General features: G+C 36.1%; 2 protein-coding genes across 2 annotated transcripts; one reads left to right on the top strand and one right to left on the bottom strand.

Moving 5' to 3' along the window:
* Positions 1-16,567: 16,567 nt before the first annotated feature.
* Positions 16,568-53,942, top strand: LOC122052155 (hsp70-Hsp90 organizing protein-like). Its single transcript, XM_042613550.1, has 7 exons — positions 16,568-17,541; positions 51,998-52,268; positions 52,834-52,910; positions 53,056-53,279; positions 53,392-53,458; positions 53,528-53,587; positions 53,692-53,942. Exons 1-7 carry the CDS (start codon positions 16,666-16,668, stop codon positions 53,803-53,805), a joined length of 1,689 nt encoding a protein of 562 aa, XP_042469484.1. The 5' UTR covers positions 16,568-16,665; the 3' UTR covers positions 53,806-53,942.
* A 14,783-nt stretch (positions 53,943-68,725) lies between these two features.
* LOC122050536 lies at positions 68,726-71,297 on the bottom strand. The gene is made up of 4 exons (XM_042611429.1): positions 71,211-71,297; positions 69,752-70,147; positions 69,332-69,465; positions 68,726-69,020 (listed from the first exon to the last, which is right to left on the bottom strand). Exons 1-4 carry the CDS (start codon positions 71,295-71,297, stop codon positions 68,726-68,728), a joined length of 912 nt encoding a protein of 303 aa, XP_042467363.1.
* Positions 71,298-72,089: the final 792 nt, after the last annotated feature.

Here is a 72,089-nt window from a genome sequence, read left to right as displayed (position 1 = left end):
CCTTTGTGTAAGGTTTTTTCCACCTACGTGTCCGTGTGGATACTTCTAAAGGACCGACGCTTGACGGTCTAGAGATCCGGCAACTCCTTGGATGAGCGGGAACGCGAAAGGCACGCAACAAGGGTAATGATCTTAATTTTAGTGTAGATCTAAAGTTTTTACAAACTCGTACAAGAAAAAGGTTTTTCGAAAAATTTTGTTTACGAATCTTTGCACGAGATCCATGGCTTTGGGTGACTCGTGGTTTCCGCGACGCGGAAAAGCGGTTTTCGCGGCCCGACGAACCCAACAGGACTGTCTTTCAACGTTCATGTATTCTTAGTCTAGAAGTTATTAAGTATTATCACTTACATAGACTAGTTTATTGTTCAAGTTTGGTTAACTCAGGTTTGTGTGCCAAATTGTGCAATAACTTAGTCAAAGTAGATGATCTCACATACACCACCAGGGTCGCTGCTAAGGAAATCATATTATCTCCTACCACCCTTAGACATATTATCTCCTACCTGTAAGGAACTAGATGCGCTAAACACGCAAACGCGCAGCGAAAAACACTAGTTCCTTCAGAAGATCCATGTGAAGGGAAAGAGAAATTCCTACATATACTAAGTTTTATAACATAGCATGAGAGATTATACCTTTGGTGCGTGCTCACGGACTCCCGATAGCTTGGATCACAGCACGATCTCACGTTCGCGCATCTACGGTATCCACACGAACAAGCGTTCGTTTGTCTCACAAACTCACAAGATGGAGAAAGGTTGTGCTAGCAACCTATGGAATGGATTTCGGTCAAGAGAGGAGAGGAGCAATGAGAATGAAGATCTACCCAAAATGAAGAGAAAATTGCTTAAGTATTTTCATCCAATGAAAGCACTTAATTAGCATTAATGACCTTAATGAGTATTTACACTCCATTAAGGATCACACTTGTAACTCCTCATTTCAAATAAGTGTATCTCCTCATTTTAAATTCAATTTTGAAAATTGAATGAAATGAATAATTAAATTTCAAATTTTAATAATTATCTTCATTAATCCTCACTTGAGTCTAACTCAAGTCTCCTTACTTGAGTCTAACTCAAGTCTAATTCACTTGAGTCTAGCTCAAGTCTAATTCAATCGAGTCTTACTCAATTAATCCTCATGCAATTAAAATTCAATGAATCACTATTTTATTAATTCAAATTGACTCCTTGAGTCTAATTTGAATTGGACTTAATCCAACAATTAGATCCAATTGAGTCCAATCAATAAGTCTAATTTGGATTAGCTTGAATCCAATGATTCATCATATGAACCCATCTCCAAATCTACTTGTTCTTTGCGTGTGACCCAATAGGTTCTCGTAATGTTGGCAATGTACCCAAATCAACATTTAGATATATAAGCAATGAGTGACATCTAGCAAGACATCATTGCTACCCAAGTGACGAGAAGGTTTGTGACCCTCAGTTGTTCCCTTTGTATGTTACCCTCCTAGGGATTTATGCTTTAGTGATCCATACTCGCACATCACTTTGAATACAATATACTCATATATTTTTTTTAGAGATGAGAGGTATCGATAGTCACCTAGTTTAGATCAGTCACACTTAGTATTCAACATTACATTCTCTATAAGGTCCTGGTGAAGTGTATCTTGCCACTCACCACTAGAGACGTCGTTATGATGTGACCTGTTCACTCCTTCCTCCTATATGCACTCTGTCAGCGAATAGATATAGATATTAGCCTTCACATGTTCCATACCATTATCTACTCAGCTAGTATCTACACTAGAAGATGAGTCCACATGCCCTATTGCCACATTCTGGTCGTCTACTTACAGTCATTAGGTTTTGATGTCACTACAGGTGATGCCACACCCCTAAATGAGTTCTGCATGATAGGTGCTAGAAATCTGTCATCAGCCACTATATATATATAGATGATTAGGGTGCCATGTCTTAGAGGGGGGCCCACATCAACCAAACTAGCATAAGCCTGCTCATAATCCCCTTATCCCTGAGGAGCAGTCTCAGGATGATCCAGAGGCAGATTTGCTACTTGAGTATCTACCAATACCTCCATCTCCAGTCGATCCTACTCTTCCAGAGAGAGTCACCCACTTAGAGGCGTCTATGACTAGATTATGATAGGAGGTACATGATATTTGGGAGGAGGCAAGGATTAGCCATCGGGAGACGCAAGCTGGATAGCACCAGATACTCTGATCATGGGGTCCAACCCACTGTCTGTCATCCTCCTCTGAGTAGATATTTTGAGTTGTATTTTTTTGTGTGCTACTACCTTATGTTCATAGCTTTTGGATTTGTATTACATTACTTGTATTTTTTCCCTGCTATTTGACTCTTATTTTGTTACTTACTTTCCATTTTGTTCTTATGCAATGTTTATTTTCTGCTTTTGATATATGCCAAAGGGGAGGGAAGGGTTAGGTAGAAAAATAAACTAACTCAAGATTCTTTTGTCACATTTTTTTCATACATTATTGTTTTGTTTAATTTTCTAACTTAACTGTCATTACATCAAAAGGAGAAATATTATTGGTGCAGGTTGCACTAATAATCAGATTTTGATGTATGACAAATAGATTAAAGTTAGATGTGTTGTTTGTCTGACCTTGTTACTAAGTATGCAGGACTAAAATATAGGGATCTGACACCTGGCTAAAGCCTAGTTAGGTCTGGAGGACCTAATAACTGGCATGATGTCCAAATAAGTCAAAGAGTGACCTAATATTTAGCAGAAAGTCCAGTTGGGTCTGCGGGATCTCACAACTAGCTGAAATCCATATGAGGCATCTGGCAGAAAGATCTGGTGGATCGAAGAGTCAAGTAGGTTTACAATGGTAAGTGAGGTACGCACTAGAGGAGAGAGTTCCAGTGAGGGTGAGCCCCAGTTAGAGGCTATAAATGTCAGTTTAGCTTAAAGCCATTTTGGAAGTCTAAGCTGAGACCATAATTAGATTTTGGTCATGGGAAAACATGATCTAATTAATAATCATTCTATTTATGTTATACTGTTCTAACTCTGTGTTGCAGGGTATTTTTACTAACACTTTGATGCAAGAAAATAAGACAGGAAAAAGGACTCTAGACGCCTGGAGCATGTCCAGACGTCTGGGCACCCAGACTAGTGGATAGGTGCCTCAGACAACGGCTTGAGGTGGAGCTCACTGGTTGGCTAGCCCACGTCAGCAGTCCGAGCACTCGAACTAGTCCGAGCACCTAGAGGTGGATAAAGTTTACGGATAAACTTTCGACGATGTGCAACCACGTCAGCACACTCCAGGTGCTTGGAGAGGAGCTCCAGACACCCGGAACAGCCTATATAAGCAGATTTAACCAGCAACTTCGGATCACCAATTCCTACGACTTTTGTACTCACGTGCTGCTCCGAAAAGGTCTCCGAGATACCGAAAAGCTGCTTTGACAAGAGACGCTTGAATCTTCAATTTTTGTATTGTCAGTATACTTTTATTTCCTGCAATTGTACTTAATCTTTGTATTCATCATTCATGATTATAGTGATTGCCCAATGAAAGCACTTAGCGAGTGCAGGCATTGGAGTAGGAGTCACCGAACCAAGTAAAATTACTTGTATTAGTGCTTGTATTTTTTTTCTATTCTTTTCCACTACGTATTCTTGATTTTCAAAAAAGTGAAGAACGCTATTCACCCTCCTCCTCCTAGCGTCTTTATGATCCTACACCTTGAACTTTTACTTGAGAGCAAATAGATCGAGTGGAGTTTTTTGATACATTCGACTGGTGGCAAAATGACGTATGAACATAGTCTTGAATTCTTTGAAGGTTCGAATAGAAGAAGTGGGAAGACGATTGAACCACCTTTGAGCCAAGCCCGATAGAGTCATCAAGAAGACTTGATATTTGATGTTATCTATATACTGATGTAACATAGAGATTTTCAAATTTATATATGTGGTCCTTGGGGTCAGTTATTCTATTGTATTCTCTGATCTACAGTACTCAGAAATACCGAGATAATTCTTCTTGAAGGATGCTTCTCGAGAATGGAGGACCTTGAGGGGTCTTTGTTTCACTAGATGCGGGAGTTTTTCCCCTCAAAGGATCTTGATGCGGAGTCTCCCCTGAAGATTCTAAGAGACGCCCGTACAACTGATGTCTCAATTGGAGAGGGGATTACAGCCTAAGGCACTCCAATTGGTCGAGTCGACTTTTGATGAGACGCTTGTGGTGCTTTAGCTGATTGGGGTGGCATCTTGCATGATAGAGGGTTGGGTGCTGACAGTACTAGTTGTTGGGGTTGTCCTTGCAACACCGCCTGCATCGTGGTGATAAACAGTTTGTTGAAATCATCTGTGGCCATGCTGACAATGTTAGGTCTTCAGATGTCGTCCATCTCAATGTCTCAATTCAGGTCTTAATTCAGAGTTCCTACAAATTGCGGCAAACTTGATCCTGCCTAAGATTGTCGACAAACAAACTACTGGTAAGTTGGCATTGAGGTTGACCAAGTTATCAAACTCCCAGGGTCGTACCACAGAGACTTGTGGAGAGATTCTTCTAAGTATGGTGGGAAGAAACAAGGAAGAAGAGAGTTAGAATAACGGCCGGGGTGCTCCAGCACGACTGCTTCGACGCTTTTGTAAGTTTCCGGTGGTAGAAATGGAGGAGATCAATAGTAGATGAAGAGAATGTAGTCGTTTTTCTTCCCCTCTAGCCTACAAGTTAGGCAATCTTTTATAGAGATGTATTTGTGCTACCACCTTATCCACGTGTTCCAAGATCCATGCTTACGTTATCAACGTCTTCTGAAATAAATGGCTACATTGCCCACCTCTTCCGGGCTAAACGACTGTGTTTCCTCTATTCTTAAGGGAAAAATAGCTGTGTTGTTCGTATCTTCCGTGAGCAACTACTCATCATCTTGCCTGTCAAAAGTCAAGTATATCGGCATGTATATGAGAAACCTGGAGTCGAGAGTGATATGAAGTTGTGGACCATTTGGAGTTGGGAGTCTTGGAGTCGGGGATCATTCGAAGTCGGGAGCAACTTGGAGTTGGGGAGCGTCGTGGAGTCAGGGACCGTTCGGAGTTAGGAACGACTTAGAGTCAGGGAGCATCTAGGAGTCGGGGACTGTTCGGAGTCGGGAACGACTTAGAGTCAGGGAGCATTCGGAGTCGGGGATCGTTCAGAGTCGGGAATGACCTAGAGTCGTGAGCAGCCTTCAATTGACTTAAACCACCATCTCAGCAGGTATATATATATATATCCCAAAACTCACTTTCAATTTTTGTTGATGTTTAATCTATTTTTATTGAATAAGATTAAATTAGAAGTAGACTACTTGATCCTGTCTGAAAGTCTAAGAGATAGAAAGCTGGGGATGTGACGGCCCCACTGACCACCTGTAGACTCCGCTCGGACCTGCAATACAAACTATGTCAGTGTCGAGCCAGGGAGGGGGTCCCCGGCGTTGGCCCTCTGATACTCAAGTCGGTCGCCGACGATGAAGTATAAGGTGGAGCAACAAGAAGACTATAGCGCAAATAGTGAATATTGCATGTATTGCGTACCTCCGCCGATGCTTGGACCCCCTTTATATAGAGCTCCTGTAGCGTGCGTGCATGCTTCCCAAGATGAGCATGCTTTTCAAAGTTTTCTTGAAAAGACTTGTCAGTAAAGTATCCCTGACACAGTACCTTAACGGGTTGAGCATATCTCTGAAGTGACAGTGGAAGCTTCCGCCGTACGATTTTCTGGCTATCCATGCCCTGTGTCGGCGGCACCAACTCCCAAAAGGATGTCGATGGATATCAGAGGGAGTGTACTGCTAGGCCGGGCGGATTAACTACTCGGTGAGGATTTTGCCGCTCTGGTGTTCCGTCCGGTCGGCCAGAACCTCGCTACTCCTATGTGTGTGTTTGTTCGTCTGAAGTTCCACTCTGCCACTGCCAAGACATGTTGTCAGGCTGAGCGAGGTAGCCACTCGGCCGATGTTGAACTCTGGTAATGTCGAGCTCTGCTGTCTGGTCGAGCGAGGTAGCCGCTCGGCCCGACTTCTGCACCTTGTCGCCTCCTCCATTCGGCGTCTAATAATTTATTTGGCGTCGGTCATTTAACCCTGTGTCGAAGGCGGCGGCGGATCGGAGTCTTCTTCCCCGGTCGGGGCATGTTTCACCCGACCGGCCGATGTTATCCGCGCGTTGACCGCCTTAACTTTGACCTCCACCGAGGCAACGGAGTGGGGCCCCTTTGCGCGTTGACCGCCTTAACTTTAATCTCCACCGCGATAGCGGGGTGGGGGCCCCTTATCATCATCGCATCACTACTGATGTTTAATTTATTTTTTAAATTATATTTTTTTTAATACGATGTTAATTCTAATATGTTTTTTTAAATGATGATAGTTGGATAGAATAAAAAAAATTATTAGTATAGAGGATATCGATCCTTTAATAGGTATGAGTATGAGGATGGATATCCGATCCCAAATAGATAGGTGGATGAAGATGAAAGTTGAAAATTGAATGGAGATAAGAATAGGGATATAGTTGGAGGTGTATATAATAAATGAGAATGCTCTAGCTTAGAACCTATAAAATCTATAATTATACCCCTAGGGCGTAGCACAGACGATGAACGTATGACATCTCTGGCGTAATAACCAGGGGTCGATTCTCAATAATTGAAGATCTGAAGTTTATCCCACCATATGCCTAACGCCTGCGTATCTTTATGTACATCTTTTCAAATTAGTAGGGCCGATACGAGAAAGATCGTTAATGTAACGGATCTACATTTATAAAACCTATAATTATATAATATAATCGTTTTTTATTGCTTAGAATCTCCTAATAACTTCTTTATAAGCAACCTTTTCGCACCTAAAAATCAAAGTGCACTTTTTTTCACTAATATCTTATTCAATCAACAAAGGGTCGAAAAGTCTTTTCATATTTAACTAGCATTAGGACATAAACACCAGGTGCATTCCTTTTTAGAAAATATTTAAATTTAAATTAATAATAAATTATTAAAAATTAAAAATTTAAATTTACATGATATCAATATTAAATTATAATTTCCATACTTTCCCCACGAATTATATGCCGTCCGGGAAGATGACAGCCGAGAAGACGGTGATCGACAAGGGCGCGAAGATGCTGCAGTCGCTGAAGCCCATGAAGCACCCCAAGCAGCTTAGCCCTCTTCTCCCATGATCCCATCCGCCAGATCGAGACCAACCACTTCACGACTTCCACGAATGCGTCGTCTATAACTCCGACGACTCCCCCTCTGCCCAACTCATCGATTGGTAAATCAAATCGATTATGAGTAAGTGCGTAATTATTGGAAATGCATGGGAGAGGAGACTCTCACTAATGTGTAAGTGCGTAAAGGGATGTAAATTTAAGTCCCAGATTATATTGAATTAAGTTGACTCGTGTGTAAACATGATCTGCGCACGCCAAATATTGGACCGATCGGAGAAAAATTTATCCAAGTGGAACAACTATGTTAATGACGATTTCGTAACCTCTCGGATAGTAATGGTTGACCATTGATGATCGACGATTATCATTAATCCTTGGGTATTGAATGGTCATTAATCGGTGTTCAATGTAGGTAAGGGATGATACTCCTATATAAAGGGAGACACCTACGTTTCCCTCCTCCTTTGTCGTGCATCTTTTGCTCGACGAAGTATCTGTGATAGCAGTCGGGTACTTCTCAGTTCGTCGTGATCATCAGTGCTGGATGAAAATCATGGTTAATCGTTGTATTCTGGGAACAGACAACCCAAGAAAATCTCGAAGCACAGCCGGAAATGGAGCAAATTTATTTCAAGAAAATTACGTTCATCGCAAACTTCGGTCCACTCACTTGCTTCGCTCGCTTAGACCGTTCTATCACGGGGTTGCTTTGCCTTTAGGCTACCCTTTAGGATGTTATGCCCGATCAATTCGACTTGATCTGTGACTTGATCGCTCTGCACCACTCGGCCTAATCAGCTACTCTGCTCTATTGTCCGCTCGGAAGCTATACTTGATCGGTGACTCTACTCCACTCGTCCACTAAGACTCAACATTCAGCAGTCTCCACTACTTGACCTCTCAGTCGCTCGGACATTGGAGCTCAGTTGATCTACCATTTGGCTACTCTGGCTCACGGTCTGCTTTGCTCACTCAATCAATCTACTCGCTTGATCACTATATATGCAATCTATACTTAGTACTTAATAGAAATTAACCTCCATTGACAGTTTAAAATATCAATTTAGATCATCTCGGCAAATAAATTAAATTTAATTTATTATAATTTAAATTTAATTAATTCCTCCATGAATCTTCGAAACATTGTCCAACAAATTTGATACCCACAGGTCCATCATGAACTGTGCTCATCTTTTTTATCTTTTGAAGTATTTCTATATTAGTCCTCTAGTCTTATCTAGTTATTCTAGTTGATTCACATCATTCGATTGTTGCTTTTAAACTAGTTGGTTGAGTTCTGTACTTACATATTAATCAAAATTCTCAAATTTTGTAATAATTCTGTAAGTGTCTAAAAATTATGAAAAGTTATGAACATATTTGTTATATCATACTTGTGAAAAGTATATTTTTATAAAATTTATGGCTAAAAAAATCAAAAGCACATACTTTATTTTCATTATCATCTTCCAAAAAAATACCCCTATTTCAATGTTATTATAAAAATGATTAAGCAGGTATAACTGTAGCCAAAGCTGCTCCAACATTCTCGCAATTCCTAAGTAATTATAGTTGAAACTATTTGGTCAAAAATGTTTAAATATTGTTAAAACTACTCGTATTTGGTCAAAGCTAGTCAAATTTTATTTGGATAAATTTGATTAAAACAACTATAATTTGAGTATTTTTTTTACTAAAACTACTAGAATGTGAAGCAATTTTGATTAAAACTGCAACAATATGGAACACTTCATCAAAATTATTTCAAGCATCAGTAGTCAAAGTTGATTCAATTGTAATAGTTACAATAGAATTGCTATAACAATGTTCGATAAAGGCATTATTTCAAATGCCATTAGTGAAACTGATTCAATTGCAGTAGCTACAATAGGACTGCTATATAACAATGTTGGATAAAGGTATTTTTAAAATTTGTGATGCTCTTATGATATATTTTTTTAATGGACCATTCTTTTAATGATAACCAATACAAAGAGTTGTCTTTTTTGATTTTCTTCCAAAATTCATCATATTTTCTAAATTTAGCATTAAGTTGAAAAATATTAAAAATTTTAATATTCCTAAAAAATAAGATAGATCCACTATCTTAGCGGCCCCCTAGTGCCAGCTCTATGGATATGGAGGGAGGTACATGTAGGTACACAGGCTATAGATGTATAGTGGGGTAAACCCTAAGTCGTCAGTTCCTAAGAATCGATCCTTGTCCATTACACCAGAGATATTATGTGTTCATCGTCTACGCTATATCTTAGGGATAATTTTAATATTCCTAAACTTTGTATGAAACATTGACTACTTATCTATGTTTTTAGACATTTTCAAAATATTTTATATGGAAATTTTTAATTATGATTTTTTTTATTGTGTACACATGTCTTGTACACAAGTTTTTTTTTCATAATTGATCATTTGTATGATTTCTTTAATTTGAACTTAATACATTATAACCAATATCTTGAGCCAAAAAGTATCATCTTAATATCTCAAATTTTATATTTCTTAATATAAAAATGAAGTTCTCTTAATTTATTTATGAAAAATCTTTTAAAATCAATGAGGTTGTAAATCTATCACAATGACAAAACTCTCTTATGATATGATTATATCTACATGGATCAACATGCGTTAAAATATATTAGGAGTTATCTCGACAATGCCCTTCCCACGCGTATGTAAGAGCTCGAGAAAGAAAATGAAATTAAGAACTAAAAATAGAAAAGTGAGAGCGTTGGAGGGTAGAAGAAGTCCCTATACCTAGTGGACATACCTTATACTTACCTATGAAGGTAGGTGGGAGATCATACTCAAGTTGGTGGCAAAAGACGAATACGTTCGCCCCCAGCGCCCCTGCCAACCCGTCCCAGGGCCAACACGGAGAAGGTAAATTACGGACGACTACTAACCTTTGGAATAGTGACTAGCACATAAGAGAGATCATACTCAAGTAAACCTTATGATGAGGGTATATAACAAAGCAGTCCTGTCTAAGTAGGACATGTTCTTATAATGGATCATGCCTAAGTATGACTTAGGATAATGTAGGAATCATAGTATAATACTACTAGGAGCAGACGAGATGGGGGACCAAGTAAGAAAGGTTAAATGAACAATTATCAACTCACGAAGAGTAGTCAACTCAAAATTTCATGGGAGGCCGCATCAAATCCTCGGGGTAGGATTGAGTTGGTTAGTGTAGGACAGAGTTACTATTATAGGGCAAAAGTTTGAATCTCTACAAACGCAAGGAAAAAAAGTCCTCCCCGCTCTTGTCAACTACAACTTCTCGATTTACTTCATTTTTTGTCGAAATCTTTGACACCGGCTAGAGAAGGGTGAATATGGTCCACCTCAAATTGTTCGTTTGCTTCCTAGACTCGTTAACACAGTGAAAATACAAATACAAAATTTAAACTAATACAAGAAAGCAAACCTACTCCACGATTGTTTGTAAGGTGGACAATCTCCATCCGTCGGTGAATAATTCCTCAGAAAGCTCCAACTAGCTCAAGTTCCTTGTTAGTGGAGAAACCTCACCACAAACACTTTAACACACTTTTGATCACCAAGAGAGCTTTGGAAACTCTAATAGGGGTTAACCATTCCTATTGTCGTAACCAAGGTCAACCACCCCAAATTCCATTATATAGAGCTTAGAGAAATCAACAAGCTGATTTTACCATTATTAGACATCCTTGCACCAGTCGACTGGTGATGGCCAACGACACTCCACATAAATCCGTAATTTTGCTAATGACTTTTTACCAGTCGACTGCTACAATGTACCAGTCGACTGGCTACAGTACCTATCGATTGGCTAGAGTGTACCAGTCGACTAGCTATAGTATTAGTTAGCTGGCTACAATACTAGTCAGTTGGCTATAGTACCAGTCAGCTAGTTTTCACAATCGTCAGGCAAAAAAATCATTCTATGCCTTATCCCAGTCGACAGGTCCAGATGTTAGTCGACTGGTAAAACCCTAAACGTAGGGTTTTACCCCGAGTATAATCTCTCATGTACTCATCCTCTCCCACACAACCTCGACCTTGCCTTCTAACCATCTTCCATCAGCCTTGTGTCTCTCAGATACTTTCTTATTCTTCACGTCTTGCCTTCAAGATGCTTCCTTTGGCCTTGTCTTTGTTGTTGAATCTTCTCATGACCTGGCCTTTTAGCCTTCTCCATCAACCTTGCATCCCTTAGATGTTTACTCATCCTTCACGACTTGCCTTTAAGAGCTTCCTTCGGCCTCGATCTTCATCCTTATCAAGCCACACTTGGACTTATGCTGACAAGACTACACACTTAGACTTATACCGCCAAGACTCATCGTTAGACTTTGCCTTTGTCAAGATCCCACATGAACTTTCCTTGTTGTACCTGTTGGCGTTACTCGAAATTTCATTCTGTTTCCCCTATACAAAAATTTGTACAAGCACAGAACTTTTCCTAGCAACCCATGTGCTTTTCAAAAGTTAAACTTGGATTGCAAATGAAACTTAACATTATTAATCCAAGTTCAACTCATGTGTTCATCAGAAGTTAAACCATATTACAGAAGTTGATTAAATATCTATTTCAAGGATGGACTTCTAGGTCGTTGGCGAGGCACTCGACCTTCTTGGGTATGAGATCATCCACCACTTCCTAGTCAAAGCCTTTTAAAGAAATTAAATATTTAAACTCCTTACAGTAAACCCTAGGTTAAACTATAGAGACCTCAATCAAAGTACAAGATCGCTAACCTCTTGTGTTGGTACTTCAGGATCCATACAAAGGAAAAATAAACTAGTACATAGCGGAAACAATTCACTAGTTATACCTTTCTTTGTAGCTTAAAGACCTCTTGATCTTCTGCTGTATTCCTCTCCTCCTCTTGGACGTTGTGTGGGCGATGATCTACCAAGACGTAAAAACCACCCAAGTCCTTCTTTCTTCCAAGACTTTCGACCACCAAGGGATTAAAGCTAGGAATACCACCTCTTGTTCTTCTTTCTTCCTTGCAACCCGTCGACCACAAGATGGTTGAAGCCTCTTGATGTCGCCGCCCTTAGGTGAGAAAGCAAGGGAGAATAAGAATATGAGAGGGCCGACCATAAGGAGAATAGAAGAGGAATAGAAATTGTGCAGATGATTATTATTTCTAAGGCACCATCTATCCTCTTTTATAATCCTTAGTAATAGTTAAAAGGGAAAGATATTAACAACAATTAAAATCTCTCTTTTAAATTTCCTATTGTGGATGGCTATAAAAAGGAAAATTTTAAAATTAAAAATCCCTCTTTTAAACATTGTAGATGGCTATAAAAAAGAAAGATTTTTAAAATTAAAACCTCTCTTTTAAATTATGGTTACAAAAAAGGAAAGTTTTAACAAAAATAAAATCTCTCTTTTAAATCATTGTAGATGGCTATAAAAGGAGATTTTTTTTAAAATTTAAAACTCTCTTTTAAAACCATGTGGATGACTTCAAAAAAGGAAAGTTTTTAAAATTTAAAATTTCTCTTTTAAAACATTGTAGATAACTAAAAAAGAAAGATTTAAAAAAAATAAAAAACCCACTTTTAAACTCATCTTGGTCGGCCCCTTGCTTGGGCACCAAGCTAAGGATGACTTGGGTGGATGCGAGGCTTTATACATAGAGGCTACAACAGGGACCTAGAAGAGGAATTAGTTTTGGCCTCCTGATGAGCTTGAGCTTCCTGTGTTCGACCCGAACACCCAACTCAAGTTCATCAATAAAAACTCATACCACTAAAGAGCTATTATTGAACTACCGCACCAATCCCATATTACATTATGGGCTCCTTCTTATCATGAGTATGTTAATCTCCCTGTGTTTAAGATATCGAATGTTCATTAATTAAATGAGTTACTGACAACTCACTTAATTAACATCTAGCTCCAAGAGTAGTACCACTCAACTTCATTGTTATGTCAGAACTAAGTCTACTTGCAGGGTTTAAATGACAATCCTTATGAGCTCCTCAAGGGGGCATCATCATCCTAATAAATAGGACATAGTTTCCTTCTATAATCAACAACACACCATATAAATAATATTATTTCCTGACTTATCGGGCCTATTGATTTAACGAATAAATCTCACCCTTTAATAAATTAAAGAAATAAATACTAAGTACATGTGTTTGTTATTATATCGGGATTAAGAGTACGCATATCCATAATAATAGATGTTCTGTTCTTTTATGCAGTCAGTATAAAAGGAACAACCTCAAATGATCCTGCTCTATATATACATAGAGTACTAGTGTAATTTTATAGTGAAGATAAATTAATATCAAATTACACTACAATCATTCCAATGGTTTGTCCCAATCCATCTTGGTTGTGAGCTTCTATTTATAATTTATAAGGATAACATGATCTTCTATGTGACACCACATACCATGTTATCTACAATATAAATTAAATGGGCAACTACATTTAACTAAATGTAGACATTTGACTAATGTGATTCTCATTTCAAAATAAATGTTTATACAAAAAGTTAGACTTTTAGTATACATTCTAACAGTACCTGCATCTTGCATACTCACAAGCACATATCAAATACAGCAATAAACCTAACATAAACCTTTGCCCAAACATTAAAACCTAGGTCACATTGATTGCTCCAATACTTTTTGCTACCATGTGAGGCCACTGGGATAACGGATTCCACCTTTTTGCTACCATGGGAGATCACATCAAACTATCACATCAAGGTCAAGAGATATATGCTCAGAAGGGTGAGATACGATACGTATGTAGTTTGGGCGTCAAGTCACTTAAGGTGCTCTACATGGCTAAGCTGCCAAAGTGATTCGAATAACTAGGCTAGGAAATCAAGAAACTAAGTCTATGTTTGATTAGGGGTAATGTAATAAATTTTGTAATATAATGTAATGTAATGTAATTAATATTACATTGCTACGTTTGATAAAAACTTGTATGTGATCTTTTATTTGGTGTCTATTATTTTTAATAAGGAATGTAATTCATACTATTATAAAATGATAAAAATATCTTATAATTTTTGCCGACAGCGACGATTGGTGGTGGCGAGCGACAGTGGCGGCGATGGCAGTGGTGGCGGTCGACAGTGGTGGTAGTGGCGTCAGCGACTGGTTGGTATAGGAAATAGACTATGATTATATTTGACATTTAAATTTTAGTTAAATATTAAATTTGGAATATAATCTGGATTACGTGTTGTTGGCCTTATAATCTAAATTACAAAACTTTATTTCTTTTATAATCCAAATTATATTACATTACAACTTTAAAACTGTACTAAATAAAGTAATTAACATTGTAATGTAATCTTGATTATATTACAATATTGATTATCCCTCACCAAACATAGCCTAAGTCGCTTGAGATCAAATTGGGGTGTTAAACAGAGGGAGCGCTGGGGATGTCGAGTTGTATTAGGGACAAGTGTTGCCGAGTTAGACAAGATACTTAAGAGATTGAGTACTCGGGTTGTGGAGCACTTTGGAGATGAAGGAAGATGCACGGGTTATCCGAAATTGAGGATGCCAAGTAGAAGCGGTCATGCCACCAAACAATGAGATCACTTCGTGCGAGAGGTGCCAAGGTCAGGCCAAGCTAATAGGAGTGCTAAGAGCATCCACAGTGGGAGCTCTTGCTGTGATGTGGATGCCACGAAGAAGCTCTCTCCCATAGTGGGAGAGAGTCCCTTTGTTGATTTCACGGAAGCGGCTTCGTGTTCACGGAGCCATGTCTTTATTTTTTTATTATTAAATATTTTTTTTTATTTTTGTTTAAAAATATTAATAATAAAATATTTAAAAAAGATGAGAGATATGAAGGAGAGACTATTATAAAAATTTGTGAATTTAAATTTTATAAAAATTTAATTATATATAATGTAAAATATAATGGAAAGATGGAAAATATATAATAAAAAGTGTGAGATCCATGAAGGAGTTGTTGAGAGATTTTTTGATAGTGGAGAGGTGTGTGAGATTTTTTACTTTTGACGTGGTACAGAATACAGATGTAGCAATGAAGGTGCTCATGGAGAGGTTACACGACTGTGGATACCCTAATACAATATGTGTTGCATTGACTAACATGAAGTTGGACCATCTAGATTTTTTTTTTCTTTTTTGTTATCTAGGTATCTAGCTTTTCGAACTGACTAATCTTAGAGATGATTAACTCGGTTCCATAAAAATTTTTCACTGACTATCAATGTTAATCAATAAATACTCACGTAGGCATATCCAAGAGATCTCTTAGAATTGTCATTCCATTGAAAAAAAATTAGTACAATATATCACAGTTATATATTGTTTGAAGAACCTAACTGTTATACTATTACCCTGCTAGACCATCCAGAATGATACGAAATGAAGAGATCATTATCCACCAGGCGTATGAATTAACTTCCTATACGACTTGAGTTTGGTTTGTTTGGAGGTATACCATAATTCACTTAACACCCTGTTTGGAATCTTATGGAATTGAATTCCTATGGTAATTGGAATTCAATTCCATAGTTTGGAATGAATTTTTGAGATGGATTTGATATGGAATTCAATTCCAATTTCATTCAAAACGTGAATAGTAAATCAGACCTCAAATGGTCAGATTTGGATAGGGAATTTACCATGAACAACTAAAATTACTTAATTGCCCTTTTAACTTAAAACCCTTTTTTTCATCTGCCGACTCTCTTGTTTTCTCTTGCCTTTCTCCCGTGCGCCATTTCTCCTTGCACTGAAAACTTCTCCTTGCACCGTTTCTTCCGTGCGCCGAAAACTTCTCCTTACTTAATATCCAAGCTTCGAAGTGTAGTGAGATATTCTAGAACGGAAGTTGCCTCGTAAATATTTTAATGACAATTTAGTGAGCGAAGTAAGACTTCGTAGATAACTTGTCAAATCTTTGTATTTGTTAAGAATTCCAAGTTTTGAGTTTTTTCAGTGCTGTCTTAATTGTGCGATCCCTTCTTCCTATTCTTTAATACTTAACTTGATTATTAAATGGCTAGTTATGAGGATAAAATGGTAAATATATAAGAATGGAATTCAATTCAAATAGATTCCAAATTAAAGAATTCAATTCAATTCAATTGTTCACTAATCCATTTCAAACATAAAAATTGAATTCAATTCTTACCAGAATTCAATTCCTAATGAAATTCAATTCAATTTCTTCTAAGTTATTTTCAAACAGGGTATAAAAAAAATAACAGGGTGCATTTTTCTAATCGGGCCAAGGCCATCGAGACAGCTCCGACAACAACGGTCGGCCTTTTCTCGTGCGGAATCAGGAACATCTAAAGAATCGTTTTTACCAAGTTGTAGCTTCATAAGCCCTCCGTCCCTCCCATTTGCTTCGCTCGCTGTGCGAATCAAAAGTCGTAAACTCGTATCGGGAACTGCCCGACTCTTCTCCCCCTCACCATGGCAGACGACGCCAAAGCAAAGGGCAACAAGGCCTTCGCCGATGGCCGCTTCGACGACGCCATCCGTCACTTTTCCGAGGCCATCGACCTCGCTCCTGGAAACCACGTCCTCCACTCCAATCGCTCGGCTGCATACGCCTCTCTCCAGAACTACCACGCCGCGCTCAAAGACGCCCAAAAGACGGTCGAGCTCAAGTCCGACTGGCCAAAGGGCTACAGCCGCCTCGGCGCTGCATACCTCGGGCTCGGCGACGCCGAACAGGCAGTCGCAGCCTACGAGAAGGGCCTTGCGATTGATCCTTCCAGTGAGGCCCCGAAGTCCGGTCTTGCCGATGCCCGCACCTCGGCGGCTAGGTCCAGGGGCCCGTCGCCGCAAGGGGCCTCCCTCTTTGCCAAGATTTTTCAGGGTACTGAGATTTGGACGAAGCTGCCAGCGGATCCGACAACCAGAGGTTACCTTCACCAACCTGATTTTCTCAGGATGATCACGGATATCCAGAAAAACCCTAACAATCTCAACATGTATCTCTCTGATTCGAGGATGATGCAAGCGGTAGGTGTTCTTCTTAATGTGAAGATGAAGGGACCTACGGATGAGATGGTGACTGAGTCTCCTGAGCCTCCACAAGCGAGGTCTCAGCCAGAACCAGCAGAACCTGAGCCACAGCCGGAGCCCATGGAGTTTCCGGAGGAGGCAAAGGAAGCTAAGCAGACAAAGGCGGAGGCCCAGAAGGAGAAAGAAGCAGGGAATGCTGCTTGCAAGAAAAATGACTTTGAGACTGCGATTCAGCATTATACTCTAGCTATGGAGCTTGATGATGGGGGCATTTCCTACCTCACTAATAGAGCTGCAGTCTACTTGGAGATGGGAAAGGTGATACCTCTAACACCTTAGTTGCTCAATTGGTAGATTTGAGTTAGACTACTAGTCGTCATCCTAAATTTAATTCACATTACACAATAGGACCAAAACTTTTTCTTACCCCACAAACCATGGTTATGGAAAGCATTTGGTAGATGGAAAGCTAACCTAACGTTTTACTTAAGATGAGATTGATCCACTTTCTTTCTGTGTGGTGCCTCCTCTACTCTCCTGCTTCACTACCCAAGGAAGAGCAAAAGATAGTTGATTGATTGAAGAGGCAGAAAAAGGATGCAGATTGGCCTCTGTCGCCTGCTAACTCAAACTAGTCTGGGGGAGTGTGATTACATCAGCTACCATGAGGGTTAGGTGGTCAGATAGGAGGACATATATTTAGCAGACTTAAATTGGTTTTGTTATGGTAGCATAGTTTATGCAAGATTGATAACATGGCCTAGCTAGTAAAGCCTAGATCACAAGTAAAGATTTTTATGTGTAAACTTTGAAGAGAGTGCACGGATTTAGGTTGAAGATTGGAATAGTAGAACAATAAATCTACTATTTAATGAGATTTTATATTATTACTTATTGATTGGTATAATGAAAATTTCGATGAGTTCAAATAAATGCATTATCACATGTTCATGTTTTTAAAACAAGTTCAACATCATTAAACCAAACACTTAAGTTCATATTTCAAATACCAACTCATAAACAAAGTAACGCACGTTTTACTTGAAGTTCTAAAGTTTAATATTCCAAATGTCAACATTTTGTGACATCAAACTTCTAAAAGTTTTCCAAAAATAGTTAATAATTCAAAAGTATGACTCCATGGTTTGAGATCTTGTACAAGGCAACATGGTTGAAATTTCACGATCAATCTAATAAATTATCACAACTTGATACTACTCAGCAAGAAATTTCTCATGTATCATGTCAATTAGTATTGCGTCATATCAACATTTGACATATCTAGATAAATTAAGATAATATTGTTATTTTGTATAGTTTGTGTTCATGCAAGATAATGTTAAAACCCTATCATTGTAGATAGAACACAAAGTCTAAACTTAAATATATAGTTGACTTATTTTCTTTTTCTTTTTCATCTCTTCTCTCCTTCTACCTCTAATTTACTATCTCTATACATTGGAATGTCAACATGATATTAAAATAAGTATATTTTCAGTCAAAAATTGAAACTTTAGCATGACTCAAGATTTTAAACTTTGTATGTTCTCGTGGTAAAACTTGGAAGTTATAAATTTGTGGTGGTGAAAAGTATCATATGAGAACAAGTTAAGTAGAAGTGCTAAAGAAGTTGACTATGTAATTAGGGATGTCGAACAATTTGAGTATTAAAAAGGAAATGTGTAATGCATGGAAAAAAATGAAACTCAAGTTGACTCACATGGTTTGTATAAAGATGTCGGGTTCTGCTATGGGATGTCACAAACCATGCTGAAAATGGCTTTTGTTCCTAGCATGATCTTTGCCCCCTAAAACTTTATATAGGGTTCAAAATCTTATGCCATGTCGGTGCTTCCTTCTTTGATTGGAATAATGTTGTTTCGTATAGTGTTAATGTTTCGATACTCATGATAAATTGGAGGCAATGTTCTAAATGGTGATTGTGACGATCGCCTAGGGGCACCTAGGTGAGAGGCGGACCTCAACCGCATTGCATTTGTGAAAGACGGTGGTTTAGGCTGCGGTCAAAGTCAACGTAGACCTCCTTCCACCTTGAACAGTTGCTGCCGCCATCGCTGCGGCTGCCTGTCGCCACTGCTGCAGAGGGTAAAGTCCATAGTTCATTATTCATTCCTCTCTTAAACTTTGCTTTTGGAGGTTGCTGCTCATAGATTGGTTGGAAGGCTGGAGGATTTGCCGTATTATTTGCTGGCGGATACCCTGGCGGTCCCATTGCAGTGTCTGTAGGGGGTCGGTATGGAGATATCACCGTACTTGTGGAATAAATTTGTTCTGATGCTGGTATTACTTCATCAACTAACTGCCTTAAACTTGGATATTCCATTTCACAATTTGCTGCGATAAGCTCACTTTCCCCATCACCTTTGCTGGCGAACGAGTTTATCCATTTAGTGTCTGATTCAGGATAATCATTCCAAATTGGTTTGTTAGAAGTTGAAAGGGAGGTCAAGTATGCAATATAGTCCAAATAAGAATCATCAGTATCCTCATAATTAGGAGTAGGGTCCAGGGACTGCGGTACAGAGACCCATGGGCTTGTAGTCGCTGCCTGGTCTTGCTCGGAATTATTTTGGATTGAGTCATCTTGTACTAGGACTGCAACTGTCTCTCGAGGCATTAGGAGAGAGAAAATGTCATTGGCTGTAAAATGACGAGGTTGCTGTGAGGTAGAGGCTTTATCTTGAGCTGGTTCAGGAATAGTGTTTGGTTTATCAGTAGAACCAAACCCTTTATCACCTCGTTCAGAGTAACTGAGGTGAGGTACTTCATAAACTTCTGGAAGAGCTATTTTCTCCGGTATTAATTGTGCAATTTTTTGATGTGGAGAAATATAAATTGGAATATTAGTTCTATTAAATAGAAGAACTTTAACTTCACCTCGATAATCAGAGTCAATAACTCCGACCCCGACTTCAACTCCACTTTTCCATGCTAAACCTGAGCGTGAGGCTAATCGTCCATAATAACCATAGGGAATTTCAATTCGTAGCCTTGTATGAACTAAATCCCGCCCATATGGTTCAATTCAAGGTTTAAAATTTCGACCCGTGCCGAGGTTTCGGTTCCAGACCGGAATGATACGGTTTCGGTATCGTATCGTGCCGTACCGATACAGTTTCGGTATTTTTTTTATTTATATGTATATATATATATAGTAATTATTAGATAAATATATTTATTGTGTATAATTTAAAAATAAGTTATATATTGATTTTATATAAGTTCTCCATTATTAAACAACTTCATATTTTTATAAAAAATAATTAAATATAGTTTTGTAAAAAAAAACAATTGATGTATAAATAACTCTAATTAAAATTGATACATCATAATATAATATGTTAAATGAAAGCAATGATTATTATAATATTTTACTTAGATAACCTTTATAGTTCTCCAATGTCCAGATTAAATAATCATAATTATATAAATTAATACAAAATACTATTTTATATATAATAATCATATAAATTAACTATTTGTTTATTTAATTAATTAATAGTTTAAATAATATATATTTAAAATAGTAAAAAAAATAGAATATCAATTAAATATTAAAACAGTAAAAAAATATAAATAATTAAAAAATTTATAAGAATAAAATTTGATTTATTAGAATTTTTATAAATTTTTTTAATTTTTTTTAGAATTTTTAAAATAGTAAAAACAATTTTAGAATATTATTTAATAAAATTTATTATTTTTTTAAAAAATTAAATATATATATTTTTTATATTTTATTAGGATAATTTAATTAGGGCTTATAAAAGCCTCTTTTAAATATCACAATTAAGTGGGAATGAGAATTGTTTGATTTATTTAAATTGCAAAATTAATTTTGCACAATATCCACGCCAAAACCGCGACTCACGCGACGCGAAGCCGCGACCCATCCACGCCCCGCGGACGCCTCCGACGGCGCCGGAGGTGTCCCGTGACGCTTCTGGCAGCGCCAGAAACGTCGTGTCACGATGCCTCCTTCGCCCCCTACGCTTTTGGCGCCCCGCGATGCTTCCGGCGGCACGGGAAGATTCAGGCGACGCTGTCCATGCTGCCGCGCGACAACGAGCGACTCACGACGTGACGAAATCTTCCCTAATTCGGTGCCGGTTTCGATGCGCGGGCGGAACGGTAAGTTTCGCCCGTTCCGCCCAGCACGGAACGAAATTTTTAACAATGGTTCAATTATAGCAGCATGACTTGCAGAAATATCAAGTCTTGCTGATCCCTCCGTTTGTCTTTGTGGTAAAGTTGCATGCTGAGAAATTTTATTAACAAGAATATGAGGTTCAGGTGTCGAAGAGTACCTTTCATCTTGATCAATAATCCTCTTTCCTTTTTCAATATAGTCGTCAATATCACCATATTCCTTATAATATTCATCAGTTGTTCCTTCAAAGTTTGTAAAGACTCCTGGCTTTACTTCTATAAGAACTGCCAGAATTTCTTGAACTTCTTCGTCTTTGTTGTTATATACTGGTTGTTCTGATGGTTGTGCAGCAGCATAATTGCTAAAGCTGAGTGAGATTCGTCCATCCATCATTGTTTGACAGTTGACTTCTGATGGCTGTACTGGGATTGATATTTGGGTAGGATTAATTACCCAATTAAGACCTTGTAGGCTTCTTGTTGAGAAACTTCGTCCAGGTAAGGCATTAACCCCATGAGAGGTTAAATAATCTACCACTCTCTGTATTTCATATGCAAAGCCTACATTAGGAGTGTTAGAAAGCCTACCTACAAGTCCTCTTGTGATTAAGAGGTTGGCTTCACTATTTTATCAGACTTCATATCCTCTTGTAAGAATGGAGATCTGAATGTTTCAGTAGAAGTCCCCGATGGTCATCATGATTTCTGGGATGACATAAATCATTTGGCTTCCAGATGTTAAATTTACTTCCATGGTTGCCAATATTGCTTGGTCACCTTGCCATCGGTTGTCCCTAAATACAATAAGAGCCATTGTTCTTTCTCGTTGTCGATGTAATATTTAGACACGTACCTGGAGAAGATGAATGTATTGCATTCAGCTTCTTCTTAATTGATTAAAGCTTTCTTCTTGAATAAAGCTTCTATCAACTTGATGGTTGTCAGTAACTAGCATAACTTCTTTAGATCTGTGCACATAGACTCTGTGATGTGCATCATCTCGTCTTGAATGATAAAGTACCTCAGCAGGTACTATGGAAGCACGTTCTTGCATTGATAGTTGTAATTGAGCTTCGGGTTCAATTTGTTGTTCCAATGTATATCCCGTAGCTGCTCCTCCAGTTAGTTGTCGCCCAATTCTTCGTGCTGCTTGTTGAGCGTTGTGGAGTCTTCGTTGTGTTCTTTGGTAGCTTCTTATTTGATCTTCAAATAATGGAGTGGTGGCTACTTGCTGTTCTGTTCTGGTGATGGCCATACTCCCTTTAGCTTTTCTTGTTCCTCCTTCAGAATTTTGTAAGGGTCTTTGAATACCCGGAGTTTTCCTATTTTCCCCTTTGGTTTAGGGGGACCAAGAGATAGATTTTGTAATTTGGAAATAGGTCTTCTGGAAAAGGAGGCGAATGTTGTTTTCGAAGATCAGACTGGATTTCTTTTAAGGTCTCAGCTATTTGGACTAGCAATTGGATTTGGGTGTTATTTTGTTTGATGATTGCAGCGATTCCAGGTGTAATACCTTGGTAATCGCTTGGTTTAGCAAAACCAATAGAAGGGGTTCTATAGGATCAGTTGAAGAAATTGCTTCTCTGTAAGAGGTAGTATTTCTTGTAGTAATAAAAGTGCTCATAAAACTTATCAGGACTTACAGGGACTCTTGGAGTTCAGGCGAGGGCAGTTCCTTCCTGGAGAATCTCATATAGATGTGCCCTTGGACTTTCTTAGGCCTCCTGCCTTTCTTGCCAAGTTAGGATCTATCCTTTTGCTTCTTCGAGTTGCATAATACCAACAAGCCCAAACAAGAAGAGTACGACAAGCTCTGATACCAGGAAAGAGGGCGCAGAACAAAACGGAGAGATCCTAACTTGGCACGAAAGGCAGGAGACCTAAGAAAGTCCAAGGGCACATCTATATGAGATTCTCCGGGAAGGAACTGCCCTCACCTGAACTCCAAGAGTCCCTGTAAGTCCTGATAAGTTTTATGAGCACTTTTATTACTACAAGAAATACTACCTCTTACAGAGAAGCAATTTCTTCAACTGATCCTATAGAAACCCCTTCTATTGGTTTTGCTAAACCAAGCGATTACTAAGGTATTACACCTGGAATCGCTGTAATCATCAAACAAAATAGCACCCAAATCCAATTGCTAGTCGAAATAGCTGAGACCTTAAAAGAAATCCAGTCTGATCTTCGAAAACAACATTCGCCTCCTTTTCCACAAGACCTTATTTCTAAATTACAAAATCTATCTCTTGGTCCCCCTAAAGCAAAGGGGAAAGTAGGAAAACTCCGGGTATTCAAAGACCCTTACAAAATTCTGAAGGAGGAACAAGAAAAGCTAAAGGGAGTATGGCCACCACCAGTGTCACGCCCCGGGGGAGTCACTTCGAAGAAATTTCGGCAGCATCTCCCCTGTACGGCGGACAATCTGAAACTTTCTACATCACCATATACCTCAGCCACATGCGGCTGGAATAATAACAATAATAAACAAACAATAACACAGATATCCACACAGTTTATATCAATTTCAGCCTCTGCTGACACAACCACGCAGTTAAATAGTAATGATAAGAAGACTCAAAATCCACCCTACTCAACTACACCCATAAAGCTCAAAATCGATGTCCTACTCCACTACACTCATAAAACACAAATCACAATGAATTTACCTCTTCTGCCCTCTAGGCAGGCATGCAGTAAAAGCGAATCCAAATAAAAGTCATCCACAAGTAAAACAATCCATACAAGATCCAAAGTATCCAAAATGGAATAAGTCCAAACATAATCTAGAAAAGAACACCAAAAGACAAATAACCATCCTCGCGGACTGCATGGGGACTAGCGACTGGAACTCTCTGGACAACATCAACCTGAAAATAACAACGAAGGAGGGTGTGAGTCCAACACTCAGCGGGTATCAACTGATATGCATAATAAAGAATATAACAACTAGCACTAATCATACGTACAGTTTCCTGATACAAGAAAGATAAATGCAACTGAGGAATACAGGAGAAAAGCGATAACCAGACCAAGGTATAAGTACAACAGGTCATCGGATCGAGAGTGTCATAAATCATGTATGCATGTCAATCATATGCATCTAAATAAATGCAGCAAGCATAAGCAATAAACGATCATACATGATCAAATGTCATGGTCACCGACGCCAATACCATCTCACACACAATGGTGAGACCGAGTGGGTGGTTGACAACTCGACATCACTACCCGACGAGCGCCGAGTGGACGGGATCTTGTCGAGTACGCTTATCCTCCTATCCCAAATCATAAGTGGGGAGCCGATGCTCTTCTCCTGACACGATGCGACGGGAGGTATCTCACGGCCTACCACGTGTCACACTACCCACGAGCGGACCAACCGAGCCAAACAAGTCCAACCGGCTACCACGCTACTACACTAAACCGGTGGAGCCAAACAGAGCAGAATCGTCACGGCTACCGAGTCACCAGCGGAGCGAATAATCGAACTATCACACACTGTCGATCTACCACTAACCCACGAGTGGTGGTGTGTACGGATACATGTAATCATGGCGCGTGTTCGATAACAATGGAGCAGATTATCGACGCAATCACGCGAATGGTGCGTGATACATGGCATCGAAAAGATAGCAATAATCCATATACATGTAAAATGTGTACCATCGGGAAGTGAATCAAATCAAAGTACACAGACCAGATAAGGTATCAAAAACCCTAGGTCCTGAACATGATAAATAACATGGTTGTGTCACTACCTCTATAAATAGGCATAATCAGATATATACTAACATGATGTGCATAAAAACAAACAAACAAGCATGCAATAGATCGGGTAGTGATCAACCGAAGCAAATGAGAAACATAATCATTGCTATATGTTAAAAACATTATTATGCATATCAAAAGACATAAGTCAAAGTACCCGCCTCCGATAAGAAATGTCCAATATGGTCCAATCCGACGTTGAGATACTCGTCTCGCGTCAAAGTCTTGTGGTAAATCGTACAATTTAGCTAATTTAATTATAAACAAATAGCTAAACAAATTCCTAATCCACCGACCATCTAGGGTTAGCCTCATTAACCCTAATTACACCATTAGATTAATTCTAAACCTAAGTTAACAATTATTGCTAACACAAATATCAATCATCTATAACGAAGATCAAACTCCTAAACCTTACCTCAATTCACCTCACTGGTTTATGCCCAAAGCTGTGAATCACCCACACACAAAGATGACCGGAGTTGTATTCACCGACCGAGCCTTAATTCTCAACAATTTAATAATAAGAACAGAAATTAGGCCTTCTCTAATCGGATTAAGATGTGAATATCACCAATTAAAGATACCCAATTACATAACACAAAATTCCTTACCTCCCATATCACAATTAGGGCACCAAAGTGAGCAGAGGGGAGGCACTCAGCACTATGGTTGCGGCGAGAAGGAATCTAGGGCACAGTGGCCGGCTGCCGGCGTTAGGAAATAGCAAGGACAACAACCAAAAATGGTCGCCGGAGAGATCAAACCGTAGCCGTCGGCTTCAAGAGTAGGGCTCTGCTCGGCTGTGCTCGCGCGTCGCCGGCGCTTGGACAGGGAGGAAGAAGGGAGAGTGTCGGCGGTGGTGCTGTGCAGAGCTCGGCGTAGAGAAGGCCGGCGTCGCGAGAGATGAGGGAAGAAGGAGGGTTCGGCTCGGGAAGGAGAGGTGGAGGCTCGCGACTCGCTAGGGCACAAAAGAAGGGAAAGAGAAGAAGGAAAAAGGGGCTCGGCGAGGGAGAAGTAGAGAAGAGGAGAAACCGCTCGGCAGTTAGGGCAGATGGTTGTCGGGCGAGCGGGGAGGAAGAAACGGCGAGGAAGAGAGAAAATAAAGAAAAAAAAAGAAAAAGAAAAAGGAAATATAAAAATAAAGATTTCCTCGCTTAAATGGGTAGCCTAAATAGGCTTTTCCGGACCCCGTTTTTATCCCCGTTAACTCGTCCGTACGAGCTCCGAAAAATTCCCGAAATTTTTTTAAAAATTCCGGAAAATTCCCTTAGTATTATTCTCTATTTTCCGGTATTTTACAACCAGAATAGAACAACAAGTAGCCACCACTCCATTATTTGAAGATCAAATAAGAAGCTACCGAAGAACTCAACGAAGACTCCACAACGCTCAACAAGTAGCACGAAGAATTGGGCGGTAACTCACTGGAGGAGCAGCTACGGGATATATGCTGGAACAACAAATTGAACCCGAAGCTCAATTACAACTATCAATGCAAGAACGTGCTTCCATAGTACTAGTTGAGGTACTTTATCATTCAAGACGAGATGATGCACATCACAGAGTCTATGTGCACAGATATGAAGAAGCTATGCTAGTTACTGACAACCATCAAGTTGATAGAAGCTTTATTCAAGAAGAAAGCTTTAATCAATTAAGAAGAAGCCGAATGCAATACATTCATTTGGGCGTTCTCCAGGTACATGTCCAAATATTACATCGACAATGAGAAGGAACAATGGCTCTTATTGGCAAGGTGACCAAGCAATATTGGCAACCATGGAAGTATATTTAACATCTGGAAGCCAAATGATTTATGTCATCCCAGAAATCATGATGACCATCGGGGACTTCTACCGAAACATTCAGATCTCCATTCTTACAAGAGGATATGAAGCCTGGCAAAACAGTGAAGCCAACCTCTTAATCATAAGAGGACTTGTAGGTAGGCTTTCTATCACTCCTAATGTAGGCTTTGCTTATGAAATACAGGGAGTGGTAGATTATTTAACCTCCCATGGGGTTAATGCTTTACTTGGACGAAGTTTCTCAACAAGAAGCCTACTTCTCAACAAGAAGCCTACAAGGTCTTAATTGGGTAATTAATCCTACCCAAATATCAATCCCAGTACAGCCATAAGAAGCCAACAGTCAAACAATGATGGATGGACGAATCTCACTTAGCTTTAGCAATTATGCTGCTGCACAACCATCAGAACAACCAGTATATAACAACAAAGACGAAGAAGTTCAAGAAATTCTGGCAGTTCTTATAGAAGTAAAGCCTTGAGTCTTTACAAACTTTGAAGGAACAACTGATGAATATTATGAGGAATATGGTGATATTGACGACTATATTGAAAAAGGAAAGCAGATTATTGATCAAGATGAAAGGTACTCTTCGACACCTGAACCTCATATTCTTGTTAATAAAATTTCTCAGCATGCAACTTTACCACAAAGACAAACGGAGGGATCAGCAGGACTTGATATTTCTGCAAGTCATGTTGCTATAATTGAACCATATGGGCGGGATTTAGTTCATACAGGGCTACGAATTGAAATTCCCTATGACTATTATGGGCAATTAGCCTCACACTCAGGTTTGGCATGGAAAAATGGAATTGAAGTCGGGGCCGGAGTTATTGACTCTGATTATCGAGGTGAAGTTAAAGTTCTTCTATTTAATAGAACTAATATTCTAGTTTATATTTCTCCACAGCAAAAAATTGCACAATTAATACCGGAGAAAATAACTCTTCCAGAAGTTTATGAAGTACCTCACCTCAGTTACTTTGAACGAGGTGATAAAGGGTTTGGTTCTACTGATAAACCAAACACTATTCCTGAATCAGCTCAAGATAAAGCCTCTACCTCACAGCAACCTCGTCATTTTACAGCCAATGACATTTTCTCTCTCCTAATGCCTCGAGAGACAGCTGTAGTCCTAGTACAAGATGACTCAATCCAAAATAATTCCGAGCAAGACCAGGCAGCGACTACAAGCCCATGGGCCTCTGTACCGCGATTCCTGGATCCTACTCCTAATTATGAGGATATTGATGATTCTTATTTGGATTATATTGCATACTTGGATCCCTTTCAACTTCTAACAAACCAATTTGGGATGATTATCCTGAATCAGACACTGAATGGATAAACCCGTTCGCCAGCAAAGGTGGTGGGGAAAGTGAGCTTATCGCAGCAAATTGTGAAATGGAATACCCAAGTTTAAGGCGGCTAGTTGATGAAGTAACACCAGCATCAGAACAAATTTATTCTACAAGTACGGTGATATCTCCATACCGACCCCTACAGACACTGTAATGGGACCGCCAGGGTATCCGCCAGCAAATAATACGGCAAATCCTCCAGCCTTCCAACCAATCTATGAGCAGCCTTCCAACCAATCTATGAGCAACAACCTCCAAAAGCAAAGTTTAAGGGAGGAATGAATAATGAACTATGGACTTTACCCTCTGCACAACAGCAAAGTGGGACATTATTTGTGATACCAGAACAATTAAATCTCTTTGATGACGCCTTTTCTCGGTGGGAATCTATAACCAAGAATTTTGTGGCATCACAAGCATTTACAGATTCCAAAGAGAAAATTGAGTTCATAGAAAATTTATTGGGGGAAATTGAAAAGATAACATGGGTTCAATGGAGGATGACCTATGCCACTGAATACGATGCTCTTATATCTATCAGTGAAGGAAGGGAAGGAACCCAAAACATTGTATCACAAATGAGGCTTGTTTTCTCAGCAGAAGATCCCACTCAAGGCTCTACAGATATACAAAATGCTGCATATAGAGATCTGGAAAAGTTATCCTGTGATAATGTGAAGAATATTATCCAATATATCAATGATTATATGAGGTTAACAGCAAAAATAGGATGACTCTATGCAGGACCAGAATTATCCGAAAAGTTCTGACTTAAAATGCCTGGGGATCTTGGAAACCGGATAAAAATAACATTTGAAGCAAGACACCCAGGATTAACAGTGGGAGTATTTCCAAGAATCATCTTTACCTATAAATTCCTTGAACAAGAATGCAAAGATGCAGCCTTTAAGCGATCTCTAAAGGATTTATCTTTCTATAGTCAAATTCCCATACCAGGATATTATCAAAAATTTGGATCAAGGAAAATTGGGGTAAGACAATCAAAGACTTATGATTCACATGCTTGAATTGAGAAAAGAAAACATTACTTCGTAACAAAAAATGCAAATGTTATCTCTGTGGTCAAGAAGGACATTTTGTCAAAGATTGCCCCAACGAAAGAAGAAATATAAAAAGAGTTGCTATTTTTGAGCAACTAGAACTACCAGAAGACTGCGACATTCTCTCCGTCCAAGAAGGGGAAGCCAAAAGTGACGCTATTTTTAGTATATCAGAAGGAGAGGAAGATATATATGTGGTAAAAAATCCATCCAAACATTACAGTTAAATACAATATACATGCTTGGATTAGAAGATGGAGGTTACAGACAACAAGTAAGATTAACTGAAGCCCAATCTAGCTGTCTTCATAAATGGAAGCATAATAAATGAATTTTTGCTCCCCCATCACATATCTGCACCTGTTGTAAAAGGGCAACCATACAACGAGCAAGAACTGCCCTGACTGCTTCCTGACCGTTTGCAACTTATGCGGGCCATATTATTTCAACAAAGAGGTACCTGTTACTCCTCCATCAACACCATTTTATCCAATGAATTTGATACAGGAGCAGAGAAATTATATTATACGGTGTGAAGAAGAGATCAAAAGGTTAAAAGAGGAAGTCGATTATTATAAATCTCACTATGAAGCTCTACAATTAGAAAGAGATTTGCAAAAAGACTTTGAGAATTTAGAAGATGAAGAAGCAACCCATATGCTTATTGAAGAAACAGTAGCTGCTACGCAGAGCCCGAGGTTAGTGAAAAATATGTTATATAACTTAACTGTAGAAATTGAAATTCCAGGAATCCCAAGATTCAAACTAAAGGCGATTCTTGATACGGGAGCAACCACTTATTGTGTGGACCAAAGATCAATCCCGAAAGAAGCATTGGAGCAAAACAGCTTTGTAGTCAATTTCAACAGTATAAATTCACAACAAATCGCTAATATGAAGCTAAGGAATGGAAGAATGATGATCAGAGATAATATCTTCCGGATTCCCTACACTTACAGTTTTCCAATGGTGTTAGGCGACAACATCCAATTTATTATTGGATGTAATTTTATAAGAGCTATGCATGGAGAACTCAGAATTGAAGGAAATACAGTAACATTCTACAAGAATCTAACTACTATTAATACGTTACCATCTGTCCATGCAACAATAGAAGAGTTGGAATTAGAAGAAGAAGAGTATATCCAGATTAAGGAAATGGTTCACATTTTCGTGGGAAAAATAAGTCAGACTTTTGAGCAAAAGTTCAAACCACTCTTACAAAAACTCAAGGAACAAGGAGTTATTGGAGAAAATCCCTTGCAGCACTGGTAGAAGAATAAAATCGTTTATCAGCTGGACATCAAAAATCTAGAATTCACTATTGAAGATAGGCCTTTAAAGCACCTTACTCCAGCCCAAAAGGAAGCCTTTACGAAGCATATGAAAGCATTATTGGATTTAGGAATTATGACCCAGCAAGAGCAGACACCGGACAACTGCAATTATAGTAAATTCCGGGATGACAGTTGATCCATTTACCAAGAAAGAAAAGAAAGACAAAGAAAGGCTGGTATTCAATTACAAACACCTTAATGATATAACTCACAAGGATCAATATAGTCTGCTTGGCATCAATACTATCCTCAAGAAGGTTAGTAATAGCTGCATTTTTTCAAAATTTGACTTAAAGAGTGAGTTTCATCAGGTTGCAAATGCATCCTGACTCTATTGAATGGATGACTTTTTGGGTTCCTGACGGATTATATGGATGGCTGGTAATGCCATTTGGGTTAAAAAATGCACCCGCGGTATTCCAGAGAAAAATGGACTTATGCTTTAAGGGAACAGAAGACTTCATAGCTGTATACATCGATGATATATTGGTATTTTCACCAGATGAAAAGAGCCATGAACAACACCTTCAGAGAATGCTCTAAATCTGCTAAGCAAATGGGCTAGTTTTGAGCCCAACTAAAATGAAAATTACTATACCAGAGATTGAATTTCTTGGAGCCATTATAGGAAACTGCAGAATCAAACTACAGCCTCATGTTATATCTAAAATCGCAGACTTCAAAGATAGTGATCTCAAGATTACCAAAGGTATGTGATCATGGCTGGGATTATTGAATTATGCAAGAAATTACATCCCGAACTTGGGAAAACTCCTAGGCCTCCTTTATGCAAAAACATCTCCTAACGGAGAAAAAAGACTAAATCAGCAAGACTGAAATTTAATTCATCAAGTCAAAGAGAAGGTAAAGCAGCTCTAGACCTAGAAATACCCCCTCCAGATTGCTATATAATTCTAGAAGTTGATGGGTGTATGGATGGATGGGGAGGCATGTGTAAGTGGAAGAAAAGGAAATTTGACCCAGTTTCCTCTGAAAAAATATGCGCCAGCGGAAAGTTTAATCCTCCGAAATCAACAATTGATGCTGAAATTTATGCGGTGGTGAATACAATGGAAGCTCTCAAAATCTATTTCCTTGATAAATCGGAACTACTCTTTAGAACCAATTGTCAGGCCATTATCAGCTTTTTCGGCAAAACCGCTAATCACAAGCCCTCTAGAATACGGTGGATTTCTTTTATTGATTATATCACTGGAGCCGGCCTATCAGTTCAATTTGAACATATTGACGGAAAAAATAATCAGGTAGCAGATTCTTTATCTCGATTAATATCTGTGTTAATTTTGGCAGAATGGCCGGAACAGGAGCTAGGCCAACTAGCCTTGGTGGTTCCAACACTTAAGGAGGTGGAGAATCAACCAAACCCAGAAGCACAAGCAACGCTGAGCAGGATGCTGCAGATCCTCTCAACCTCGCTGAGTAGTACCAATGGAAGCTTAGTGAAATACATAGCTCCTACCCAATCTCACTGGACAAATACAATCAATTCTCAGAAGAGTTACACCTGCTTGAACAAAGAGCCGCAATCCAAACCGTCAACGCATTACAACAGCTTCGAATCATACACTCATTAAAGAAGCAAGAGTGCAATAAAAGAAGAGGGAAGGACAATTGGTGGAATGAAAACGGCGAACAATTATCACATGCAGCATATCTCCTTCCAGATTGCGTATCCAAGATGAAGAATTTTAAAGTCTAAAGCAGCAAACATGATGGACCTATGAAACGACTACTCAATTTTAATAAAGAAGATTCTGGCAACTTTGTATAAAGTAGAATTAAGTGTGCTGTAAAGTAGCATAGGCGTGCTATCAAGTGTGCTGTAAAGTAGCATAGGTGTGCTGTAAAACAAGATTCCTTCTTATCTTCTTATCACCAAACGTGTCGATGGGACCCAAAGAGCACCCGACGTTTGTTATAAGAAAGAAGGTGATCTCCTCTTGCAAGGCATCAAACATCCACTTGAGCTTTACTTGAGGGTTTTTAAGCTTTAGCTTCCTTGTACTCTCGGTTTTAATCAAGTGTTTTTCTCCTTCATTTTCCACCTTCCGTTCTGCGCCCTCTTTCCTGGTATCAGTGTCACAACCATTGCAAAAACCCAACTCTCATTTTTTGCATTTCAAATTCAGACACTTCGTCGGACCTGGGTGATGCATCCAGGCCCGTCGTCGGACCCAGACAATGCGTTCGGGTCCGTCGTTGGGCTCAGGCAACGCGTTTGGGCTTGCGCGATGGGTTTGGATTGGTTAGGCAACGGGTCCAAACTTGTTGTCTGGCCGCCTGAGCCGGGGTTCAGGATGCTTCCGACATCGTAGCATCAGGTTTTTTTTTTTACTTAGGATTTAGTTGAAACTTTAGATTAATAATTTTAATCAACTCTTAGTTATGATTGGAATAATTTAAATAAGCTTAATTAAAATCTAATAAAATTATTCTTAAATTTAATATATATGTATATTTAAAGAATTATTTTTTTTTTAAAAAATATTTAGATTAACTTTTTTATTTTTAGTTAATATGTTTTATAGTATTTTTTCTTCTAATTTTTTATCCTTTATTTAATTTTTGATCCGCTAGTTAATATATTATTTAATTATGTATAAAATAGTAAAAAAATTTCAACCTCCTAAGTGGCTGAAGCAATTATGATCACTAATTGTCCCGCCATCTCCTATTGCCATTTACAACACTAATTGGAGGGGACCGAAGGAAAAAAATGAAGAAGAAAAAAAATATTATCAACTATATAGTTAAGTTCAATATTTGTTTTTCATTTGGAATGCTACAATTTAGACATTATTTTATATGGAGACAAATACAACAACAACAATCAAGCCTTATCCCACTAGGTGAGGTTGGTGATCCTTTTATTCTGTATATTGAGACAAATTATTAAAAAAATAACAATATTATACAAATTTTAACATTTCAAAGGGTGTTGAGTGTTAACATCAAATGATACTCATTGACATGATTTATTACACAATCACACAAGAGACATTATATCAGTGTCAAGTAGTATTGAGTTTCGTTAATTTATTGGAATGATATGTTTTGACTACTTTACTTTCATATCATAACTTTATTGATTAATTTGATGATATATACATTGTTATATGTTAATAATATGACATTCTTACTTTAATAAAATAATATAATATAATATAATTTGAATATTATGTCTCATTGTATCATATAATATAATTTGAATATTATGTCTCATTGTATCGCAAGACTGAGTTTGTATAAAAGAATATTTATGGTTATGATCCAAATTTACCTTTGATCTCCCATGTAGATAGTCTATGTATCTTATTTTGAAATAAAGATATCATTAATGTAATTCTACTTACTACATGTAAGATGACGAGGATGAGGTGGAAGTGGGTCATACATGGTTTGGTTTTGTTGTATCAATTGGATAACCTTTATCAACATTTATTTAGGGTGCGTTTGGTTCAAGTTATCATACATATTTTAGTTATGTGATTACCAGGTAATCACATAACTAAAGTTATGGTAAATAAAACATAACCTAATGTTGCTTGAATCACTTTTTAGAATGCTCATTTTGGGGAAAAAATTGAGAAAAAAATTTTGGGATTTTTTTTTTGTTAAACCCTGGAATCACATAAAATCTCACACTTCTAAGGTAATCACATTCTAGGTTATATCTCCCATTTGTTAACGTGACGGACATGCTCAAATACCTAGGAATCACTCATTACTTGAATCAAAAAAGATTAAATAACATAATTTTGATAGATAACCAAGGTTATCAATAATAACCTTCAACCAAACATGTCCTAAGGTTGATGTTGAGATCCCACATTGATTTTGTAAGTGTTGCTCTTCATCTTGTCAATCCTTAAAGCATACACACATTTATGTAAATCTTCCTCCAAGTGTTTACCCTCTTGTCTAATAATTTCTTATATGGACTAAAACAATACTCAAATGCTCTGAATTGTCAACCCTACGAGCAATAACAACTAAATCAGAGGCTATTGATGTATGATATTTTCCCACCAATCTAACACGACTAAGTTTTCATAATTTTTTAAACTTGCAAAAAACATAGATGGAAATTAAGCTTGTTTAGCTCAATGTGAAGATTAGTACTTCATACTCCACTTAGTTAACTTGTACAAGCATTAGTATAACTAAAGCTTTTGCTTCGATATATGTGAGAAGATGGTACTAGAGGCTATGACATTGGTCTATCACCATACCTCTCGCAGTAAAATGAAATATTTTATTTAGTCTACTTTAAGTTTTATTTTTTTTTGTCATTTCTTTACTTCTATATCTTCATAATATTATAAGGTTATAAAATCATACATATTTAATCTTAGTCTAAAATAATAACTATACAAATAATTTCTGAGACATTAGAGTAATTTTTTTTAACTTTGATAACCTCATAAAATGTGTCACATTTATAAATTTTAAATAATTATTTATTACGCATAATGCATGAAACATTAGGTGTGAAGTTGGATTGTATATAGTCGAAAATTTATTTATACAATAATTAAAACTTTCTAAAAGGTTACGTACATTTTCAGCATGTAATGAATTTGTTTGTTAATTGACTAGCAATAAACTTTCCACCATGAATATTCTTAATTGGATTTTACTTAGTATGATTGATTTAAGTATAAGGTTCATTGAGTTCTATCTATGTGGTACATTATTTATTATATTTAACATTGATAATGCTTTTTAAAATTGTCTTAGAGAGTGATGATTAGAGAAACTTAACTACGTCTCTAATTTGTCCAAGATTTTTATTAATTACTAAACCCATTTCGAATACAAAGGTACAAGATGTGACAAACACAACAAATGTGAAAAAAAACATACCTATATAAGTAAATCAAGATTTTCAAAGTTACATTAAAATCATTATTTGGTGGATTATTAAAAGATAGTGATTCTTTTCCATTTATACCATAACAATGAATGATACGAAGAGAGGTACAAAAACATCAAAATATGAGAAAATTCAAAAATTTTAAAACTAATTATTCCTTGTTTGGATGATCTAATTGTTATTTTATCCTATGTATGGTGAGACTACCTCTCTAAACTTTAGAGGTTAAGTCATTCTATATTTATGGCATGATGCAAAATATTAATCAAATTTTGTTATGCCTTGAGGAATATTTTTATTGCACTATTGCACTAGCTTTTATCATATTGCATTCCTAGATACTTTCCTAAATCAAGTTCCACAAAATATTTAAAGTAATGAAATTGACTCAAGTTCACAATAAATTTTATGGAACCTTTTCTTGACTCTTTATTTGAAGAAACAATGATTGCAAACTCACTATAAAAAATGGATAATGTCGCTTGAGCAACAACTATCCTAGTATTATGCTATGTGATTTTATGCAGTGAATAAGATGGCAAGTTCCATTGAAAGATTTGCAAGTAAAAATCTTCTTGCAACTCTTGCACTAAGTTTTTTTTTCACCTCTTTAGGGATGCTAATGGAATTATCTTGGACTCAATTGTTGTTTATGACTATGAATTGTCGTTTATGACTATGATTATTGTTGATTGATGACACTCTCATCTATGTCTCCTCAGTGCGAGTAGCCTTAAGCACATTTTTGACTTTGACACTTGCTACCACTTCTTTAATACATCGATAGGGGAAGTTTAAGGGTAAGGCTGGTTTTGTTGGCCCTGTTGTTAATAACAGCCTTCTAGCTCGCTCCTAATGTTAACTTGAGTAACAACTTTGTGCATTAAGGGACAACAACTTCATTAGATTTTAAGGGATGTCTTAAAGCAATCATATTATGGTTTTACAATTTATTTGATAAATATAGGTTCATTAATTGAGTGCATATTATATGTCTGGATAGTCTTAAACTCATTTACTGAATGCCCGCAATACAATTCATAACATGAGATAATTAGTGATTGGATTACAACTTGTGATTATCTTTACATGTACAATTATGAACGTATTGGAATTTCTCTAGTCGTTGAATTGGTGTATTTGGGCATTATCAATTATGTAAAACTAGCATGGGTTATACTTCTTGGTTTGGCCAAGCAATTGTTTTTCACTAGCTGGAGATATTGAGATGTCGAGAGTTAAATGTGGATACTAGTTATGATAACTAGTTCATTAGAATGACATGCTGTAAGACTTCATATGGTTCTCTACATATATAGATATGTCTATGAAGTTTTTACTGCAGCTCAAGTGCAAGTTTCCTTAGACTTGAGGTATATAAGTCACCTTAGTCATGTAGGCTTATACTTTGACATCTTAAGCAAGCATTTCCTTGAAGGTGTGGATCCAAGATGATTGGGTATAAGTTGAAGTGACCGAAGGTGTTTGGATAGCATACAGAGGATTCACCGCTCCTTGTGAGGAGATGTATACTCTATGGTCACTTGTTAGGATTATTACTCAAAGTACAACAACAAACAACAACAACCAAGCCTTTTCCCACTAGGTGGGGTCGGCTGTATGAATCCTTTTACGCCATTGAGCTCTATCTCTTATTATATCATCATCTATATTTAAATAAATTTTATCTTGTTTATTTGTTGCTAACCAAGTCTTTTTTGGTCTTCCTCTTCCTCGTTTGATATGCATGTTTATCATAGTTTCATATCGCCTAACTTGAGCATTTATTGGTCGTCTAAGTACATACGTTTGCCATCTTAAACATGTCTCTTAGAGTTTTTAATCAGTAGGCACAATTTCGACTTTCTTTCTAATGATCTCGTTTCTTATTCTATCTATCCTCATATGTCTGCACATCCATCTTAACATCTTCATCTTTGCAATTCTTATTTTCTGCTCACGTGCTTGAGTCATAACCTAATATTCAGCTTCATATAACATAGCAGGTCTAATTGTTATTTATAAAACTTCCTTTTAAGTTTTAGAGGTATTTTACGATCCCAAAGAACACCTAATACTCTCCTTCATTTACCATTTTGCTTATATTTAATGTAAGACATATCTCAACCCCTTGATTTTAAATACTTAATTCTCTCAGTTACAAGTAACTTGTCATCTCCTATTTTAACAGTTGCTACTACGTTTGATATTATTAAATTTAAATTTCATATATTCTTTCTACTAAGTTTAAAACCTTCATTTTCAGCACCAAGATTCAGGCTTAACCTTCACATGTCTCATCTATCAAAATAATATCATCTCGAAACAACACGCACTACTATCGTATCTTAGATGTGTCCAATGAGTTCGTTCATGATTAGTACAAAAAGATAGGGACTTAGAATTGATCTTTAATGTGACACTGTCTTTATGGAAAACACTTCGGTTAATCCACCTAAAGTCTTTACTCTTGTTGTTACATTCTCATATATACCCTTAATTAGTTCAATATACGTTATGCTAACATCTCTTTTCTAAAATTCTTCATATAATTTTCCTTGGGATTCTATCGTAAGTTTTGCCTAGGTCAACAAATATCATATGTAAGTCTTGCTACGGTATATTATTAATAATATATTATATTTATAATTATTATATATAATTAACTATTTATAATAAAAAATCTATTTAAAAAAAATCTTTTATAAAAATTTTCCCATAACGTTTGCACCGTTTACACCCCAGTATTCCATTATGGCTCTGCAAGGGAACTTCCTCCATTGATCAGACATTCTTTTCGTTTTCAATATCATGTTAAATAATTTTGTAAGCCATTTAATACCTTGTTTCCCAAGAACTTCTATACCTCTATCGGAATATCATCCGGTCCAACGACTTTTCCATCGTGCATCTCATTTAAAGTTTGTTTTACTTCAAGTTCAATTCTACGATAAAAATTAAAATTTCTACGCTCATTCGACCTAATTAAATTATCTAAGTTAAGTTGGTCACCTAAACCTTCATTAAAAAGTTGATGAAAATACCTCTTCCACCGCTCTTTATTTCTCCATCATTTACTAATACCCTATTACATCCATCTTTAATATATTTTATTTGGCTAAGATCTCTTGTTTTCCTTTCTCTCACTTTAGCTATTCTATAAATATCTCTTTCCCTTTCTTTCATATCCAATTTTTGATATAACCGTTCAAAAGTTTCATTTTTGCTTCACTCACTACTTTCTTAGCTTCTTTCTTGCTATTGTATATTTTTTAAGTTTTCCTCGCTCTTACAAATATATAATTCCTTATAAGTTATTCGTTTTTCTTCACTTTCTCTTGTACTTTCTCATTCCACCACCAAGATTCTTAGTGGTGCATGTCCCTTCGACTCACCGAGTACACTCTTAGCTACTATTTTCAACTTTGATACCATCTTATCCCATGTTGTATTAGAGTCATCGTATTTCACCTAATGTTTGTACTTCTACCTTCTCCTTAAATATATTTTGTTTCCCATCCTTTAACTTCCACCACTTAATTCTAGGAATCAGATATATTTTCTTTCTATTGATATTATGTTTGAGGCGTATATCCAACACTACTACCCTATGTTGGGTAGTAAAGCTTTCTCCAGGGATGACTTTGCAATTTTTACAAATCTTTCTATCCTTCTTCCTAACCATAAGAAAGTCAATTTCCGATTTATTATTCCCACTTTTGAAAGTGACCAAGTGTTCTTCTCTTTTCTTAAAAAATGTATTAGCTAATATAAGTCATATGTTATCGCAAAATCTAATATAGTTTTCCTTCCTCATTCCTCGTTCCAAACCCATAACTCCCATGTACTCTCTCATATTCCTCATTTTTCACTCCGACATGCCCATTTAGATCACCTCCTATTAAAATCATTTTACTTGGTGGAATATTTTGTAATATTTCATCTAAGTCCTCCCAAAATCTTGATTTGGTAGCTTCATCTAATCCTACTTGTGGTGCATATACGCTAATTATGTTCATAGTTTCTTTCGCCACTATTATCTTAAGCGCTATAATTCTATCCCCTTTTCTAACTACTCCTACAACTTCATCCTTTAACAAATTATCTACAATGATACCCACTCCACATCTTGCTTTACTCTTTCCAGTATACCATAACTTAAAACCCGAGTTCTCTATCATCTTTACCTTCTCGCCTATCCATTTTGTCTCTTGTACACACAAAATAATAATTTTTCTCCTAATCATCATATCTACTACCTCCATTGATTTACCAGTGAGAGTTCCTATATTCCATGTTCCAAATCTTAGATTATTAGTTTTTCTATCATATTTGTTCTTATCTAACCTATGGTGTGAGAACTTTTGCCTATTTAACACTACACCAAAGTTCTCATGGAGATGTAGCGGTCCTTGTTGAGACATTACAGGACCCTGTAACGCGAACTCTTGTATATTTATCACTACACCCGAGTTCTGGAGATGTAGCGATCCTTGCTGAGACGTTACAGTCAGACCCTGTAACGCGTTCCTTCCGGGGAACAACCTAGCATTAGCACAATAATTTAATGGATTTATTCATTGAATATTTGTCATAGTTTGACGCTGGCTGGCAACCTAATGCAACTCTCCTCCTTTATCCGGGCTTGGGATCGGCCCTGACCGATCATCATGGGCGGAGTTTTATTACTCAGAGTATTTGGCCAAAACATCACATGTTAAGAGTATGAGACTCTTGTACACATATACGAATAATTTGAATCCGCAGAATGAGGAAATATTACTTGTGCTAGGTGTGACGTAGTCAGCCTAATGGGGGCAGATACATAAACCATGTCCTAAACCAAGCAGATGTAAGTCATGTGCATTTATGAACGTATTATAATTTCTCTAGTCGTCGAATTGGTGCATTTGGGGATCATCAATTCTGTAAAACTAGTATGAGTTATACTCCTTGGTTTGACCATGCAATTGTTTCTCACTAGCTGGAGACATTGGGATGTCGAGAATTAAACGTGGATACTAGTTATGATAACTAGTTCATTGGAGTGACCTGCTGTAAGACTTCATATGGTTCTCTACATATATAGATGTGTCTATGAAGTTCTTACTCCAGCTCAAGTGCAAGTTTCCTTGAGGTATACAAGTCACCTTGGTCATGCAGGCTTATACTTTGACATCTTAAGCAAACATTTCCTTGGAGGTGTGGATCCAAGATGATTGTGTATAAGTTGAAGTACCCGAAGGTGTTTGGATAACATACAGAGGATTTACCACTCCTTGTGAGTTGATGTATACTCTATGGTCACTCGTTAAGATTATTACTCAGAGTATTTACCCAAAACATCAGATGTTAAGAGTATGAGACTCTTGTACACATGTACGAGTAATTTGAATCCGCATAACGAGGAAATATTACTTGGGCTAGGTGTGACGTAGTCAGCCTAGTGGGGTAGACACATAAACCATGTCCTAAACTAAGCAGATATAAGACGAGTGAAAGAAACAAGACACGACTCACTGTAACTGTTGAATGGTTCAGAATTAGTTCTGAAATCAATCATGATTTTTCAATTAATTGGAGATCATGATGTACTACTACTAGGTACCATACATGGTCGTTCTATAATTAAGTAGTTAATTATTATAGACGACCAAGTTAAACCAGGAACCTATTGAGTCACATATACTACGAGTCTCTAAAAGACGTAAAACAAATTAAAGAATAGGATTCTCAGATCAAGAGATAAATGTTTGGTTGAACCATACATAAGACAATATAAAAATATTTGTCGGAATGAAAGCGCGGATGGGCTACATCACTTCTGAAAGAGTTGAATCCTATTTGGTTTAATCGTGAACCAATTTGGTTTAGCCGTGAACCAATTTGGTTTAGCCATGAACCAACTTGATTTAGTTGTGAACCAAACCAAGGGGTTAATGAGTTAATTTTTGGTTAAGGCATAATGAGTTAGATTTGGGCTTTTTAATCCAACTTATTAAAGAGGACTATATATTGATATTGGTAAGAGAGAATTAACACATAATTCATTATTAGTTTAATTAGTTTTTGGAAACCTAAACCCAATACCTCTCTCCCTCTCCCTCTCTCTTGTCACCAACCATAATAAGAGGGTCTCCTTTTGTTGCCGTGAGCCATCCAAAGGAAGAAGGTCTTCCTTTTGTTTCTTTTTCTTCTTGATCCTTTTCCTTCGCTCGTGGGTTAGTAGGTCTTCCTTTTGTTATTTTCCTAAGACGAAGCTTGTTCTCTTAGAGTTGTCTTGAAGAGCTCGGTGTGGATATGAATAAAGACGAGGTTCGATAACATTGCAAAAGGTTGATCCCTTCTCATTACAGGTCATCCGTAAGGTATACTAGAATAATTGTTATTCAATTTCATTTTGTTTTATGATTTTGTCTGCACGATTGTATCTTGCATGCATGTGCTATGTGTGATATAATAAATTAGTTTATTTATCGTTAAGTTTTTCGCTATACATGTTTACGAAATATGTTTTTAGCACACACCGCATTGACCATATCCTAACAGTGGTATTAGAGCCCGATCGTACTTCAACATGATTGTAAAATTATTTTATGATTCGTATTAGTGTTGTAATTAATTTTTGAGATTTTTTCTGGAATTATTAAGACTTTTTCATTTTTGGAAGTTTCCTAAATTGTTAGGAAATTCTACTTTTGGAAAGTTTCTAAAATAATTTTAGAAAATTAAATTTAGAAATATTTTGTTAATTTAGAAATTATCATTTATGGAATTTTAAAAATATTCCATTTTTGAAAAATTTTCTAATTTGTTAGGTAATACCAAATTTGGAAAGATTACGAAATTCTTTAAAAATTCAGATTTGAGATATTCTGAATTAAATTATAGAAATAGTCTTTTTTCAAATTTTCGGGTTTATTAAAAATATTCTATTTTTTGAAAAATTTCCTAAATTGTTAGGAAATACGAAATTTAGAAAGATTTAGAAAATCATAAAAAATATATATTTGAATTATTATGTAATAAATTAAGAAATATTAATTATTTATTTCCTAAATTGTTAAAAAATTAATTTGAAAATTTGTTTATAAAATTATTAAAGATTCTTGATTGATAGAAAAATTCTAGATGAGATATGTTAATTAAATTTGAAAATTGATTTCCTAATTTGATTAGATAAATCTTGATTTATTAAAATCAGATTTATAACAGATTTTTATTTCCAAAACAAAATTATAACATGTTTAAATTTATGTCATGCTCATACTATATTGTATGTCATATAGATGCATTAATTATGACATGATTAGATTTTGTCATATGTACGATATGATTAGATTTTGCCATATGTGTGATGTGTCATGTTATCTAGGGGTGTAAACGAATCGAATCGAGTCGAATATGAAGAAAAATCTATAGCTCAAATTCGGCTCGAATTAGTTATATTCAAGTTAGAGCTTGATTCGAAACTCGAAAAGTTTAAAAATCAGAGCTTGGGTTCGAGTTCGTCTCGAAAGATTCGAACATGTTCGTGAACTATTCGAACTATTGCTCAAAAATAAGTATTCGAAAGACTCAAAATTTATTTATTTAATATATAATTATATTATATTAATAAAATATTAAGGCTCGCGAGCAACTTGCGAGCGGCTCGCAAACTATCGAATTAAATAATTTGGGCTTGAGTTTGACTCGAAAAAAGTTTGAGCATGTTTGAGTTCGACTCGAATTCGATAAGTTCGAATATGAGTCAAATATTACTGGCTCGATTCGTTTACACCCCTATTGTCATCATTTATGCCATGCGTATAATGTCATGTAGATAGAATATTTGTAAGATGTATATGAGATCAAATCCTTTACACAATATTAAAACCTACACCTTCTATTAATATAGTAAGAATAAGAGTTTAAGTTCTTGTTTGAGTTGTTGGCCAAAGGCAAGCTTAACTTGAAATTAAATATGTTCAAACTATGGAGATGTAATCTCATGATTAAGGGGTTGGTTTTAAACTTGAAGTGTTGATTTGTTGTGTCAAAGCCATGATCAATGTGGATGAGGAGGAAGTTGGGTGATATGCATTCAATGTATACTTGTTAATGTATTAACAACTCGATGTTTATACGAAAATCAATTAGTTGCTAGCATAATGTGATAGTTGCATATAAGTAATATGCAATCGGTAAACTTGTTACCTACTGTTATAGCTAAGAATGACTTGTTGGCCAAAGTCAAGGTTGTTCTTATCTATGATGGATACCAATCCACTTGGAGAAAAACTACCATCTCTCGAATTTAAAATAAGGGTATTTGAATTTGATAAATAAGTGGGTTTTTATTACATGTAAATTATTTATATAAATAAAATCATGTCTCTAATACATTCTCATTTTTGTATTTTTTGATTAATCATTTAATTATGGCTTCTGTTAATCTATGTTTGATTTTGGACTCAAACAAATTGACTGGCCGAACTTCTTGGATTGGTTCAGAAGTTTGAAAATTGTTCTCAAAGCTGAGAAGCTAGCTTATGTCCTTGATGAGTCTCTTTCCACAAGTCTTAATGCCGATGCAAGTGCGGGCCAATTGTTGGCCCATTAAAAACATAAGGATGATTCTGTACATACAAGTTGCACCATGCTAGCCGCTATGACTCCTGAACTACAAAAATAGCATGAGCATTTGGATGCTTATGATATTGTCTATCATCTTTCGTGAGTTGTTTGATGAGCAAGCTAGATCTGAAAGGTTCGAGGTCTCCAGGCTTCTCTTTTGCTCAAAGATGCAGGAGGGTTCGTCTGCAATACAATTTGTACTAAAAATGAACGATTACATAGAGCGTTTAGCATCACTCGGTTTTGCGATGGATCATAAGTTAAATATTGACTTAATTCTACGTAGTTTGCTGAAAAGTCATTCACAATTTGTTATAAACTATCGAATGAACAATTTGGAATCGACCATCCCCGAGGTGATTAATATGCTTAAGATTGTGGAGCCTTCTGTTAAAGGTGAATAGAAAACTGTGATGTTGGTAGACTCCTCCGAGAAATGTTCTAAGACGAAGCTAAAACATCAGGCTAAGGGGAAGAGCAAAAAAACCAAGACAGTACAACCAACACAAACGTGCACATATCATTGTGACAAGATGGGACACTAGTGAAGAAACTGCAAGATTTATCTTGAGTCCGTGAAGAAGAATAAGACATCCGATGCCCCATCCTCTTCAGGTATTTTCGTTATTAATTGTCATGATATTTTCTCAGACACTTGGATATTGGATACTAGGTGTGACTCACATATATATAATAAATGACATACAAGGGCTAAGGAATAGCAGAAGACTCGTCAAGGGAGAATCAAGTCTGTGAGTTGGTGATGGAGCAAAGGTTATCGCAGTCGCCATCGAAACATACTTGTTAAAGCTTCCTAGTGGACTTGTCTTAGAACTGGATAATTATTATTTTGTTCCTGCATTAATAAAGAACATTGTTTCTATTTCTTACTTAAATAGAAAAGGTTTATATTTTACTTTTAGTAACAATTGTTGTTATATAACTTTGAATGACGTTTTTTATGTCACTGGAACTTTATGCAATGATATCTACGCGTTAAATATATCTAGTGACGTATTCAATATCGAAACGAGCAATAAACGCGCTTGAGTAGATAATCAATTAACCTTTTACTCGTGACATTGTTACATTGGCCATATAATCAAGAAACCCATGTCCGAATTACAAAAGATTGCAATTCTCGAATCATTTGAATTAGATACATTTGATACATGATTCATGTTTAAAAGGCAAGATAACAAAGCTACCTTTTTTTGGAAAGGACGAACGAGTTGATGAGTTACTTGGCCTCATACATACCGATGTATGTGAACCAATGTTAAATCACACACTAGGAGGTTATAACTATTTCATTACTTTCATTGTTGATCACTCTTGTTATGAGTATGTGTATTTAATGAAACACAAGTCTGAAGCTGTTAAAAAGTTTAGAGAATTCAGAAATGAAGTAGGGAAACAACTTGGTAAAAATATTAAGATACTTTGATCTGATCAAGGTGGTGAGTATTTAAGCCAAGAGTTTCAAGATTATCTAAGAGATAATGGTATATTATCTCAATGGACTTCGTCTTTTACGCCACAATATAATTGTATATCAGAAAGACGTAACCGAATCCTGTTGGGCATAGTTAGGTCAATAGCAGTTGTTTATTTGCTAAACAGAGTCTCGACAAAGACAATCTCAACTACTCCATATGAGGTATGGACTAGTAAGAAACCCCTTATATCTTATTTGAATATATGACTAGTAAGAAATCCCTTATATCTTATTTGAATATATGAGGATATTGAAGAGGATTGTATCAGATAAATTGAACGCTAATTCTGATAAGTGTTTATTTATTAGATATCCTAAGGAAACTAAGGAGTACCAATTTTATCATCACTTGGAACAAAAGGTGTTTGTTTTAAGGTATGTTGTATTCCTAGAGAAAGAGTTTCTCTTGCAGGAAGCAAGTGAAAGTATAGCTGAACTTGATGAAGTTTAAGAGACTCTAATATACACTAATAAGATGCCTAGTCAAGAACCGCAACCAATTATGACACAATCTCCTCGTAGATCAGGTAAGACATGCAATATTCCTAAGAGATATGGATCTCTTGTAAGAGAATCAAATGACGTATTACTCATTGAGGATGAGGAACCTACTGATTACGAAGAAGTTTTGAATAGTTCAGAGAAGGACAAGTGACTTACAACCATGAAGTTAGAAATGAATTCTATGTATGAAAACTAACTAAGTTTGGAATTTGGTGGACCCATTTAAAGGCATTATACCTATAAGGTGTAAGTAGATTTTCAAGAAGAAAATTTACATGGATGGTAATATAATTACCTACAAGGCAAGATTGGTGGCGAAAGACTATCGTCAAAGGCAAGACATTGATTATGACGATACTTTCTCACCTGTAGCCATGCTTAAATCCATTCGGATACTCCTGGCCATATCAGCTCATCATGATTATGAGATATGACAAATGGATGTGAAAACAACTTTTCTTAATTGAAACATACTCGAGGACGTCTATCTGATACATGCAAACTTCAACGGTCCATTTATGGACTAAAGCAAGCATCCAGGAGTTGGAATATCCATTTTGATGAGACGATTAAAGAGTTTGATTTATCATAAAATCTATACGAATCTTGTGTGTATCAAAAGGTTAGTGGGAGTGTGGTCGTATTCCTAATATTATATATTGATACATATTACTTATAGGAAATAATGCGTCAGTTCTATAGTCAGTTAAATTTTGGTTGTCCACGACATTCTTCATGAAAAATATGGGAAAAGTTACTTACATCCTAGGAATGAAGATATATAGGGATAGACCAAAAATGTTGTTTGGTTTTTCACAGTTGATATATATAGACAGAGTACTAAAATGGTTTAGTATATCTGAATCCAAGAAAGGTTTGATACCTATGAGGATTTGCATGGATAAGATACCTTATGCGTCTGTAATAGGATCTATCATGTATGTTATGTACAAGGCCCGATGTATCGTATGCTCTGAGTGTTACAAGTAGATACCAGCCAGATCCAGGAATGGATCATTCGGCGACTGTCAAGACAATCCTTAAGTACTTGAAAAGAACTAAGGATAGTTCTTAGTATATAAAGATGGTGATATGATTATACGTGGGTATACAGATGCCAGTTTCCAGACGAACAAGGGTGACTTCAAGTCCCAGTCTGGATTCGTATCCATAATAAATGGAGGCACAGTTAGTTGGAAGAATTCCAAGCAAGACATTGTTGCAGATTCTACCTGTGAGGCAAAATACATTGCAGCTTCGGAAGCAGCAAAGGAAGCAGTTTGGATTAAGAAGTTCATTACCGAACTTCGTATGGTTCCATCCATTGAAGCATTACCTGTTTACTGCTACAACTCGAAGCCATTGTGCAAGCAAAGGAACTTAGGTCTTATCAGCGATCCAAACACGTGCTTCGCCGCTATCATTTGATCAGGGAGATCATTAGTAGGAAAGAAATATAATTTGAGAAAATTCCGACGAAAAGGAACTTAGCAGATCCTTTGACAAAGACTCTACTACAAAACAAGTTTGAGAGTCATGACGATTGACATTAGGCCAAGTGGGAGTGTTAGATTTTGAGGGATGTCCTAAGACAATCGTCTTATGGTTTTACTATTTATTTAATAAATATAGATTCACTAATTGAGTGCATATTATTGTTTGAATAGTATTAAATTTATTTACTGAATATCCGCAATCTAATTCATAGCATGAGAGAATTTGTGATTGGATCATAACTTGTGATTATCTCTACATGTGCAATTATGAACATATTAGAATTTCCTTAGTCGTCGAATTGGTGCATTTGGACAACATCAATTCTGTAAAACTAGGATGAGTTATACTCCTTGGTTCGACCAAACAGTTGTTTCTCACTAGCTGAAAACATTGGGATGTCGAGAGTTAAACGTGGATGCTAGTTATGATAACTAGTTATCCTCTATGAAGTTCTTACTGCAGCTCAAGTGCAAGTTTCCTTAGGCTTGAGATGTACAACTCACCTTGGTCATGGAGACTTATACTTTTCTCCTTGGAGGTATGGACCCGAGATGATTGGATATAAGTTGAAGTGCCCAAAGGTGTTTGGATAGCCCATAGAGGATTCATTACTCTTTACGAGGAGACGTATATCCTATGACAACTCATTAGGATTATTACTCAAAGTTTTTGCCAAAGCATCACATGTTAAGAGTATGTGATTCTTGTACACATGTACGAGTAATTTCAATCCGTATAACGAGGAAATATTACTTGGGCTAGGTGTGACGTAGTTAGCCTAGTGGGGGTAGACACATAGTCCATGTCCTAAACTAAGGAGGTATAAAATGAGTGAAAGGAACGAGACATGACTCAATGTAGCTATTGAAGAGTTCAGAATTAGTTCTAAGATCAATTGTGATTTTCCGTTTAATTGGGGATTATGATGTACTACTAGGTGTCACTCATGATCGTTCCATAATGAAGTAGTTAATTATGGATGACCAAGATAAATCGGGAATCTATTGGGTCACATGCACTACGAGTCTCTAAAAGACATAAAACAAGTTAGAGAATAGAATTCTCAGATCAAGAGATAAATGTTTGGTTGGACCATACATAAGACAAATATGGAAATATTTGTTGTAACGGAAGAACGGATGAGCCACATCTCTTATGAGAGAGTTGGACCTTATTTGGTTTAACCATGAACTAATTTGGTTTAGTCATGAACCAACTTGATTTAGTTGTGAACTAAACAAAGGGGTTAATGAGCTCATTTTTTGTTAAGGCATAATGGGTTGGATTTGGGATTTCTAATTCAACTCATTCAAAATGACTATATATTGATATGATTAAGAAAGAATTAACACACAATTCATTATTGACATGTTTTTGTTTTGGAAACCTAAACCCAATACCTCTCTCCCTCTCTCTCTCTCTTGCCACGACCATGACAAGAGGGTCTCCTCTTGTTGCTGTGAGCCATCCAAAGGAAGGTCTTCTTTTGCTTCTTCTTCTTCTTGATCCTTCTCCTTTGCTCGTGGCTAGTATCTTCTGAAAGCGAAGCTGGTTCTCTTGGAGTTGTCTTGAAGAGCCCAGTGTGGATACGAATAGAGGCGAGATTCAATAACGTCGCAAAAGGTTGATGCCCTTCTCATTACAGGTCATCCTTAAGGTATACCTAGAATAATTGTTATTCAATTTCGTTTTGTTTTATGATCTTGTCTGCGCGATTGTATCTTGCATGCGTGTGGTGTGTATGATATAATAAATTAGTTTATTTATCGTTAAGTCTTTCGCTGTGCATGTTTACGAAACGTGTTTTTAGCACACATTGCTTCGGTCATATCCCAACAGACATATGAAGTGAGTATAGTTTGTTGGATATGTTAAGGTTCAAATATCAAACAAGTTGAGGTCCTCCTAGAGTTAGAGGGTGTAAAGTTGTTCCACACAAGAACCATGACCACTATTTTTTGGCTAAATAATTATTAATAAATTTTAAGTATTAATAATTATTTTAATGATAAAAAATACTTTTCAATAAAATTAATGCATTAATAAAGATTTAAAAATAAATTTTATCACAATGGGAAGAAGGGATATATTGTCTGAGCAATGATATGTTCACAACATTGATGGTGCTCGGGTGATTGTTATAATGTAAATACTAAATTTTAAAATTGGAGAGATCAGGAGGAGGAGGAGGAGGAGGAGAGGGAGAGGGAAGAAGGGGAAGGAAAAGGGAGAAGGACTTGCAGTAGTTTGGCCACGATCTCACTATGGCGCGGCCGCGATTGCAACTCACGGCTAGGCTACAGCAAGCCCGCTTGGCAAGCAAGTTGGTCGTCAGGTTGTTGGTTGGCTAGCATGGTAGGAAGCTAGTTGGCCGAATTGGGCAGGAGAGGAAGCTAGGTGGTTGGATTTGGCATAGAAGGAAGAAGGCATGGGAGGAAATTGTTTGGCTAGAGAGGAAGACAGAAGGAAGAAGGTGATTGTTGACTAACAAGATTTGGCATTGAGAGGAAGGAAAGTCCATTTTACCTAGATGAGAAAATGGATCAAAATTCATATAGGTTTTCCTTTAATTTTACATCAAGCAAATGAAGGAAATAATTTTGACCCTTATGTAATCAATCCTTTCCTTTGTTAGTCTTCTTGGGTAAACACAGGGCCGTCTCAAGATTCCCTGAGGCTCTAGGCAATAATAATAATAATAATAAAAACCTTTTAATATATTTTTAATTTTTTTGCTCAAGTTTTTTTCATTTGAGTTTGGGATTAAGAATGATCAATTTTAAAAAAAATTGATTTATTTTTTAAAAAATAAAATATTATTTTTATATAAAATTTAGTTTTCTCGCTAATATTTAGATAATTTTTTTTTACCATTGTTAAATTATTTAATCCTTTTGAGACATTGTTGAACGTAAATAAAACTTTATTAATTTTAATTTTGATTTTTTTTTTTATGAAACATTTTACTTTACGTTGTCTGGATAAAAAAATCTCTGATTCATGTAATTATTGAGGAAGAAAAAGAAAGAGTGAGAAAGAAATATTATCGACGAGGGAGGAGAAGAGCATTCTCTGAGAGTATCACCGGTGAGAGAGCATAAACTTACAGAATTATCGATGAGAAAAGAAAAAAGATATCGACGAGAGTATTAACGTACAAAATTAATGATCAGAAAAGAAATAGGCACGAAGCATTGATGAGAGAATAATTAAGATTTTTTAGAGATATTGAAAAGGAAAGAGTTTATTAGTTTTATAAGATATATAATTAAATAGAATAAAATCTTGGCTAAATGCAATTATGAGGAAATAAGATTAAATAAAATAAAATCTTAGCTAATTGTAATGATGAGGAAATAAGGATATGTAAGGTATAAATAGGAATAATGAATTAATTGATAAGATGCAATTAATGAGTTAGCATAATATTTATTAATGTGTATGCTATCATTAATTAATATTAATGACTCAATTTAATTTTTTTAATGTCTATTTAATTATTTAATCAAGGGCCCTAGTAATATTGGGGCCCTAGGCTATGCCTTGAGCCGGGCCTGGGTAAACATAGCAAGGCTGCAAATGATCTAGGAGCTTCCTTGCTTTCCAGCTTTTGATTACCAAAACTTGCTAATGGACATTTTATCCTTGTGAACAATTAGGCTTTCTAGTTGGTTGTGCAAGGTGATCACTTTTCATTTTAAGTATGAAGCTCAGTTATTTTCTACATAGTGGAGCTGCTTCAGTTAGTAGCTTCTGTTGCCTCATTATCTCTAATCAAATAGTGTGTGAAGGCAAGGCTGCAAATTGCTCTCTTATTGGCATTTAAAATAACAATCTGTACCTTTTGTGAATGCTGAATGCAACAAATATATGCTGCTTTTAGTTTTCATTGCAAATACATACCCTGGGCCTACAGAGCTATAATTCTTAGTACGTTTCTTATAATTGGTGTTTTTTTTTGCTTGTAAGTATATATATAATCTCAATATGTCTGCCCTCTTTTTGGACATTCTTAATCACCACCAAATCACCTTATTGTCTGTTGGAACTGATTGCCAGTCTTAATATCGTGTTTGCAATACTTGTGCATACTCGGAAATACCGTTTTCCACACAACCTGCATGCTTTTTGTACCCCAATTAAGAGGAGGAATTTATGCAATTTTTATTTTTGGTTTTGCTCAATAGCCTGCTAGATCAAGTTGCTGGCTTAAGACAATGGATTTCAATTTTTTTTTTCTGCAGTATGAAGAATGTATAAAAGATTGTGATAAAGCTGTTGAACGTGGAAGAGAACTTCATTCTGATGCATTGACTAGGAAGGGAACTGCACTCACAAAACTTGCCAAAACCTCCAAAGACTATGAATTTGCAATTGAAGCTTTCCAGAAAGCTCTAACCGAACACCGTAATCCAGACACTTTAAAAAAACTAAATGATGCTGAGAGGGCAAAGAAAGAATTAGAACAACAAGCATATTTTGATCCTAAATTAGCAGATGAGGACTGGGAGAAAGGTACTGTTTTTTATTTTTTGATCCCTTTTTTTTGTGCACTTCCATTAATGAATTTCCTGGTTAGTTTAAGGTGCATTTTTCTTTTAGTTGACTGTTGCATTGTTATCTTATAACTTCATTCACAGATTCCATCATCTTTCCCACCTCTTATGGAACACTACAAATTTTGTTAGATCTTGACTTAACATGATCATTGGTTTTTTGACAAACGATACTCAAAGTAACTTCTGCAGCATATTTGGTCCATTTGTTGTCATTTATCTTGTTCCATGCACTTGTCTTATTTAAATGCATCACCGGTTAAACTCAGTTGCCTCAATCACACAGTTGTTGTATTGCTTATGAATTGTATTCATTGGTTGTTCAATATATTGTTGTATCACATGATTTTTTGTATTGTCTCATTTTGTTACATATAGATGAGGATGGCTTTCATTGAGTTGTGACTTCTATGAGCACTTAATTACTGTTTGATTTGAATATTTTTGGTGGACTTGCATACCATTTTGCATTGAAGTCACTTTTATTTGCATGAGTGACAGTGTGTGATATTTTTACTGTTTAGGCAATGAACTTTTCAAGCAGCAAAAGTATCCAAAGGCTATGAAACATTACACTAGAAGAGGCCCAAAGGACCCAATGGTACTTTTCCTACTCAACTTGCTTCTTAAAAGATACGCAGGAAGTTCTGATTTGTACAATCAGAAATGACGAATTCAATCAGTGATTCTAATTCCATGCAGTTTTTTTCTTGGAATTTGACCTTTCATAACTTGCGCTTCCAAAGGTTTATAGCAATCGGGCTGCTTGTTATACAAAGTTGGGCGCTTTGCCTAAAGCTCTTAAAGATGCCGAGAAGTGCATTGAGCTTGATCCATCATTTTCTAAAAGATACACAAGAAAAGGTGCAATTCAATTCTTTATGAAAGAGTATGACAGAGCCTTAGAGACATATCAGGAGGGCTTGAAACATGACCCAAACAATCAGGAATTGATGGATGGTGTGAGGAGGTAGGTAGCATTTTTTGCAAATACATTAATAAAAAAAGAAAATTTGTATGGTTTCTATAGTATGACTTCTTTGGTCTGTTTGACACTAGCAACATCTGTTATCTGGTTTCAGGTGTGTTGAGCATATCAATAAGACCAACAAAGGTGAAATTAGTCCAGAGGAATTGAAAGAGAGACAGGCTAGTGCGCCATCTGTAGTCATAAATATATCACTTTCGTATATGCTCTTTACTTGAATCTTTTTGCAGGCAAAGGCTATGCAGGACCCAGAAATACAAAGCATTTTTACAGATCCTCTTATGCGACAGGTACCATTTATTTCCCTTCTTGAACTCACCATTTGTATTTCTTATTCCATGTTGAATCATTTCTGTTAAGATACTTTTCAATCGACTTCTGGAATTCCTTGTAGGTCTTAATTGACTTCCAGGAGAATCCAAAGGCAGTACAAGATCACCTTAAGAATTCCCAGGTGACACACAAGATACAAAAGCTTGTTAGCGCTGGAATTGTGCAAATGAAATAGAAAGTGATGTTTTAGGAATTTATATTTTGTTCTGGTTCCCACAACTTGCAAAAGTTCTTGATGGGTTTCTCAGCCGTGAAGTTTACATATTAAATGTACTTTTGGTTCCCTTAAGTTATTGTTCCTACTACTGTGCAGTCTGTTCTAGTTCTTCCTGAACTGATTTCATTCATCTTACTGATTTTTTTTTTTTAAAAAAAAATTCTCAAAAACGGATAACTGGAGCCAACGATATTTTGTTGGAAAGCATGCATGCTGTTGAGCTCTAGCTCTACCAAGTTTAAAGCTGAATATGTAGTCCTTAGTGCATGGTCATTGACGCCACCTGTGAGCTAAGCGTAAACAGAAGCTTTGGCCTAGTTTTTGTATAGAACGATCCCCTTTTATGTGTTAGTAGTTTAGTTTGAATGTGTTCTTATTTTGGTGTATAATTCCTGAAATTATGTGTCTACCTATTCTGAAGAGGTGTCTTGATTTAGTTTAATACGGTGTTTTAATAGAAGTGTTTTAATTAGTTTATAATTTAAACATTATTTAATTTACGTAGGTGTTTTTATAGTGTTTTTATTTAGTTTACGTTAAGTTGATATGTTTTCCTTTAGTTTATGATGCTTGCATTAGATTATAATTTCTTAGATTCGTGCTTTAGCTCTATTTAACCTTTTCTACTGTGTTTTTTTTCTGTGGTTATGAACTTATGATCCAGATTTAAATTAGGAGATTCAAAAGATATTCTAGTTTCACTACATTAGATTTTTAGGAATAAATTAAATAAAAAGAACCGTTACTAAAAACAAAATTAGATTAGTAGGTTGAAGACGCCGGAGGATTAAATTATGATGAGATGTATGTAGTCAATTCGGATGCTTGTAGGGTTACAAGTCTTTTATTATATATATATAGTGGTAAAAGATGATTGACTCGTCTCTCACGCAAGTTAATATGAAAAAACTAAATTAGAAATAATTATTAGTTTTAGACAATTGAATAATTTACGAAGGAGGATAAGTATCTAAATTACTAGTTAAAATTTAATCCTTAGATTCTATAATGACAATAATATTATATAATAGTCAACTGTCTATCCGAAAGGACTACAAGTTACATTACTTGATGTTATGTCTGACGTTTTTAAATGATTTCATACTTTATTTGTAGGATAATTACCTGAGATTGAGTAATTGAATTTTCAAAATGTATTTAAATTTAGGAAAATTTTATATGGTTGAAAAAGGTATGGTTAATGGTCCTAAAATCTCTGTGCAAAGTTTTAACTTTGCCATTAGTCCTTATGTCAAAGAATATTTATTTTAACTTTCTAATCCATACCAATTCACTATCCATGCATAATCTTATACAATTATACCTAATTAAACTACATATATACTTGATTTTAAATATTTTATACCTAATAAAGTGGATTATGTACCTACATAGATGATGTTAATCGATCTATTATAGATAATGCTCAATTTAATAGAGAATATATTAGATTTTAATTTAAATGATGTTAAATTTAAGAGAAATTATATCTCATTATAGACTTTTGTACCTATATTTTATCATGTACCTAAGAAATGTGTACACAAGAATGATGCTAAATTTAGAAGAAACTATACCTCATTATGAACTTCTTATGCTTATATTTTACCATGTACCTAAAAATTGCGTGTATTGATAGTGTACTAGATTTGAGTTAAAATGATATTAAATTTAGGAGGAATTATACTTTCTTTTAAATGAATAATACCTCCTTTTAGATTTTTTAGACTTATATTTTGTAATAGTTCCTTGAAATATGTGCACAGATAGTTAATTAGATGAATTGGTGCAATTTAAGGAGTTAAAATAAATATTTTCTGACATAGAAACCAACGGTAAAATTGAATTGGTGTGATTTAAGGAGTTGAAATAAATATTTTCTGATATAGAAACTAACGGTAAAATTAAAATTTTGTATTGAGAGTTTAGGATAATTTACCCTTGAAATTAAGCACCTAGGATAAAAATATTCATATTTTTTATATCAGTTTTTGGACGTGCTAATATACCTCTCATAGAGCCTGAAATGAGTTTCATGGGTAAATTAAATTTCTTTCTAGGGCTTTAAACTAAATAAACTAATCCATGTTAGCAAATTAAGTATATTAAGGAAATCATTAAGAGGTTTGGAAAAAATAAATTTTGGATCGGTCCTGATGCATATTTAGCAATAAATTTTATTTTCGGATTTGAACTTGGCCTGCTTTAGCTAAACGGATGCTCGGATTTAGCATCCTATAAGATAAATGTTGTTTCTTTTACTGTTAAATATTCTCTCTAGAAGTTCGCACCTTAGTTTTTGTCATATGAACTCATGCCTCTGATATTTCAAATGTGGAATTTGTCTCGTGTTTGGACTTTCTTGCTCGGTTGTGCAAGATGATGTCAACGACGACTATGACAATGGTTATTACAAGATGATGTGTTTCTTGCTCGGTTGTACAAGATGATGTGTTTCTTGCTCTATTTTTTTAGGTTTAAGCATATGGAAATTGGAGGATCGATGAGGATGAGAAGATTTAGTAATTGCTTAATTAGTTGTTTTTTTAGGTCGTACAAGATGATGTGCTCCATTATACTTAGCAATTAGTCCACCAATTTGATTCTTAATAGACAATTCAATTTAGTGACATATATGTTGAGTTGACTTGATAGGTCTCACCAACCTTGTAGGGACGACCCTAGTCTTGTGATCCAAGAAATTCAATTCAATTCAATAGGCAATTCAATTCAATTTGTGCACCTTTATATCTGATTATTGATTTGGTAATAATATTGTTTGTGCATATTTCTATTTGACGTGGACTTAAAGTAGTTTGAGATACTCATCTTTATTTATCTATTTTAGGTATATCTATAATAATAGTTACTAATTGATAGTAGATGTAATTTATTTACAACCGTGGCTACTTTAATATTTGTTATTGTTATACTAATTTAGAAACAATTAATTAGGTTACTTTTGTTGATGAGATACTAGCTTTTATTTGTAATAGATCAAAGTTAATATTTTAATAATTTAAATTTGGAAACAAGAAAAATACAAAAATAAAAAGAGTTGGATGTATAAAAAGAACTTACTTGAAAATCGGGGTTTAACTGATGAGTTTATTATTGAGTTGGAATAATTTTTAAATTTTGCTTCTATGAATAAGTTAAGGGACATCCTCCATGTTCCATCCTTCTTGGGAACTAGTAACATAGGTACGGTGCAAGGGCTCATGGTTTCTCGAACATACCCCTTTTCTAATAATTCATTAACTTGCCTCAGAAGTTCCTTTGCTTCCTCCGGATTGCTTCTATAAGCAAGTCGATTTGGAATGGATGCACCGTGTATGAAGTTGATTCGGTGCTCAATTCCTCTAATTGGAGATAAATCATGCGGAACCTCTTCAAGAAAGACCACCTTGAATTCCTGTAAGAGAGAAACAATAACACTAGGCAAAGAACCGTTAAGGTCGTTAGTGCTCAGGAGTACCTCCTTATACAAAAGGATAAGGAACAGCTGATTTGAAAACAAAGCTCGTTTGATCTCACTTTTTTTTTTACATAAAAATTATTTTTTCTTTCTCTCTCCTTTTTTTTTTCCTTGCCCTCTCCTTTTGTCTCTTTCCTCTCATTTTTCTTTTCCTCGACTTCTTTTCTCTCAATTTCCTTTTCTCTCTTCTTTTCATTTTCTTTTTGTAATCTCAACTGGTCCTTCATAACTTGTGGTACAAGAATAATAGGAATCCCCTTTAGAGTAAAAGAATGCCTATTTGTGAGGCCATCATGTGTTACCTTTCGATCGAATTGCCAAGGTCTCCCCAACAATAGATGACATGCATGCATGGGGACCACGTCACACAATAGCTCATCTTCATATTTGCTGATGGAAATTACTACCAAGATTTATTTTGTTACCTTAATTTCACCGTAATCGTTTAGCCACTGGAGTCGATAAAGACGCGAATGTTTCCGAGTTGGTAGTGACAATTTCTCCACCAAATCAGTACTTGCCACATTGGTGCAACTCCCCCCATCAATAATAACACTGCAAACCTTGTTATTGACAAAGCAACGAGTATGAAACAAGTTCTCCCTTTGATTACCTTCTTCCTCCTTAGCTTCTAGATTGAGAACTTGTTGGGCCACCAATAAGTCCCCAACAACAGCATGTTGTTTATCATCACTGCCCTCTTTTTGTAGCACTTCTTCAACTATTTCATCCTCATCTTTCGACTCAAGTTCACCTTGGGAGTTTATTACCATCACTCTTTTGTTTACACATTGACTAGCTATATGACCATTCTCTTGACATTTAAAACACTTGATATCACGAGTTTTGGAGGAAATGAGCTTGCAATTATCTTGAGTAGTAGATGGTGTGGGTTTGGGCTTCTTGAAGGGTTCAAAATTTAGCTTATTTTGAGGTTGTTCCTCCTTTCTTAGAGTTGTCCACCATTTGCCGTGAGTAGTCATTGGTTGTCCCTTCCTAGCCAATCCTCTCCTTTTGAGTTGTTCTTCCACTTTTTGTGCTTGGTGGATCATGTCCGACAGCTCAACATAATGCTGCAATTCAATAATATCAACAATTTCTGGGTTTAAACCATGTAAAAACCTGGCCATGGTGGTTTCCCGATCTTCATCGACATTAGCTCAGATCATGGATAACTCTATCTCCTTGAAGTATTCATCCACACTTTTGGAACCTTGAGATAACCTTTGAAGTCGCTGATATAAGCTTCTATAATAATGACTAGGTACAAACCTCCTTCTCATGAGCACTTTCATCTCCTCCCAAGTGGACACGGGTTGCTCTCTATTCCTTCTCCAAGTCATCACCACTTGATCCCACCAAATAATAACGTAATCAGTGAATTCAATGACAGCTAACTTCACCTTTTTAAACTCTGAGAATTCATGACAGTCAAACACCATTTCCTTCTTGGTTTCCCATTCCAAGTAAGCTTCTGGGTCATTTCTCTCTTGGAAGGTTGGAATCTTCATCTTAATCCCTCCTAAATCATTATTTCTTCTAGTTCCGTTTCTATTCGATATCCAATCCTGCTCCGATTATAGTTTTGCTCATCATAGTCTTCCACAATAACCTCTTCATCTTCTTCGACATCAATCCCTTGGGCATGTCTTCGTTGTGGTCTAGTAATACGGTCTTGTTGATGTCTTCTTGGTGTCTCATCCTCCACCCGATCCAACCTCTCATGGATAGATTCTAATTCCGCCCTCATCATTCGTTGCATCTCTCCCATCAATGCTTGTAGTTGCAAGTTCGGAAGTGGCATAGCCCCCTCATTTGCTCCATCCTCTTGGTTGTTGGACATGGCTACAAAATGAAAGAAAACCTCACAAGCACTCAACTCATGTTTGGATAGTAAGCTCTCAATTAATGATATCTCTTAGTTCTTAATCAAACTCTAAAACGAATTAGAATATCACATAGCAATTCAAAAGATACCACTGAAACTTATGATGGCAAAATTTTAAGAGAAAAATGAAAGAGTAGAAGTTTGAGAGTAAGGAAAACAAGAAAAGGATTGTTGAAGACAATTTACTTGGATTCGCACAAGCAGTCTTTTTTTTGCGCTTTCATCTTCTTCTTTTTTTTCTTTTCGTAGCGCTTTTTTTTTCCACGACTTTTTTTTTCTTTTGGTTGAACAACAAGTAAAGATAGATTTGCACTTGCCTTTGAACCAAAGCTTTGATACCAGATGGTACGAACCCCACCAACAAATGTCATGGAACCCGAGACAATGGTGGATAGAGCCCCAAGAACTAGATGACAAGAGTGTGTCTTGACCCGTAACCAAGAACTAGCACGAACCAAGCCTATGAAGGAAAGAAATGCCACACTCGGGGTGATAAGTTTCGATAGGTTGAACGCCACGAGAGTAAACTCGATAAGTTCATAAAGTCCTTTCAAGAACTAAGAGAGCACACAATCTCACCAAAAACTAAGTTGCTTCATACTAAGATGTCCCTCCCTTGTATAATGGGAGTGAACAAGGAAAAGTACAACATAAGTGCATGCATAATTAGAGTCCTAATATGGCATGTCTCATGCAAACTATCTAGAAACCCAAAACAAAATAATGCATGCACAATTAAAGTCCCAAGTCGCATGCTTCATTAAACAATCTAAAATACTTAAGTTTTCATGCATGAACGAGTTCCTATGTTTATTAGCGTTCTTCCGTTAAACGCGGTTGAATCCTAGATGGTTATGCCTGATTTCGTGGATTAGGTTACAACTAGCAGTTGGGATTATCTTGGTCTCTCCTTGCTCATAGTCCACCCAATGTTCTTTGATTAACCTATTTAGTGTTTCCTTGAAACGCTTTGCCCACAGTCTTATAATTGGGCCTTCCGGAAGTGATAACTGATCTCTCCTAGCTTCAGCCCTTGGGCATACATCACAATCACACAGTCGTGTTAGCTCGTTCAGTGCCTAACACGACTCACCCTTGTCATTTGACACGACCATGTTTGGCCGCACAACGCTCAACACAGACTAACCATGTTAGGCTACACGGCCATGGCGCATCACAAGTGAAACGCCCAACACGTGACACGACTTGGTCGTATTGACCACCATGGATGTGGTGTGTTATGGTGAAACACTAAATGCCTCAATTCATGGATAAAAATATGACAATTTTTATGAAACAGTGGCAATTACTGTTATTCTTAGTGTTCTTCATGAAAATCACTATTGTTGGCACATGTTTTATATGTTGATTTTCCCAAAACAATCACGACAGTTTTAGGACCGTTGTTCTTTGTGATTTGGGATCATAAAGAAATTAGATCCTAGGCTTTCTTCTCGCATTTCGACAAATAAATATCATTTTATGTTAGCAAATCCAAATCTAGCTTAGAACAATAAAATCAATGTAAACTTAAACCTTAATGCTATAAGATTGATGAAATGACCTTGGCTCTGATACCACTTATTAGATATTGTAAATCTTAAGCTGTACAAATTTTAAAAGCATACATTGTGGCAATGTATACTTTTAGAATTTGTACAGCTTAAGAACTATAATATAGGATATACAAAATCAAAAATCCTGTTTCATCCTACAACATGATACAAAATAACTATATAAATTGAAATTTACGTAGAAGGAGAGGATCTTCCCTAGAAATTAGGATGACAGCCCCAAAATCTTTTCACCATTGGGGAGAAAAGAGAATGATTAAAATGTCTTAATCCAACATGAATAAGTCCAATATATACTATGAATTTACATTATTATCAATCCATCAATAATAATAATAATAATAATAATAATAATAATAATAAAAAAGTAGACTAAAGAGTTTTGTCCGTCTAAATCTCATATCGATTAATACAATCCAATAACTATTAATTAGATTTCAAATAGATTTGTTTCTTAACTGTATGGATCCGCACGTTAACAAATTGTATGCGAAACAAAAAAAAAAATCCAACAAAAATAATTACAAAATCCAAGGACATCCTTTATTATCATTTTTTTTTATCAAAAAGGTCTCATAATTTTTTTAAATATCAAAGCAATAACTCATCTCATTTTTCATCCTGCAAATTATCTATAGTTTTGTAACTATTACACATTATCGCAACTTTATTTATAACAGATTTTATCAAAAAATATTATCTGCTGTAATAATTTTGAATAAAACTGCTACAGTTATAGTGAAGTGAATTTGATCAAGATCAAGTTAAAACAAAATTAATATAACAATTATTATGTAGTAATTTTAAATATATAAAAATAAAGTTACTTTTATATTGTAGTAGTTTTTATCAAAATTATTATGATAATTTTGGAATAAAGGTATTTTAGGACGGTAAAGAGATGGAATGTTATTTTATTCTACTTCATTTTCAATATCATTTTCATTCGATGCTTTATTAAATCTTTTGTCCTCTTTTTCTAAGGAAAAAAAAAAGAATGAATTCACGAATATTCTCGGATAAATCATCAAAAAAGTAGACGCCAAAGCAATATGTCCAATTCATGCATTATTGGAGCAACGGCTGATATGAACATTTCTGAAAAATACCACATGGCGAAATCTTATCCATTTGAAACCTTATCCAATTTAAAGTTGATTTCGACAACTCAACATATAAATAAAATAATATTCATGTTTAAAATTTAAATAATAATATTCATTTTGTCTTTTACATTCAGAATTTAAAGGATAATATTTTATATTTTTCAAAAAATTGTATATATAGTCGTGTTTACGTACCATGTGTGTGTTTTTTTTTTAACTTTTTGAAGTCTAAATACTATGCTTTAAATCTTAATACTTAAACTTTAAATCTTAAACCCTACTTTAAGTGTCACGCTCCCAGAGGAGTCCCTGTCCGAGAAAATTTCGACAGCATCTTCCCTGTACGACGGACAATCAAAAATTTCTACAAGCACTAAATACTCAGCCACAAGCGGCTGGAATCATAACAATAAATAAAAATCAATCACCACGCAGTTTATATATATATATTCAGCCTCTGGCTGACACAACCACGCAGTAATAATACTCTGACTCGAAATCAACCCTACTCAACTACACTCGTAAAGCCCAAATCCGATTTTTCTTACCTCTTCTGCCGTCCAGGCAGGCATGTAGTAGAATAAAACCAAATCCAATTTCATCGACATCATAAAATCCATACAACGTCCATAGGTGGAATAAATCTAAAACATAACAAGTTTTAAATAGTCTAGAACAGAAAAGAAACCAAAACGGAAACCAAATCCTATCCTCGAGGTCTGCAGGGACCAGCAACTGGAACTCTCTCCTGACAGCATCAACCTGAAAATATCAACAATGGAGGCGGGTGAGTCCAACACTCAGTACAATTGATATGCAAAGTAAAGAAATAACACCTAACACTAATCATGCCTGCTATAAGAAAGATATAAATATGCATCCAAGTAAACAGGAGAATGTCAGACTAACCAGTCCCGAGTATAAGGTCAAACAACCGAGTGGTATAGGAATCAGATGCATGTCAAACATAGGCATCCAAACAATATGCAGCATATAAATGCAACAACCACAAACACAGCAATAAATGCATCATGCATATGATGCCAATGATGCGTCCTGGTCACCCCGACGATCATCTCATACAAAAGTGAGGCCGAGTGGGTAGGGTTGTGACAGTGCACTCTGTCGTCACTACTCCCGATGAGTGACCGAGTGGACGGATGCTTGAGTACACCTATCCTCCTACCCCAAATCATAGATGGGGGAGCGCAATGCTCTCAACTCCCAGTACTCAAAGACGGGGAGGAATCCCTGCCGGATAACACGTTGTGTCACACTACCCATGAGCGGACCAACGGTGCCTAACAGAGTCTCTGCTGCAACACACTCATCCTGAATCGACCACTAACCCATGAGTGGTGGTGTGTGCAGATCCATGTAACTGGCGATGTGCTCAGCAATAATGGAGCGGACTATCGCACAGCATGCAATCATGCAAATGATGCATGGCAATAACCATATAAGCATCCTGACCTAATCCATATATATAGTAATGTGTACCCTAGGTCAAAGAATCATATCAAATCAAGGTACACAGAAGGTATAAAAACCTAGGTCCTGAACATGGTCAAGCATGACATATCACTACCCCTATAAGCATGTATAAACAGGTAAAAATATACCTGAGATGCAAAACCAATCAATCAATCAAGCATGTAAGATTTGGGTAGTGATTAACCGAAATAGATAAGAAACATAATTAATGAAACATGTTAATTCCATTACTAAGCATATCAAAGACAACAAAAGTCAAAAGTACCCGCCTCCAAATAAGAAATGTCCAATCCAACGTCGAGATACCGTCTCGCGTCAAAGTCCTGTTATCAAGATAATGTATTTAGCTATATAACTAAATAAAATCTCCAAACCTATTTAATAACCTTATCCTTCCTTAGAAATGGAATTGATCCCATGTAACAAAACAAGCAATGGATTAAATTCAATACCAATCCAATTCTATACATAAACCTAATTCATCACATCACGTAGCAAAATTACTACATATGATCATGTAATCAAATCACACCTAAATTAATCCATTATCTACAACACGTATCAAATCCCTACACTTACCTCAATTCACAGTCGTGAACACTGATCTACTGCCAAAAGGAGTGGATGCTGGACCAAAGAGCAGCCCACACACCCAAATTCCCAGATCCACCTAAACAGCGCTATCTACTGCCATCATCGGATCGAAATGAAATCAAAAGGTCAACACCACAAACAAACCAGATATCCAAAGCAAATATTAGGGTCGAACAGCTACCTCAACGACCACTACTAGGGCACGGCGACGGCGCTGGTTTTCCAGTGACCGGCGGCACCTCATGAGCGCAAGGAGAAAGAAAGGAGACTCGTCGGTGGTCGCTCAAGCGTCGCCGGCGCGTTCCTGATCTCAACGGCGGAGAAGCTCGCGATCCAAGCTAGGGCAAAGGCAATAGGTCGGCTGCCGGCGTGATGCTCGGCTCAGGGAAGATCGCCGGCAATGAAGCGGTCGGCTAGGACACGACGTCGGCAGTGCTCGGCTAGGGCACGGCGTCGGCAGGGGTGGCGGCGGTGCGTGGCTCAGCGAGGAGGAAGAGCACCCGGCGGTGCTGTCGGGTGGAGAAGGCGCAGAGAGAAGAGGGGTTTGGCTCTTGATCAAGCGCCAGCGAGGAAGAAACCGCCGGGGCCGGCGGTTAGGGCAAACCGGCGGGCTCGGGTGCGCGTGGGAAGGAATCGCCGCTCGAGAGGTTTCGGCGGGGTAGAGAAAAGAAAATTAAGAAATATAAAAGAATAAGGAAATGTAAATATAAATATTTCCTCGCTTAAACGGGGTAACCTAAACAGGCTTTTCCCGGACCCCGTTTTTGTCCCCGTTAACTCGTCCGTACGAGCTCCGAAAAATACCCGAAAAATTTCCAAAAATTCCAGAAAAATCCCTTATTAATATTTCCTATTTTTCCGGTATTTTACATTAAGTACACTTGATGCACACTTTAGTGCACCATAAGTTAATTAGTAACATTCTCCTATATATAAACTTTTGTAAAAAAATCAAAAGAAGCCCTTTTATTAGAATCGTCTAATAAAATCTTTTATTTTTTCACTTATTTTCAAAATCATGTAGAATGGTAAATGAATTGAATATTCATGAATAAAAATAATATTCAATTTAGAAAAAATTTATTTATGTTCCTTCAATACACACAAGATCAATTAATTGAACAACTCGTTAAACTAAACGAACAAGTTTAAACATATGTATGTTCGGCTCGTTAATATTTGTGAATAACATTCATGAACTATGTTTATCAATAAAATTCTAATCAACATGTTAAATAAATATTTTTTAAAAAAATAAATGTTATCCTCAAGAACTAATTAAACAAACTTAAAATGTAAAATTTCAATCAATTAAATAAACTTGAATTGAGAGTTTAATAATATTTAAATGAACCAAACTCAAACTAAATTTGAATCAAGCTCATTAAAAAAATAAATCAAGTAAAGCTTGAATAATCATTTCAAAAGTTTAATTCATTTTAGGTTCGGATTGACTTGACTCAGTTAGTTTATCAAAATAGTTTGAATGCAACAAAGCTCGACTCAACTTGACTCATTTATAATCGTAAAACCACATCCCATCCTACCTCAGTCTATGTTTATTTTCATTAAATACTCTTAGCTTATTTCCGACAATGTTAGAGTAATTACTAAGATTATAGATGCTATAATATAATATTGATAAAAATAAATATTATAATTGTATAGCAGCTCTGATATTATATTGTTATAATATAATATTAATTAATGTTGATTAAAAGAAATAAACTATTTATATATTGTATGAGTTACAATTTATTTATTTATATTGAAATTCTGGTTCAGATGTCCTCCTCCTTCACCCTCCTCTCGAGCCAATTGCCTTTGCCACTTATGTTTGAACCTAAGCTCACTATTAACTCGTGAGTTTGTAAGTCTTTTCGAGCTTGAGACGACCTCGTTAGCCCATATTTTATATCCACAAGCTCGGTGTCTAACAAAGAGCTTGTGGAGTACCTGTGAGTTCTAAATGGTTAGAAAATTGATTTTGAAGTAAGTGTGAATGAAAAATTGAGGGTGTGTTTGGTTTGTCCCATTTTTATTTTCATTTTCTGAAAAATACGTATTTTTTATTTTTTAGAAAATGATTTTTCCGCGTTTTTCATTTTCTTAAAAAACGCTCTCTCATTTTCTTAAAAATGAACGCGAAAAATGCAAACCAAACACGTTTTCCATTTTCTCATAAAATGAAAACAGAAAATAGCGTGGAAAACACAAACCAAACGCCTCCTAAATTTCATCACTTAATAGGTGACATGATTTAATCTGAATTGTCAGATTAAAATGGATAAATCGGATTCATATAAATGAGAGAGCATAAACACCTCTTTAGATGACTTAATCTTAGCCATTAAATTCAAAATGAAACGTAAAATGAAAAGGCATTGTGTTCCTTAGAAAGAGACATTATATTCCTTGAGAAGGGATGCAATCGATAATCTAATTCAACTTAATGGATGAGATTTGATTGAACCAACAAATTCTTCTAACCCTTCACAAAATATAAGTAAGCCCTCCACTTTATCTTTTCATTCATTCCAATTCAAAGAAAAGTAAACATTGCATTCCATACTTACATTTGGAAAGTTCAAGAAACTTCTTCAGTACAAAGGTCTTAAGATTTGTAGTACTGTTATATTGCAAGATAAAATCATTATATCTTGAGAGACGATTGTCATGTTCCGTGAATACCGTGTGTTGGACAAATTCATCTTAAAGAGACACTCTAATCTAGACTTCGCCTAAGCGGTGTTGTACCGTCATTCTGTCCGGCTCAGATTGCACCAACACTACTAGATCCAACAATTTTAAGACGAATTTTCATGTAATCCTGATGGATTCATCATCGACAGCTCATATTCCATTAACTCATGGCAAGAAACTGAAGATGTTTAATCAGGTTTTGATGTATAACAAATAGGTTAAAGTTAGATATGGTGTTTGTCTAACCTCTTTACCAAGTGTGTAGGAGTTGATGGGTCCGAAGGACCTGACACCAAGCTGAAATCCAGTTAGATATGAGGACCTGATAATTGGTGCGAAGCCCAGATAGGTCAAAGAGCCGACTTGATATCTGATGGGAAGTCCGCTTGGGTCCACGGGACTTGACAACTAGTAGAAGTCCAGTTGGGTATGCGGACCTGACAATTGTATGAAGACCTGGTGGGCCAAGAGGCTATTAACCGACTGTAAGTTGGTAAGTAAAGGTAAGTCATTGGAGGAGAGTGACTCAGTGATGATGTGTCTCGATTGAGGGGACAGTAGGCATCAGTTCAATTTAGGTCCATTTCAAAAACCTAAATTGAGACCCTGATTATATTTTGATCTTGGGAAGATAGGATCTAACTCATAAATCCTTATAAACTATTCATGCATATATTTTTCTAACTTTATGTTGTAGATACAAATGTAGACCTTCGAATTCTACACATGTGGCAACTGACAGAGTTTGATTCCGAGTTCGGAGTCAAAAGTTATGACCTTCGGAAGATTGTTATGGCAAACCAGCAGTTGGAGGCGCCTTGAGCTTGTGGAAGGTGCCTTGAGCTTGCTGGAAGGCGCCTTGAAGAGCTTTGAAGGTGTCTTCCAGAGAATAAAACTCGAAATTTACAGATTTTATCATCATCGAAGATCAATGTTCTAAAAAGCACAAAGCGCGATGAAGCCCTGAGTCCAAGCTTCAAGTTTTATAAGCTTAAGCGAGCTTAGGATGATTTTAAGAGTAAAAAACCATTTTTTTTTTTAAATAAAATTTAATTATCTTAAACAAATAAATAGATCAAATAGTACTTACACATGATAAATTTAAAGTTCATGTATAAATTTCTCACATTTTTAGAAAGGCAAAAGTCACAAAGTTTATAATATCCATTAGTTTTCAGTTTTCACAATAAAAGAACATAAAAAATTAGATGTTATCTAATCCTTGTCTGATTCTAATTCAATCTCCTCATCTTCATTTATCTCATCTTTTGTATTATCTGATACAAACTCGTTTTCATCATGCTCCCCTATAATATTAGCATTAGTGTCTCTTGTTGGCTGTAAAGTGTCAATCTTCACCTCAACTTCATCATCACAACCCTCAACTCTCCAAGATTGTGCCTTGCTACCATCACGTGCAAGTAGTCTCTAATTTATCCTTCCCTTTCTTCTTGTTTATCAATCTTGCATTAAATTGGACATAAATTAGATTATTCATCCTTATAGCATCTAGTCTATTCCTTTTCTTGATGTGTATCTAGATAAGAAAAAAAAAATTAAGAGTAATTTATAAATTATTATACAACTATCAAATTAAAATATAACAAGACAATTAACAATATTTTATCCCTTCAAAGACACTCCAATTCCTTTCAAATCCAGATGAACTAGTAGTTAAGCTAAGGATCTTCTTTGCCATCACTTTTAAATTTGGTGTCTTATTGCTATAGAAATCCCACCAACTTACTAGAAAATATTGAAAAATAGAAAAAGAGACAAAATATGATAATAATAATATATTAATATGAAAGGAAATCAAGAATAATGTCAACACACCTGGATTGTAATTTTGATCATTAATATGTCATCCACTTGTTGCTAGTTTCTTCCTAAAAGCACCTTCTTTCTGAGTGTACTTTGGCAATTCAATATTTATCACATGATGTTGCATTTGAGCTTCGGTAAAAAACTTTTCAACACAAATAATCATATTATCCATTATCAAAGAATCATCTTTTATACTTTGATTCTTGAAGAAGTACTATGGATTCAAAAGATAAGCTGTGGTATGAAGTGGACCATCAAGATGACCCTTGCTTTCAGAATCAATAATGTTTAAAATCGGTAAATAATCATTCTCTTCCTTGAATGTTTTTCGAATTTCCTCTTTTGCATTCAATATCTCTCTATACACAAAACCCATGGATGGTTTCTCCTCTCCATCAACAAGTCTAAGAACTTTTATCAATGGAGTGAATATCTGCAAACACAAATCCATCGAGTTCCAAAAATCATTTGGAAGAACAACATCAAAAGCCTCTTTCCCCTTTTTACTCCTAGACCATTTAGTGTTATCCCATTCATTGCTAGTCATCATATTTCTCAACTCTTGCGTCTTGTCTAGCAAACTTGGTAATGTTAGGAAAGAACTTGCAAATCTAGTGACTCCTGACCTAACTATCTCCCTTTTGTAAACTTTCTCATCAATGCCAAAGTCTTGTGGTGTGCATAAATGAAAATAGTGAAAGACTTTGCCTTTTTGAACACTCCATTAAACATAGGAAGTTTAGAAATTCCTTCAAGCATAAGATTTATTGTGTGAGTGGCGCATGATGTCCGAAATATATTGGGTCTTTCTAATGCTAACAGTTTTGCGGCTGCCATATTATTTGAAGCATTGTCAGTCACAATTTGAACCACATTTTGAGGCCCAACCTCAATAATACATGCATTAATATAATCAAATATGTATTGGGCAGTGTGAACATCATTTGAAGCTTCCTTCAATGAAATAAAAATGGTACACAACTTACAATTCACACACAAATTCATGATGCTTCTTCTTTTCCTATCACTTCAAGCATCTGTCATAATAGAACAATCATTATTTTTCCATTCTTCTTGCTTTTTTAGAGTTTCTTTTCTTCTCTCTACCTCTCCTTTTAAAAGTAGCTCTCGTAGTTGATAGTGAGAAGGAGGGATATAACCTGGATCATATTGTCCTAAAGCCTCAACAAATCTTTTAAAACTATCATGCTTAATTGCATGGAAAGGAAATCACATACACCCATCTTGCCAAATATTGATGGACTTCAAGTAATCTTTTCTTAGCAATTGCATCATTAATATTTTGTTGCCTTATTTTCTTACTTGCACTCATAGAAGCATCATCTACTTTAATTGACTTTGCAAATTGGTTAATGGGTCCTACATTGATGGACCTTTTCTTGCTTTCTTTCTCAATGATAGCTATTGCATCATCTTCCTCCTCATGAGAATTCAAAGTCATAACAACGTCAATCATTATCTTAGATTGATTCAACACCTTCTCTAGCTTCTTAGACTTGTTGTCCTCAAGTGTTGAACGATATTTTTCTTTTTGTTCTTCAGTTGCCCTCCCACATGATTTCACACCTTTTCCTTTGATTCTCGAAATATGGATTTTGTGCCTATATATTCCACCCTTTGTAATTTTACCACACAAAATATATTTAATAGAGTTAGGATTTTTTGGATCTATAAACACAGTCGTCTCCCATCCAACATCCCCGGACTCTTTTTTCAATTCGTTGTCTTAAAAATTAGAGTTAGATGCCATCGAAGAATCATTTTGTTACATTGAACCCTATGAAATACAAGTCCAATTGACCATATGCTCACAATCCAAATTTCTCCAAATAAAAGATAATTAACACGAATTAAAATTAAAGTACATAAAAAAATACTTCATTAACATCACAATAATTAATACAAAAAGAAATTTTTGAACTAATAAAATTTGTAAGGTAAAAATAGTACTCTGCTCATTGAACTAGGAGTAGATTAAAGGTAAATAATTGATGAATGAGAGACTTAAAAAAAATTTCCTAACGAAATTCTGCAATCATTTACAGGATCATGTACTAGAAAACAAAATCTTAATAGAAGACATGTATTTAGTATGACAAAAAGAAACAAAGCAACTATCTACAACAATTCCTCTGTTGTCTACTTCAACAAAAAGGATCGCATGATATGGATTTGTCCTAATAATTGGTAAAACCAGAGATGACCATGAATTCTAAAACTTTGTTAGGTGATTGCATTTTATTTCATTTGAAAAAATTCCACCCTCATGCTTGCAACAATATGCCTGAATTCACATCCTCAAAGAACCTATAATCAGCAAGAACAACAAAACATTATGACTTCTTTGTACCATGAGGGAATACCTATAGCTTGCAAAGTTTATGACTGCATAAAGGTCTCTATCAGACAGACAATCTTACTTCCTTTCCAAATCTGAATGAGGAACTAGTTTTTTGAAAGGCAGAGCCCTAACCGGAACTCAAATTAGATTTACTGGATTCTAGAACAGTCATCCCAAGCTCACCTCTTACCCTTTTTCGGAATTTCCAAATTAAAGAACAAGTTCTCTATGAAAATACACATTGAATCACATATTACAGAGTGGTGATCGAATTGAAACCTGCTTTCGAGCGAGAGGTCGATCGACGAAATTTCAATAAATTGTCGGGGAGACTGACCGTGCAGAGAAGTAGAGAATGGACAAGAAATAAGAAGACAAGACTGAACAGAAGCTGCCGTTCTTGCCGCCATTGCTGCCACCCCATCGCCGATTTGTTTGCAAAATTTGAAGTCACAGGGAATTGATCCACATGCAACTCAATCCAACAAATGGTATCAGAGCAGATTCTGCTCTAAATGGGTGCAACCATCAATCAAGCTAGGGGGAATTATTTTATTTTTATTTTGAATTTTAGTTTTTTGTATTTTATTTAAATTGATAAATTTTGAATTTTTTTTCTCAAAGTTGGTGCAACACTACTCGAGTCATCGATATTTCTTTTTTTTTTTTTACTTCAAACTCTACTAATCTAAGACTTAGTCTTGAGACATTCCTTCTGATTTTTTGTGAGATATTTGAAATAGAGCACAAAGAGACGCTCGAGTGAAATGTCAATGAAACTCCTCCATATGAGATGTACATGAGACATGAATTCAATCTGTGGAGAATGCAGATAGAAAGTTTCATCCTTATGAATGACTTCGATGGCGGCATGACACTGAGGCAATCAACCCAAAACATAGAAGTCAATATAAAGGTAATAAATTCAATTGTAAAATTATTACCTAGTGAAATCACATGTAGGATTGAAGAACATCGAGATGCTTATGACTTCTAGACTCATCTAACCAAACTTCACAAGGAGTCGAGAGCTAGAGGATCAAGTTAGAAGCAAATCTAGACTTGAGTCAAATCCAACAAGAAGCCTACAAAATTAGGGGATGTGCTTAAGGTTAGTAATAATTATCAAAATACCCCTGTCAACAGTAGTTTAAAAATTATACATGTTAATTTAGATATTTCTGAAAAAGTACGTGAAAATAGTGTATTTGACAAT

This window comes from Zingiber officinale, chromosome 3A, assembly GCF_018446385.1.
Source record: "Zingiber officinale cultivar Zhangliang chromosome 3A, Zo_v1.1, whole genome shotgun sequence".
NCBI classification, from domain to species: Eukaryota; Viridiplantae; Streptophyta; class Magnoliopsida; order Zingiberales; family Zingiberaceae; genus Zingiber; species Zingiber officinale.
The sequence above is the reverse complement of the archived record's forward strand: the minus strand, read 5'-3'. Positions and strand labels throughout refer to the sequence as shown.

What these genes read in the sequence shown, in the direction of transcription:
- LOC122052155 (XM_042613550.1), top strand. Translation starts at nt 16,666, where the DNA reads ATGGCAGACGACGCCAAAGCAAAGGGCAACAAGGCCTTCGCCGATGGC. An exon ending in TCTACTTGGAGATGGGAAAG is followed by an intron (nt 17,542 to 51,997) that starts GTGATACCTCTA and finishes TTTTTTCTGCAG; the next exon opens with TATGAAGAATGTATAAAAGA. An exon ending in CAGATCCTCTTATGCGACAG is followed by an intron (nt 53,588 to 53,691) that starts GTACCATTTATT and finishes AATTCCTTGTAG; the next exon opens with GTCTTAATTGACTTCCAGGA.
- LOC122050536 (XM_042611429.1), bottom strand. Translation starts at nt 71,297, where the DNA reads ATGGGGTGGCAGCAATGGCGGCAAGAACGGCAGCTTCTGTTCAGTCTT. An exon ending in ATTCTCTACTTCTCTGCACG is followed by an intron (nt 70,148 to 71,210) that starts GTCAGTCTCCCC and finishes AAAATTACAAAG; the next exon opens with GGTGGAATATATAGGCACAA. An exon ending in ATCAATATTTGGCAAGATGG is followed by an intron (nt 69,466 to 69,751) that starts GTGTATGTGATT and finishes ATTTCATTGAAG; the next exon opens with GAAGCTTCAAATGATGTTCA.